Genomic DNA, 65,787 nt, shown 5'->3' with positions numbered 1-65,787 from the left:
ACATTCAATTGAAAAATATTTTAAAAGATAAGCAAAGGGATTGGCTAGCCTGTGCCTGAAGACCTGAAGGTAATAATTAGATACACACTTTGTTTTCATTTTGGATACAGACAATTGCTCCATCCTAGGGAACATAATTTCTATGATCCATATGAACACAGAAAATGAAGAACGATAATGATTACTATGACTGTACAGAATTCTTTAACCTAAAGCTTATATCCGGACCATCTAAACCAGGGGTGTCAAACTGCCGGCCCATGGGCCAGATGTGTCACAAGGAAACTGCGCCCACCCCATTGCCGGCAATGGGGAAAAAGTTCCAATACACCGTGTGACGTCATGAGTTTGACATGTCTGATCTAAACAGATGTTCTTATTATATGCTGATTATCTCTTAAGGCACAAGATCCCAAGTATTTGCAGCTAAAGGCAAGGAAAACATTCAGGAGTAGAGTTAAGGTTCAAAGCTATGGAAATATAAAGGGGAAAGCTCTTAGTTACCACAGAACAGAACTAAGTTTAAAAGTAAGAGGAAAGAGTAAAGTTTTCCATTTCCAACACTATCATGCTGCATAGTTCCCATTTTCATTACTGTTGTTTAATCTCAATATTACCTCAATATTGTTTACTGGCAGAAATTGTGGGTTCAGGCAATATCAAAGTAACATTTAGGTTTTGTTAGTTTCCCAGACTGCTAGTTCAGCCTTCAGGCTACTTGAGCATTTGGAGAAAGAGTGCAGTGGACTCTAGGGAAAGATTCCTGTGACACATTGGCAAAACAAAAGGCTTTTGTGCACCCTGAGTTTTAGTATTCTACTCTGTAATCATCCAGAATTCACACACAGGAGGTTTGGTTTATCATAGATATTTTCTAGCTTTCCATTAGAACCGAGATAATAGGATTATGTTTTGGTTATTAGTACATATTTGGAAATAACTAGATATCCTTGCATTTTTAATGTACAAATAAAAATTTGGTATTTTTTTCTTTTTTAAAAAAAATAATTGTTTTCACCAAGAAGAAATACAAGTTCTGCATTATACACACATTACTCTAGCATTATGTCTGTACTGGTTGAAAATATTAAATGCTAATGTTTTTTATACATTTATATTTTATGTACAAGTTATTTCTGGAAATATGCTTGATTTTTCAACAAAAATATTTTTATTAAAAGTATTTTTATTTATTTATTTATGAGACTTATATACCGCTTTAAGTGCAAGCACTCTCTAAGCGGTGTACACCAGTAAGCAATGTATATATATATTTACATTGCCCCCAACAATCTGGGTCCTCATTTTACCTACCCCGGAAGGATGGAAGGCTGAGTCAACCTTGAGCCGGTGAGATTTGAACCGCTGACCTGCTGAACACAGTCAGCTAAAGTGGCCTGCAGTACTGCACTCTAACTGCTGCGCCACCTCAGCTCTGATCTGAACAAGCATAAGTACTCTGCTATTTTTGCTATCGTAAATATTTCTGTACTTAATTCCAAAGATATCAAATGGGGGACAGAGTGGCTTGATCTCATGACAATTGTCTGTGTTTACAACAGTAACAAATCCATTCACATATTACATCACTGCAGTCCATGTGATGTTAATGTACTTTGGAATATTTTTACCTTGAATATTTTTTATTCCATTTTGCACATGGACTCAATAGCAACTTGTTAGGTAAATAAGGTGAAACTTCCATGCTGCTGAAATACTCATGAAACAGATCTAAGTCACAATGTCTGTTTGCTTTTGCTTTGTTCAGTGTGATGTTTGTTCAGTATGAATTATCTATAAACCCACTCTTTACTGCTTATTCAACAATCTTGGTATAATACAATGTATTGTCACCCCTTCAAAATATATGAGGTCAGGAAACAAGAATCATCAGAAGTCTTGGAATACACTTTAATGCCGTTAGAGTATTGTAACAGAATCTCGAATGCCTGCCAAAGGCACTTTCTCTATAATGTGTAGCTAGAGAAAAAGTTGTGGGGGCAATTTTGGCAACACAAAGCTTTCCCAGAGAGAGGCTCTGATTAAAAGACTGCACGGTCCCAAACTGGATGGGGCAGGGTGAAGAGGTTCAGAGTAGCCACACCTAGAATCTCAGAATATATTTAGTAGCTTACAAGGTTACAGCTTTAGTTTGGCAAGATTCTGTCCATAAATGCCTCATCCTGGTAGGGCAAGCCCATTCTATTTGTGCTGACAGAGTGGGCCTATTTTGGTTCCCATCAGTCAAAAAGTCTGTCGAGATCCAGAAGAAGAGCCTTCTCTGCTGAAGTACCCGCTCTTTGGAATGAACTTAGCCTCTAAGACAGTGGTTCTCAACCTTTTTAATGCCGTGACCCCCAACCGGTCGTAAGTCGAGGACTACTCAACTGGTGCAGCACCGTTTGCAGAATGGGACTTCTGGCAGGCTCAGCAGGGCAGAGACAGCCTGGACAATTCCTATTGGCTTTTCAAAGCCAATAGAATTAGACTCTATTCAAGAGAGTCTATTCTATTGGCTTTCAAAAGCCAATAGAATAAAAGGGAGTAGCACAGCTAAGGAAAAGGGGAAAAAATGGCGGACTGCGTTGTTTGGCGATCCCCGTGAAATGGTCGTTCGACCCCAAATGGGGTCCCGACCCACAGGTTGAGAACCACTGCTCTAAGATAAGAGCTGCCCCCACCCTCCTATCCTTCGGAAAGAGTGTAAAAACTTAGCTCTGCCAATTGGCCTGGAATCCAAATGGGGCAGTTCCACACTGGAGGTCACTGCTGGATTGATGCACCTCAGACACAACTTGTTCCCATCCATCTATTTTGGTTATCATATTGATGTATTCTAGTTGTGTTCTTTTTATTGTTTATTTTATTCTTCTACTATCTTAGTTTTGTTCTTACACTCACTTTCTTTTTATTGTTGTAAGCCTCCTAAAGGAGCCCCATGGTGAGATAGGTGACTAAACAAACAAACAAATAAATGTTCAAGCAAATTGTGTTGGACTGACAATTTCCACATGTAACCTAACATAAGAGAAAGTTGTGTTTGGGTTAATTCCTTGAGCTAGCCAGACAATAAGGAACAGAGAGGTCCTTCTTACACAAAGGAAGAACAATGAAATACAGGGAATACTTTGCTGAATTGGGCCATTTCAAATAGGAAGTCCCTGAGTAAACTGATCTATACAGAGAAGGTGCTAATAAACTTTCAATCAATGAGTTTCTTGGACTATAGGAGGACGGTCAACTGGGAGATGTATGAGAATGCAGAGAATTTGTACTTTTTGCCTGATCTTGAGCATTAATGGTACACTGCATCCCTTTGTCAGCAAAAGTTGCATGTTTATTCCTTAAGATTTGTATCCTGCCTTTTCCCCAGGAACTCAAGATGAGGTACATAGCACTACCTTTTCAAATTTTTTTCCCATAACAATCTTGTGAGTGGGTTGGACTGGGAGACTACAGCATGTGTTTAGTCCTAACTAACTTACTTTCCATGGCTAAAGATGGATCTGAATCTGGGTGTCCCAAGTTTTTGTCCAACAGCTGAATCACTACACCAGCGGTTCTCAACCTATGGGTCGCGACCCCATTTGGGTCAATCGACCATTTCATGGGGGTCGTCAAGCAAGGCTGTCCGCCATTTTTTTCCCTTTTTCCGGCGGGTGCCTGACCTCCCTTGGGCTGGGCCAGCTGGTGGCTCAGCTGGTGGTCGGCCTGCTCCGTCTCTGCCGCTTGCCAGCTATGTCTCGGCCGGCACAGGGGGCGGCACCACGCATGTGCAGCACTCCTGGGCAGGGAAAGTCCTCGACTTACGACCGGTTGGGTAGTCCTCGACTTACAACCGGTTTAGTCCTCAACTTACGACTGGTTTAGTCCTCGACTTATGACCGGTTGGGGGTCGCGGCATTAAAAAGGTTGAGAACCACTGCACTACACTGAACTAGCTCCCATTTATGTTGTGTCATAATGGCCAACATGGTACAGACTAGAGAAGGGTTCTCCCATTTGCATTAAAATCCAGAAATAGGAATTTAATTTGAAAGTTAAGGGGAAAAAATAACAATGACAGGACACAGTAAATCAGTGGTTCTCAACCTTTTTAATGCCGTGACCCCCAACTGGTCGTAAGTCGAGGACTACTCAACTGGTGCAGCACCGTTTGCAGAATGGGACTTTGGGCAGGCTCAGCAGGGCAGAGACAGCCTGGACAATTCCTATTGGCTTTTGAAAGCCAATAGAATTAGACTCTATTCAAGAGAGTCTATTCTATTGGCTTTCAAAAGCCAATAGAATAAAAGGGAGTAGCACAGCTAAGGAAAAGGGGGAAAAAATGGCGGACTGCGTTGTTTGGCGACCCCCGTGAAATGGTCGTTCGACCCCAAATGGGGTCCCGACCCACAGGTTGAGAACCACTGCAATAAATGATGTTTTGTATCCCTAGAAAGCCACTAATCTAATGCTGGGTAATTAAAATTTATAGCACATACAGAGTTTTAATCTAATTGTCTAATTGTCAAAATCTTGTCCTTGGCTTCTGTGGAGTCTACTGGATTCAATGTTCACTCTTAAACACAGTTATCTCAAAACAAGGGATTTTGCATTATTGTTCAAAAGATTATGAATACAAAATAGTTTAGGAGGAAAGGAGGCTCTGGTATAAGGATTTTAACTAGATTAACATTTCAAATAATTCTCTGCCTCAGTGGAGAAACTGTGAAGTTCATATGCCATTCTGTACTCTAGCTTGCATGCTGGAGAAGCAGGCATGTTTCTGCAATCATCAGCTCTTTGCCTTGCTGAAAAAAAGTGTGAATCAAATGTATGTTTTTTTGGAAACACATGGGCAAGCTGCCAAGGTACTAATGAAGGCTCATTCGAAGAAGAGTTGTCAGTCTTTTCATTGTACTGTGTTTCAGTCATCCACTTCCACAAAGGCTACAGCTCATTTAGTTCCAACTTTGCTGTTGGCCTTTGCAGGGGAAAAAAATGTCAGTTCTGTCGCTTGCACGATGAAGCTTCTTCTGGAACTTTTGAACATTTACCCAAACTTTTGGCTGAAACATCTTAATGCTTTAACCATGCATCCCACGTTTATTAACCCCAACTCCTATCGGTTTTGTTTGTGCAATATCCATATTTAATGTAGTTTTTTTTTTTAAAAAAAATAATCTCGTAGACCCATTAGCAAAAACTAAAGTCTGGGTCTATACAACTAAATGAATTGAAATATGGTTGGCTAATTTGTGGATCAATGTGTTGTACAAATACAGCCATTATCAAGGAAAGAACTGTTAAATTCTAGCTGTGTTCACATTGCTTAAATCCTGCTTAAATTTCTATGGAATGTGAATGGAGAGGAATGGAACAAATATACCATGTTAGAAGTAGGAAATGTATGCTAGCTTTCCTTGTATCCTGGATAAAGCCATTTCCCCACAGTTGGTATTCTGCTTGATTTTCAGCAGCAACTTACTGACAGTAGTTGGAAGTAAGTTCTAGAAGAAGAAAACCAACTGCACAATCAGAAAATAATCCCTCTTCTCTTTTTATTTGTATTTTAAATCATGCATATTTTTAACAGGAAGTTAAAATTTAATTACATTTAATTTAAAAATGGATGGAAGCAAGTAATCTCATTTCTATTGAAGCTATGATGAGAGGGAAGTGTTGAAATAAAAATGGTCAGCACTTAGATGGGTTTAGACTACAGTCATATTTTATGTAAATTTATGAATAGGGATTGATAACTTTTTGCAAATTCAGATTTCTTACAATATTAGATAAGTCTAGTATTACATTTAATTATTTCTAGTTCATAAAGTGATACATTCACAGGCAATCTCTCCCTAAAAATAACTGCCATTGATCAGTTAAATCTCCACATTATATTATCTCAGCAAGGCTTAAATGAATGCTACCAGTATTTCTTTAAAAATTATGTTTATTTAATAAAACACAAAAAAGAAAAAGGAAATTGTACATATATGTGGTATATATGTGCATCTCGTTTGTTTATAGCATTTTACATAATTGTTTCAACAGAGGATGATACCATTTCATTATAATTATTCCTTCAAAAATCTATTATTGTAATTCATAAACAACAATTAACATCAGGTCTTCAGCGCATCGAGTGATTGGGATCATAAATTTATCTTTCCAATACTGAAGAACAATATATTGACAACAAAAATGGTGTGGAAATTGAATCTACTTCCATTTCCAGCTACTAGTTTCCACATATATATATAGATATCGGAAATTATTAAAACCTGCTCAAAATCAAGTTAATGTACATAATGATTTTCTGTGGCAAGTTCAACCAGAGCAGACATGCCATAGTTTGCAAAATAAAACAGGTATACAGAGTGACTACACAGACACACACACTGACAGTGTATTCACATGTTCAAGATTATGAATTATATTGTAGGAAATATCTTGTTTCTGATTTGATACTCTTGTTGCTGCTGGAAGTGATGCCTCAGATTCCTTTCAAGGGAATCTTTGTGAAATAAAATCTGTGACTCATGTCACAAATCAATATAATTATTTGGGAATCAAATTCTAATGTTTAACCAAATAATATGGTGCCAACAAAAAATATGCAAAAACATCAGCGGTGTTGTTTAATGATTTGGGGGAGTTAAGATTTGCAAGCCATCTGCTAATAGGAAATTAACTAACCATTTAGCTGATCAATTACCAGCTGCAACTGTAGATCCAGGAGCATTTTGTATGTGTAATGATGATACATCCTGTACATCATGTAGTTTTTTTTTAATGATTCTTTCATTTTTTTAAAAAAAAGTCATTATTTATTTTAAAATAATGACATACAAAAAGCTCTACAATGCCACCATCAACCACAAAAATGGCAGTGATTATACTACCAAGACATATAATTATAGTGAATAAACATAACAAGAAATCTCAAATTAACAGGAAAAACATATACAATAACCTCAAGTAACTACATAGTTAATTCAATAATTAAGGTGATATATAAATATAGACCAGTTAACAACACACTATCACCTCATTTCTAGACTCAGTCCAGGACACTGAGACTTTTAAAAAATAGATAATAATTCATATTCCAGATCAACTTCTTAAAATCAAGAGAATAATTTTCTTTCTAATTACATAAAATTATCCTAGTGTCCATCTCTTTTTCAACATTCGTTGGGGGTCCAGTAAATCCAAAGTAATATTTTCTAATGAATTAATTCATTAATTCATATTAATTCATACCTCCTGCTAAGAGGTATATTTATTTTTTTTAACATTTCAAGCCACTGTTTTTCCAGAACAGGATATTCCAATTTGTCATTCCTCGATTCAAATATATAACTAAAACTGACTTTTATTTCTCATTTAATGCCTCTTTTAAAGAAGCTAAAATTTCAGGAACCATGGAAGGTGATTTAGATTTAGATCCAGATTTAGAATACATTTCAAAGGTGTTAAATGCATACTTTCCAAGTAAGTCCAACAAGCAGAATAATCATAATAAATCTTATTCTCAAAAAATATAAGTAGATATAAACAATAGGTGATAATATAACAGTATGATTAACTCAAAACTAATCCTTATTTGTGCAGCAAGCTCTGTAAACATTTGTTCGGCTTCTCAATATAAAATTATGGTAAGACACGTTTAAAAATATGCTAGTTTATCTTTTAAATTTCACTGCTATTAAGAGTTATACAGTGGAATCTCAATTTATAAAACATGGATACAAAAAAATTACATTCAAGAGATTTAATTCTATGGTGAATTATTAAGGTGATCAACTGTCCTCCTTTAGGGAGGACAGTCCTCCTTTTGTAAGTTCTGTCCTCCCTCGAAAATTGTCCTCCTACATGTCCTCCTTTTCGATATTTGAAGACTAATCTGCAGAGCTTTTTTTTCCTCATAGAACCTTCAGAATGGCGTTCCGGCACCTTTTTTTGATGTTTTTTTTTTCAACTTTTGCATGAGCTGTGCTACTCCCACTATTGGCTTTCGAAAGCCAATAGGAATTGCTGCTGAGTGCGCCAAAACACCTGGCTGGCAAACTTTGCACATGCAAGTTGTCTGTATTATTGTTGCAATGAATAAAATGTTTCTTTTATTTACAATATTTTTTTCTTCAATTTATTTGTATCCTCCTTTTCATTGTAAAAAAGTTGGTCACCTTAGAATTATGTCATTTACATAATTACATAATTTAGTCTTCAGTAAGTCCATTAAAATGAGGTTTCATTATGCTTATTTTCATATGATTTTAAGTATCACATGATGTATCTGCTTCAAGCAGCAGATGCTGGTGGGAAGAAATCAAGGCAAAATGTTGGTAGACAGAGCCCTGTGTATCGTACATCTAGACAAAATCATCAGAAATGCCCCACCGCACTGAAGTATTGTGAAAGATACCTTCCTATCCATAGTGTTGAAGCTAGAGTCATCTGTCAGTTCCATCAATTCCCTATTCGTGGAAAGAAAGATGAGACATACTGTTCCACTCAAGTAACAAAATCTCTTCGACTACATATGTGCAAACTGCTTATAATGTATTTAAACATTTCTTCCATACAACAGGCACCACGACATCAAGGAATTGCTCAAGTGTCCAAATGATGCCAGAGACACTGACATGAACTTGTAGTTTTATATAAATAAATATATTTTACGTTTATATTTACAGCAGACAAAATAGTCAGGAACACAGGAAAATATGAGGTAAATCATACAGCATAGAGAGCGCCCAGAAGAAAAAAGGCAGGGGAAAAAGAAACTCCCCCTTTACAGTATACCCAGAGCAACCAATCATAGCATAGATTGCCTCATGCAAGAGCCAGCTCTCTCCAACCAATCAACTAGAACTATGGGTTTTGGCCTATTGTACACTTTACTAGCTAATTTAATATCTTGACACACTAACTCTAAACTTCTCCTTTTTTACCCTTTTTATGAGATAACTATTTGAATTTTCTTCACACTATTACAAATAATTGTGATTTAGCTTCACTGGACTAGAGTGCTATGTGACTGGCCAAACAAACATTGAGGCATGGGGCTTCCTAGGTTTTAATCACATTAACTTTATAACTAGATTTCTCTGGATCCAATTCAAAAGATTAATATGTACCTTGACTTGTTTTAAATCTTGGCCTATTTCTGTTTTCTGAACTCAACTTATTCTGGAATATGATAGTAATCAAAGAAATGTCCACTGTCTGCATAAACCACTTTACTCAGCTCATCGAAGTTAACATACTGAAGCCAGCTTTGTACATTCTAGAAACTTTTTCAGCAATGTACATAGAGAGTCCACTGGTAAGTTGGTGAGTTTTTAGAAATTTCATTTTATAATTTGGAGCTGCTTTTCCTCTCTGAAAAAAATAATTTTCTCCCTTTTGTTCTGAATGGGAATTGCTTGTCAACCCAGGGTAACAGTGAAAGAAGATGAGGGAGCCCTCATATGAAAAGCCTCAAGAATAGAGATTTCCACAGGAGAAGATTTGCTCTGTTTACAGCAGAATAAAGATCAGGATATTGCTCCCTTGCACTCTTGTCTCCTGTCTGTGTGTTTTTTCAACTTAGAAGTATTTTAATTATAGTACAGAATCCTTGAAAAACAACGTGCTCCAAAGTAAAAAAAAATCAAGCAGAATTCAGAAATAAAAGTCTTGAACCAACGATAAGCTTAGTAATATTAAAACTCTAGAGAGATGCTGAAGTACCAGTAAACTATAATCTTCCCTCCCTCTAATAGTACCAAAGAGCTAGTGTAAAGAAAACAGCTTTGGGTTTCATAGAAAATTAAGGCCCGCTGCTTCTAGAAAGATCAGCAAGACATAAGGAAGATTAGCCTGGCCTGAGATAATGATTGAACCGCTTCTGCTACAGCAGCGGCCCCCAATCTTTTGGGCACCAGGGACCAGTGAAGAGAGGTTTTTCCATAAACCGGAGGGAGCATGGTTTTGTGTGCTCCTGCAGATGGGGCTTTACTTCTTTCTTCGGCTCCGTTTCTGACATGACACAGCCTGGTACCGGTCCACAGACTGGGGCTTGGGAACCCTTGCTCTAGAACAGAGGTGGAGAACTAAGGCCCCTTTATGACTCATGGACTTCAACTCCCAGAATTCTTTTTTTTTTATTTATTTTTTCTTTTTTCTTTTATTTTTATTTTTTTTATTGAAAATTTTTAAAAGTTTTTACAAATAACAAAAAACAACAACAAACAAGAAAAACAAAACAAAACAGCCCTCACCCAACCCCTCCCAAACCAAGAATTCTGGGAGTTGAAGGCCACAGGTCATAAAAGGGCCCGCCACAGGTCGTAGGGCCGTAGTTCCCCAGCCCGGCACTAGAGAAACTGCTTGTTTCTCTATTTCTTGCTAGAAAGAATACTGGCTTTCTTTTTATTATTATTATTATGAAAACATTTAAAAACAGGTTGAACACAGTGTGACTTTTCTGGCTGTTATTTTGCCATACATACTATACCATATACCATATATCTTCCTAGTCATTGATCTTTTATACCATTTACATATTGCATTTTATACTATTTACATATTTATATATTTACAGACATATTTACGTCTATTTATAATCTAACTTCCATTTCCATTCTTATTTCATATTCTGATCTCTATCTTACGCTCACTTTGAGGTTGGAAATCTACACTTTCTCTCTTCTAGATGAGCTTTCTCTGTTTTGACTTTTTCTCCTCAAGTCTAACCAATAGTACCGTATTTTCCGGCGTATAAGACGACTTTCTAGGCATGCAAATCGGCTCCGAAGTCGTCCTATACGCCGGAAAATACGGTACATCTTATCCCAAACTTCGTAATACTCTGTTTCATCCTTGTCTTTAATTTCTAAGGATAATCTATCCATCTCTGCACATATCAAATTTTTTTTAATTAGTTCACTCTCCACTGGGGAATTTCCGTTTTCCCAGTTCTGGGCATACACCAACCTTGCTGCTGTTATGATATGAACACTAGATATGTCTCTCCTTTGTTAAACTTCCCATCTATCATTCCCAATAAGAACAATTCTGGTCTGGAATCTATCTTCAGTCCCAACATTTCCTCCAACCAAGTCTTTATTAGCTGCCAAAATTCTTTGGCTTTGGAACAAGTCTACCACATATGATAATAAGTGCCTAACATTTTCTTGCACTTCCAACATTGTGGTGATATATCTTTTCTCATCTTTGTCAATCTTGTTGGGGAGAGATGTCACCTGTAAAACATTTTGTACAGATTCCCTTTATATGAGGTAGTCAAGGTTAACTTTCTATTTCTTTCCCATAATATTTGCCATTTCTCTAAATCAATATTATATCCGAAATTTTGGGCCCATGTTATCATTAACTTCTTTTACCTGCTCCTCTTTCATTTTATATTCCAATAAATATTTATATGTTCTTTTGATTGCTTTCTCCTCCGTTCCTAATAATATTTTATCTAGTGTTGTCAGATTTCTCTGTATACCCCATTCTTTTTTGTCTTTCTTATAACGTGACTGAACTTGCAGGTACGCCCACCATTCCAATTGTACCCCGTTTTCTTTTAATTCTTGTCTAGATTTAAGTTCCCCTTGTTCATTTAGAATATCTCTGTATGTAACTACTTTTCCCAAGTTCATAAAATTTGGATGCACTAGCACTTCCAGTGTTGAGAGCCATACCGGTGTTTCTATATAGTTCTGTTGTTTAACTTTAATCCACACATTAAATAATGCTGCTCTAATATGGTGTCTCTGGAAGTATTGATGAACATTATGTCTCTCATCCCACAAAAATGTGTGCCATCCAGATTGTAAATCATGACCTTCTAGAGTTAATAGCCTTCTATTTTTTAAATTTATCCAATCCCACACCCAGGTGAGTATTGCAGCTTGGTAGCTCCCAGTCAAGTGGTCCGAATCCCCCTCTCTCTTTGGCTTCTTGTAGTAGTTTTAATTTGATTCTAGATTTCTTCCCCTGCCAAATAAATTTCAAATTATTTTATTCAAATTTACAAAATATTTTTTCTCTAATTTTATGGGGACATTCTGAAATAAAACGAGTAATTTAGGTAGAATGTTTATCTTTACTGGTGCAATTCTCCCCATAAAGGAGTTGCAAATTTTTCCATCTTTCTAAATCTTTATCTGATTGTTTAAATTAACATAGTTATCTTCTCTGATTGTAATACACCCTGCTGTTAGCTGTACTCCCAAGTATTTAACTTTCTTCACTATTTGGATATTTACTTTCTCCACCAGGTAAATTTTCTGTGTACTAGTCATATTTTTAACTATCATTTTCGTTTTATTTTTGTTGATTTTTAGTCCCGCTACCTCTCCATATTCTTCTAATATTTCTACCAGTCTTGTACTCGAATGTAGTGGTTCCTCTAAGATAAATACGAGGTCATCTGCGAATGCTTGCAGTTTGTAGGTTTCTTTCTTAATATTTAAGCCTCTGATTTGGCTTTCCTTTCAGATCATTCTAGTCAGTACTTCGAAAGTTAATATAAACATTAACGGCAAGAGCAGGCACCCTTGTCTTGTACCTTTCCTAATTTGGAAGCTTTGTGTCGCTTCTCCATTGATTATAACTCTCACCTCTTGTTTATCGTATATAGCTCTGAATATGTTTATAAAATTTCCGCCAAAGTCCATATAGCCTAACTGCCTCAACATGAAGTTCCAATTTACATTATCAAAGGCTTTTTGTGCATCCAAAACCACCAGAGCTACTTGTTTTTCACTGTGAATCTCGTAGTACTCCAAAATATTCAAAATCATCCTCATATTGTTTCGAATTTGCCTTCGTGGTAGGAAACAATTTTGATCTACGTGTATAAATTTGTTTAGATATCTTTTTAGTCTTCCCGCAATTATTGAGTACTGGCTTTCTAATACCAGTTGATAAAGGAAGGCACTTGGTGGCCTTTGCCACCTGAAAGGAGACCAAAGGTCTACTAGGAGCTTCTATTTCCTGTCCTCCAGAAGAGCAGAAGGCAAGATTTCCACAGGGTGGTACCACAACTATGTCAAAAGGGCATTTTCTAAGTCAGTTGTTCTTGCACATTTGGCAATGCTGTCATCAAAAGGAAATAAGCAGTTCTTATACTGCCTCGCTAAGAACAGTAGAAATGATCTTTATAAGTAGGTTATAGAGGGATTTTAATTAATGTACACTTTCTTCTTTTGTGTTTAAACTTTGAAATGCTGGGAGGAAAGTGAGTCATTAAAATCAATAATTTAGAAAGAACACTGCCAATGAAAAGATGGTACTTGGAAGTACTAAAGAAATTGTGAGTAATGGAAAGCTGGAGAAGGCTACAGTCATTTCACCCAGTTCAGATATTGACACTCCTGTTATTGGAAGGAAAGGGCCTAGATATTCATATGATCAAGTGACCATAGGGATGCTGCAATGGTTGTAAGTATGAAAAATGGTCATGAGTTACTTTTTTCAGTGACATAACTTTGAACAGTCACTAAATGAACTGTTGTAAGTCGAGGACCACCTGTAGCAATTTAGGTGCAATATTACACACCAGGCTTTTTCTACCTCTTAGCTGTTCAGCTGGGATGAACATCATCTTCCATCATCCTTCCAAATATGCTATTGTCTAGAAAAAGTCTGCTAGTGTCCAGTTCCCATCAGTACCAACCATGGAATTTGTAGCCCAACATGTTTGGAGGCTATTACACTGTGAATATATTATGTATATTTACCAGATAGTAAGGACAATTGAAGTGTGGAAACAAAGTACAAATACCCCAATATTATCCTCTTGACAATTATTGTAGAATCTGCCTTTACCAAAAAAGAAAAGGTAGTAATTATTGCTTGGTTGCCTACAAAAAAATCTGAGAACATTACTTGAAATCCTGAAATTAATGGGATTTTTTAAAACCAATATTAATACCCCCTCCCTTTCCGCAATACGTCATGTAGATGCTGGGTGTTGTATACTAAAAAGTTTTAGTATAAATAAAACTATTGGTTTAATTTGTTATTGGTTGAACTAAAAAGTTATATAAACAGATCTGGTCAGTCAGATGATCTGACAACAGACGTAAGAATTTAATGATTGAGTTTAAATCTTAAACAAGATTATTTTGTTAACAAAGATAGCTAAGCTGACTATAGTGCTTATAGCTAAATGCTAACATCTGTAATAGGACAATATCTTTTTTTTTGAAAATATTGTTTTTTTAATTTTTAAGAAAAAGTACTCAGGACACACCGTGGTGTTTGGGTAATCAAACATTCCAAAGTAAAAACATAAATAAACAGCTCAACTCAATACATTCACTGTCTCCTCTCTATTTCCCTCAAATAACATAATACGTTTAAAATATTCCATTTCTAAATTAAATTTCTATTACTACTAAACCTGTTTTAAAACTTTATCAGTTTACAATTACCAAAATCAAACTTCACTTTAACTCAACAAGTTATCAATTCAGGTATCCCTTCCAGACATATTCTAGTTCTTAATTTCTCTCATCCCTCCTTTTATCACCAATCTCATTTATTTCTTCTTCCATTACACAATAGCTATCTTAATTAAAAAATAATATTAATTCACTTCCATTCATTACAGAAACTTCAAATTTCATCCAATTGATTGTCATACCTTATCACATCTATGTTATTCTACAAAAAAATAATCTAAGTTAAAACACTCCATTAATTATTAAAACCATCCCAATCTCAAAAAATCAACATTTTTTCAATTCCAATACATAATTTTCATCAAATAAATCTGTTGTTCTTTTTTTTTATTAAAAAGATTTTATTTTCCATTTATTCATACAAAATACAATTAAATTCCTAACCATTGGTACCGCCTGCCCATTCCCCCCAGGCTGCGTCCACCCTCTCTAATCCTTCCCCACTTCCCTCCTCTTTCTCTCCTCCCCTCCTACTCTCTTCCCCTCCCCTTCTCCTCTAACCATCCTACTTCCTCCCTACTCCTTCCTCCCCTCTCATCCCTCTCACACACATGAACGCAGCATAGGGGAAATGCCCAAGCGTTTACCATGTCTATATTATCATTACCCACCCACTCACCCACCCACCCACCCTCTGTTGTTCCAAAAAATATTCTTAATCTATTTAAAATATCTTTTCTAAAAATCACCCTCATATATATATGTTTATATTTTTTCTTGCTTCTAACTCTAAATCATAATCCTTAAAACAAACCATAAATCAAAAATTGCCTTTAAATCCATTACACAATTTTAAATTTCTCTTTTCAGTCTAATTCTGGCTTTTTTCCTGTGCCAAGAAGGTTTCCATAGGGACGCTTCCCTTTCAGCCAGTAGATCTGTCTTTGTTGCTTGCAGTAGCCTTTGCAATAATAGCAATCCCATCCTCTGCATTAGACATCTGTATCTCTCCTCCTTGAAGGGTCGTTGCTTTGTAGTTTGAAGTCTCAGTCTTTGCTTCTTCAGTTCCTCTAAGTTGCAGATGCTCTCCTCCTTGAAGCATCGTTGCTTTGTAGTTTGAAATCTCAGTCTTTGCTTCTTCTGTTCCTCAAAGTTGCAGATGGAAGGTTTGTAAGATAGAATAAGTTCCTCTTTTATCTCTGTTGATTTCTCTTCTAATATATTTTGATTTATACCATAGTCAGATATAGCCTGGACATCCATTTGAACATTTGAAGTGAAATCCCTAAATCTTAGTTCTGTAGTAATTTTTTTCATTGTAGCACATATTTCTGCAGTAGCCTCATAGATCTTTTCCAATATAAGTGTACAGTTTAAATGTGACTGAGGTTTCTCCATTTTGATAGTAATTAAAAAGAGTCTCTTTTTACTTTTGGATGGAGGCTATATTTAATATAATTTAGGCAATATCCACCCCCCACAGTTCCCACAGCTACCCAGCTTATCTTTCCTCTTCAAAAGTATTTTGAAGGTCAGCTGTCTTCAAACCAAGTAACCAGAGGCTGCAGTATTAAATGTTTGCCACTAGATGTCCTCAGTAAGTTAAAAAAGGTCTTTTCAAAACACCATTTCCCTTTTTCTATCTTTTAAAGTATAATGTGAAAAAGAAATAATCTTCCAGCATATGATGATAGTACAGTTCTTAGAAAAAGAGGAAAAGAACAGAAAAAAATTTTTTTTTCTGTACCCCAAAAAATATAGAAATAAATATAGTCTTTAAAATTTTGTTCTATTTTTATAGAACGCCTTTCTTCCCCCAAAAATGTAGAAGCTGCCTTTTCAAGCCAGGGAAGTAATTCCAAAAAGGCTCTTTCAGGTAGCAAAAACAAAATAGAATAGAGAGAATAACAAAGAAAAGTCTCGCCCAGATTCACCACGGGGATTCTTACAGCTTAGATGTTCTTTGACTTGCCGTTTGAAGCAGCAGGGTGATCGGCCATTTTACTGGCCGATCTTCTTCTCCGTCGGCCCTCAGAGATGGCTCGGACAACTGGGGGAGCCGCCACTCCGCAGTAGCCAAGCAGAGCCTCCTCGACAGAAGTCGCACCCTCCAGGGCAGTGTTTCTCAACCTTGACAATTTTCAAGCATCTGGACTTCAACCCAGAATTCCACAGCCAGCAATGCTGGCTGTGGAATTCTGGGAGTTGAAGTCCACATGCCTGAAAATTGTCAAGGTTGAGAAACACTGCTCCAGGTCGACTTTGGACCCACATAAGGGTCTGCCGGCGGAGGGAAAGCTAGCCATGAGGAGAGAAGTCTCCCTGTACGACTAGAGACGTTGTGAACCGGAACCGGAAGTCTGTAATAGGACAATATCTTGATTATAAAACAAAATAGGGTTAAAATCACAAAATCCTTCAAGAGGAATTAACTGAATGTCAACTGGAACAGGTAGAACATTGCATTTTTATAGCATGTCCAAAACTGTTAATTGAGACTATCATTTATTGCATCCTGTGAAAAGGGATGTAACCTCTTCTGCGCCAACCTGCTCTTCATCAGCGCCATCCTGGTCATCTCAGCCGCGGGGTGGGAACTGCCTAGGCGGGCGGCAAACCAGGTTTCGGCCTCGCCCCACGCTGCCGCCACTGCCGCTGCCGCCCTCGGATACCCGGCCAGCGCCGCCATCGAGGCCTTCCCCCACAGCTTCCAGGGTTCGGCCGCCACCGGCGGGCGTTCGCTCTACGGCGGCCCGGAACTGCTCTTCCCGGAGGTCGTGAACCACCGTCCATCCACCGCAACTGAGCTCCTCGCACTTGCCCCCCTTGCCTCACCCCTTCTTCGGCCCACAGCCGCGCAACCCGCTCAACTTTTATCCCTGGATGCTGCGGAACCGCTTCTTTGGGCACCACTTCCAAGGCGGCGAGGTGTCCCAGGAGAACTTGTTCTTCCATGGGCCCTTCGCCCAGAAGCCGAAGCGGATCTGCACCGCCTTCTCGCCCTCGCAGCTGCTGTGGCTGGAGAGCGCCTTCGAGAAGAACCACTATGTGGTGGGCGCCAAGCACAAGCAGCTGGCCGGCAGCCTCAGCCTCTCTGAGACCCAGCGTTTTCCAATACAGCTTTGGCCTGTTGCCCTTCCGGAGTCCTATCTACACAATCATTGGAGCTCCGATTATGGTGCTCAAGACGCCCCACCTGTCCGGAGAAGCCATTGATGAGCTGCATGAGAGGTACCTGGAGAAGTTGACTCAGCTCTTTGAGGAGCATAAGGCCAAGTACGGGCTGCCCCAAGACAAGCACCTAACGATCACCTAGCCGGCCACACAGGGCCAGCCTGGGACACGGAGGGGCAATATTTTTTAGAGAATTTTTGTTGTGAGTATGTGTATGTATGCAGATGAATGGTGGCCCTGTTAGGTATAAATTTTATTATTGTATTTAGGGCGTATGAATGTGAATTATCTTTTATGTGCATTAATTGAGTGTGAATGTGTATTGAGTGTTTGTGGTAGGAGAATGGTAGAGTCGGGGGCAGAGCCTGGTGCCCACTCTGCTGAGTGCAATAGCAAAAGCGGAGGGGCAGGACTTACCCTTGGGCTTGGTGTGCATGGAAAGCTAGTCCGGTCGGGAAGGGAGAAGGTTGGTGAGGGTGGGGGTACTCCAGGGAGGGGAGAAGGTCGGAGCCTCCTGGTTATGACTGGGATGGGCAGATATGGCGGGAGCCAAGGGGCAGGCCATTTTCGGGGAACGAGGACTCGCTATATTAGAGTGATTCCTTGTTCTGGCCCCTCAAAAGGCCCATCCTGTAGTACTGGTGACAGGGGAGTACAGGGCCCTAGCTGTAGGCTGCTGTTGCTTAATGCCGGGTCCATTGTCAACAAAGCCCCCCTTGTCCGTGATCTAATATTGGACGGGGGAGGGGGCGGACCTGGCATGTATAACCGAAACCTGGCTGGGCCCTGAGGGGGGTATTTCCCTCTTGGAGATGTGCCCGGACGGGTTTGTGGTGCTTCATCAGCTTTGACATCAGGGCAGGGGTGGGGGAGTGGCAATCATCGCTCGGAGGTCCCTGAGTCCTGGTGGGATTCCTGCCCCGGAGATTGTTGGGTGTGAGTCCCTCCTATTGAAGTTGGGTTCACGGGTTCAGTTGGGCTTGTTGCTGATGTACCTACCTCCCAGCTGTGTTGCAACAGCCCTGCCTGCGCTGCTGGAGTCAGTAGCCGGGTTGGCGGTGGAGTTCCCCAGACTTATGGTACTGGGGGATTTTAACCTGCCATCACTCGGCGAACGCTCAGAGGCAGCGCAAAAGTTCATGGCTTCCATGGCAACCATGGACTTGACCTAGGTAATCCAGGATCCGACTCATAGGGGTGGTCGCACGCTCGACCTTGTGTTTCTCTCGGGGCAATGGAGACATGATCTGGAATTAAGGGTAATAGAGATCTCTCCCTTGTCATGGACAGATCATTTCCTATTGAGGCTGGACTTCAGAGCACCATTCCCCCACCGCAGGGAGATGGAGCCGAATAGGTGGTTCCGCCCCAGGTGCCTAATGGACCCAGATCAGTTCCAGGAGGAGCTTGGGGAAATACCTGACTCCCTTGTCCACAACTCGTTCGGGTCCCTTGTTGTGGCCTGGAATGAGGCGGCGTCCGGGGCCCTGGATCGAATTGCGCCTTTGCGACCTCTCTGTGGTAGTGGTCCCCGGAGGGCGCCTTGGTTTACTGAGGAGCTCCGGGAGATGAAGCGCCACAAGAGACGTCTAGAGTGACGTTGGAGGGCCAGTAACTCTGAATCTGACCAATCACTATTAAGAGCCTATCTTAGGACTTATTTAGTGGCGATAAGGGTGGCAAAGCGTGTTCACTTTTCCGCACTTATTGCGTCCGCAGAATCTCGCCCAGCCGCCTTGTTTAGAGTGACTCGCTCCCTTCTTAAAGTGGAGGAGGCGGAGGAACCCTTGCAGGGGAGAGCTGAGGAGTTTGTTCAGTTTCTCTCGGACAAAATTGCTCAGATTCAGAGAGACCTGGACTCCGACTGGGCAGTGCCAGCCGAGATGCCGGGGGCTGGTCTTAGTCATGTTATCTGGAGCGAGTTTGAGCCTGTGACCCCTGATGAATTGGACAAGGCCATGAGGGCAATGAATGCCGCCACCTGCTTATTGGACCCGTGCCCCTCCTGGCTGGTTTCTGCCAGTAGGGAGGTGACACGAGGCTGGCTCCAGGCGATAATCAACGCCTCCTTGATGGAGGGGTCTTTCCTGCAACCTTTGAAGGAAGCGGTAGTGAGGCCCCTCCTCAAGAAGCCTTCCCTGGACCCAGCTGTTTTGAAGAACTTTCGTCCTGTCTCCAACCTCCCCTTTGTGGGGAAGGTTGTAGAGAAGGTGGTGGCGTCCCAACTCTTGCGATCCTTGGATGAAACCAATTATCTGGACCCTTTTCAATCTGGTTTCAGGCCTGGCTACAGCACTGAGACTGCTTTGGTCGCACTGACCGATGACCTCTGGCGAGCCTGGGATAGGGGTCATTCCTCTATCTTGGTGCTTCTTGACCTCTCAGCGGCTTTTGATACCATCGACCATGGTATCCTTCTGCATCATCTCGGAGAGGTGGAGGTGGGCGGCACCGTATTGCGGTGGTTCTCCTCCTACCTCTCTGACAGGTCGCAGTCGGTGTTGGCGGGTGGACAGAGATCGACCCCTAGGCGCCTCGATTATGGGGTGCCTCAGGGCTCAGTCCTGTCCCCCCTTTTTAACATCTACATGAAACCGCTGGGTGAGATCATTCGGCAACACAGGGTGAGGTATCATCAGTATGCGGATGATACCCAATTGTATATCTCCACCTCGTGTCCTTTCAGTGAAGCAGTCGACGTGATGTGCCGGTGCCTGGAAGATGTGGGGGTCTGGATGGGGGTGAACAGGCTTAGACTCAACCCTGACAAGACCGAGTGGCTCTGGGTCTTGCCTCCCAAGGGTCAACCTGATGGTCCATCATTAGTCCTGGGGGGGGGGTAAATTTACCTCCCTCAGTGCAGGCACACAACTTGAGTGTCCTCCTGGACTCACAGCTAAATTTGGAACAACATCTATCGGCTGTGGCCAGGGGGACCTTTGCCCAGGTTCGCCTGGTGCACCAGTTGCGGCCTTATTTGGACCAGGAGGCTTTACTCACGGTCACTCACGCCTTTGTCACCTCAAGACTGGATTACTGTAATGCGCTCTACATGGGGCTACCCTTGAAGAGCGTTCGGAGGCTGCAGTTGGTTCAGAATGCAGCCGCGAGAGCGATTCTGGGTGCACCAAGGTACACCCACATGTCACCTATCCTCCGCGAGCTGCACTGGCTACAGGTCTCCGGACGCAATTCAAGGTATTGGTTATCACCTTTAAACCCTTCATGGCATAGGACCAGGTTACTTACAGGACTGCATACTGCCGCATAGTTCCCAGAGACCGGTGAAGTCCCACAGATTGGGCCTCCTTCAGGTCCCGTCGGCCAGACACTGTCGGCTGGCGGGCCCTCGGGGAAGGGCCTTTTCTGTGGTGGCTCTGACCTGGTGGAATCAACTTCCCCCCGAGATTCGAACTACTCCCACCTTGCCGGCCTTTAAGAAAGCCATTAAAACTCTCCTGTTCCGGCAGGCCTGGGGCTGATGTCCTCGGGGGGGCTGGGATATGATTGGACATGCTGTATGAATGTACTTATTTTACTGTTTTATTGTTATATTTATTGTTTTAATTTTGTACACCGCCCTGAGTCTCTCGGGATTGGGCGGCATATAAATTTTAGAAATAAATAAATAAATAAATTCATAAAGTTTATGTGACAATAAATTAGTTGTCCATTAAGATACCCTTGGCACCAGAAGAATGAAAAGGCAGAGGAAATATTGGCAGTTCCATTTGAAGATAGGAGGAAGTTCTATCTCCATTATTAATTTTTGTTGTGTTGACTGTTACACAGCTCAGACAGAAATATACAAGGATGAAACAAACCATAGCTTCCTTTTACTTTAGGCCTGTGAAATCTGTAATTTAATGAGTTAAGCTCATCAATCAAGTGATGTTTTGGAGATCAACTGTATTGATTAACCTCTTACAACAGTAATATAAATGAAACAACTAGAAAATTTAACATACAAAGCAATTAAACAGACTACATAAATGCAAGGGCAACACAGGAGTAAATTACTACACCTAGTCATATAATGGAAGGACTGTGATGGAGCCCTGGTCTTCTTCCTGTTCTTCTTTTGAAAAACTTAAGTGAATTAAGCATTATTCAAGGTCATATACTGTTTTCTTGAATTTCTTGATAGCCACATGGGAGTTGTTTTGCCACTGTCACCTTCAATTTTTATTTTAGATTTTCAGCCTAGCTTGGATCTTTGGGGTTTCCCAATAAAATCCCAATCAGGCCTTATCCTGCTTAGCTTCAGAGTGCAGATAAGTCAGGTAGATACTATTTCCTTATTCAGTGCCTACTTAGAAAAGTTGCCTAATTTGTTGGTTGGGTAAATCCAAGGATGGCTCTGATTTAATAATTTTATTTTACTTAACATCAATAAAGTCTATTAGTGCCTTTCCTCATAATATCTCAAATACACTGACAATAATGAAAACAGCAATTCTTCTTTGTAAATGATACCAATTTGAAAAATTGTTTAGGGCCGGACTGTCTCCCTGCTACCCAAAAGGCACTGACGGTTCCTCTTAACAGAATAACAGAGTTAGAAGGGACCTTGGAGATCTTCTAGTCTAACCCCCTGCTCAAGCAGGAAACCCTATACCAGTGATGGCGAACCTTTTACAGACTGAGTGCCCAAAAACTGCCCTCCCACTCCCATCCCTGCTTTGTCCACTGGGCCACCCACCACCTCCACGGCCCGCCACAAATCACCCAGGCAGCCCAGCAGCGCCATGGCGGCCATGCCCTCTACCCTTGCCCCGCAGCATCATCTGCGTGCAACGGGGTGCAAGGGCAGAGTCTTGTCCCCGCTGCCCAGCTACCACTGCCCTATACCATTTGGACAAGTGGATAGTCCAATCTGTTTTAAGACAGAACCAATCCAATTGCACGTTGAATTAGATGTCTGCAAGGAATAAATCCATCCTACTGATTTACTGAGAAGCACTACAGTATAGGCTATTCACCCCAGCAACATTTTAAAACATTATTTGTTTATACAATTGAAATTTATATAAATATAAATTTGTAGAGATACAAATTTATATCTATAATGACACAATCTTGGCTTTGGAAATAATGTACAAAACAGGTTACCTTCTTAGCAATACACGGAAGATTTAGACATCGTACCCTACTCGGCCCGAAGTAGTCTGCGGTTGGGGAAATAGAACTTTCCGCAAAGCCCTCGGTTCGCAGCTACTCGGAGTGGACTTACCCGGAGCGATCCGGCAACCTACCAGGCGCCGCGGCTCTCCCACTTCCAACCTCTGCGCGATCCTTTGGGCAGCATCCGAGAGCTGCCTGCTAGCCAATCACCGGATCCCGCCTCGCCCCAGCGCGTCCTGCCTCTGAACCGCAAGGACTTCCTCTCCTTAGGTTCTATTCCCAAATCGGGGGCGGAGGGGGGGGGGAAACTGAATTGGGGAGCCAATTGCAAGCGAGAGCTGCACCTCTCCGTACCCACCCACCCGCCTTTCCTGCTCTCCATCGAAGCGGTGGGCGCTCAGCGGCGTCGCCAGGCGGAGGCCGCTCTTGTCAGCTGTCGCCCGGGGAGGGGTCAACCCAGCGGCACGGCTGCCAGCTCTGGTGATCGCGGGCAATTTCCCGAGGGCTGCCAAGAGCGATCCTCAGCTGGTGCGGCGACGAGCACTAACCAGCCGCTTCATCCTCGCTTGGCTTTCAACCGCCCGCAGGAGGAAACACCATGCCGAAGAGAAAGGTAACACCAGTGCCTCGTCCTCCTTTCAGATCCACGCTCGGGGAGGGGAAGAAAAATAGGAAAAAAAGGTGACAACTCGCCCCCCAGCCTTCCGCTACCCGCTGACCGCCTTCCAAGTCACGGGCTTGATTTCACTTTGGGAGGCCGCGGCGAGGTCTGTCTTCTCCCCCCCCCTGCGCCCCCCTTTAACCGCCTGTTGCAATAACAGGGCGCCAGGTTCTCGTGTTTGCCTTAAGGCGGCCACATTTCCATTTGCACTGTATGTGGTCGCAGCGGTGCGTGCGGCTTCAGGGCGCGCGGAGAAGACCCGCTTGGGCACTCGGGTCGGTGTCAGTCTCCACAGGCCCTTCTCGTTCCCAGGAACGTCAAGCGCGCTTGGCTCCCCACCCCCAGGGCAGGGCAGGGCAGGGCAGGGCCGAGACTGCTCGCCCTTCTGACGCCCCTGAAGAGAAACGAAAGGCTTGCAAACTCCCCGCGAGAAGCTGGGCGAAGTGCGCGGCTGGGCGAGTGTGTGCCTGCGCGCGTATTTACGAAAGAAACGCTCCGAGAGTTCTTCTTTCTCCGCCCCCGTGGGGGGAACTCTAGCTCGGGATCGCGCGCGCCTCTCCCTCCCTCCCTCCCTCCCTCCCTCTTCTTCTCCTTCTCTCCGCCGTGGCGATGGTGGGGCGCCAAGGTAACCTGAGAAGCGGCAGGGAAGAGCCATATTTAACTACCCTGTTCCCTGCTTTCCGTGTGGCAGACCCATATGTGCCAGCTCTCGGGTCTCTCGGGACTGGCGGCTCAGTAGGCTGGGCCTTCGGCCGTCCGCAGCTGAGGCGGCGCTGGCGGCGGAATCTGATGCCAAGGCAGCGGGAAAGAGTTTCTAAAAAGCCCCAAGGGCGCCCGAGGAAGGCGTTGAGGAGGAGCTTTGCACCTTCGAGATACGAAGGAGTCGCGGTAACGGTTACTCCAGAGAGAGTTGCACGAAGCCGAGGCGTCTTTCTTCCTCCTCACCGTTTCCTTTGCTTTTCTTCGTGCTTTTCTTCCTCTGCGGAGCTCTGCTGCTGGATTTTTCAGCGACTGCTGTAGCCATGTCTCTCTTCTCGGCTCCGAAGATAGGGATTTCTACCCTCTTGGTCACTTTGCTGGGATAAAATGACGTGTCTGGCTCTGGGTGCGTAAATTGAGAGGCAATCTGGATATAAGTTCTAACTAGCACCCGAAGTTGAAGCCATTAGAGATTATTTAATCAGAGGCGGCTGTAGAGGATTACATGGCTCCCCCAGATGTGTTGGAAGCAGTTGAAAGGCTGGGAATGTGAGGTGAAGTGTGTAAGTCCATAATTAAGTCCAATGGATGGGTTTGAATCAGTGACTCCTGCTCAGTCCAACCTACCCCATAGAGCTGTTGCCAGAAAAAATGGAGGAGGTAATTGTGTGTATGTTACCAGAGTTCTTGGAGAAAGGGCAGGATATGGATCTAAAAATTATAGGAACCAGGGTACATAACTGAAGATATGGCTTATTCAGTTCAAATTTAATCCAGCTTTCATATCCTTTGTGCTGAAGCTGAGAGTATAAATTCCTAAGGGTAAGAATTAGATGGGCTTGTAATCAGGGATATAAAACTTAGTGTCTTCAAAAGCTTTGGAATTTTAATTCCCATCAGTCCCTACCAACATGGCCAAAAATGAGGCTTTGTGGGAGTCATCCTCCAAAATTTATGCAAGATCTTGACATGCTTAGCTGCTGTTCTTGGTGCCATCTAAGAAATGTACTGTAGTGCACACTAATGGTTCTATAGAAGATTAAGAAAAAAGCAAGCAACAAAATTGCACCACAACTGATTATAATGAAAAGAGGCTGCCTTTGTTTTTCCTCTTCAGAGAACGAATAAAAAATCTGTACAGCTATTTATTTATGGATTTTTAGGCCTTCTAAGAAGCTGAGCTGTCTAAAAATACCTAACTTTTGTACTAATTTTTACATAATGCTTTGTCCTTTAATTTTATATTTACATATTCTACACTACAGTAAAATGTTTTCAGGATAATGCCAGTGAAGAAACAGCAAAAGTATTTCATTCCTGCATGATTCTAATGGAAATATATTCATGTGCCATACTGGGTATAAAAGTGAAATAAATGTCATTTTGACTAGCAATCCAGTATTTTACGCTTCCTTTAAATAAATAATATTTTAAAAAATATAAGCTGCTTATTGGACTTTCAACAGTCATAGAGGAAATTTTACAAAATTTACAATTTTGATTTATTATTACTGATTGAAAGTTCAAGTTAGTTGAAATATTGAAGTATTTTAAGGCCTATAATCATGTGATGTGTATCTTTTCAAAATTAAGGTTTTAGTAAAGATTTAGCTCTCATTAAGATACAATTTTATACTGGTACACATTTACCAGAGAGTTACTTACATTGAATTTAGTGGATTTTTTTGTATTATTCTTGTGGTCTTAGATTTATTTTTATTCTTGATAACCTTGTTTGCTGCTTTCTTGTGCCAGTACATCATTCATTTTACGTATGTGTATAGTGCTTCAGGGCAGAAAGTGAAGAGGAACTAAAGAGCCTCTTGATGCGGGTGAAGAAGGAGAGTGCAAAAGTTGGCTTGAAACTCAACATTAAGAAAACCAAAATCATGGCATCCGGCCCTCTCAATTCCTGGCAAATAGATGGGGAAGAAATGGAGGTAGTGACAGATTTTATTTTTCTGGGCTCCAAGATCACCTCAGATGGGGACTGCAGCCAAGAAATTAAAAGACGCTTGCTCCTGGGGAGGAAAGCTATGGCAAATCTAGACAGCATACTAAAAAGCAGAGACATCACCCTGCCAACAAAAGTGCGTATAGTCCAGGCCATGGTTTTCCCAGTTGCAATGTATGGCTGTGAAAGTTGGACCATAAGAAAGGCTGAGCGCCAAAGAATTGAGGCCTTTGAACTATGGTGCTGGAGAAGACTCCTGCGAGTCCCTTGGACTGCAAGGCGTTCAAACCGGTCAGTCCTAGAAGAGATCAACCCCGACTGCTCTTTAGAAGGCCAGATCCTGAAGTTGAAACTCAAATACTTTGGCCACCTGATGAGAAGGAAGGACTCACTGGAGAAGGGCCTAATGCTGGGAAAGATTGAGGGCAATAGAAGAAGGGGATGACAAAGAATGAGATGGCTGGATGGAGTCACTGAAGCAGTAGGTGTGAACTTAAATGGACTCCAGAAGATTGTAGAGAACAGGAAGGCCTGGAGGAACATTATCCATTATCAGACATGACTTCGCAATTAACAACAACAAAATAGTGCTTCAGATATAGCTGAGATATCATAGAAAACTAGGAACAGCTCATTGTTAGAATTGTTATCATACACATTGAATATGAATAGCTCCAGGATTGGTGGATGGATTTATTGGATTAGAATTCTTAGAAGACATCTTAGAATAGAATAGAGCTGGAAGGGACTTTGGAGATCTTCTAGTCCAGCCTCCTGCTCAAGTGGGAGAACCTATACCATCTCAGATAAGTGGCTGTCTAGTCCAGGGGCAGGCAACCTTGGCTCTTTTATGACTCGTGGACTTCAACTCCCAGAATTCCTGAGCCAGCCATGCTGAGGAGAAATTGAGAGGTTTACATGCTAAGCCATGCTAGCTCAGGAATTCTGGGAGTTGAAGTCCACAAGTCATAAAACAGCCAAGGTTGCCTACCCCTGATCTAGCCTCTTCTTAAAAGATTCATTATATTCTGAATTAAGACTTAGACTTGGCACACAAATGCCTCTGACCATCTCTTCCTACTGGAAGAGCAGGAAGGAGGATGGCAACCTTATTGTACTTCCGGATCTCTCATTTGAATTGAACTCATTAGTCACAAAAAAAATGATGTACTTGAAGAAGCTGGGGGGCTAATATATCACTTCATTATGGTGGTGATATTGGAAGAGATTACTGAAAAACACATGTTTTTGATTCCTTGGAATTTTTTCAAAATTTCACCTTATTTCATATTTCTTTATGTAAGTTAAGCCGCCGGACAGTCAGACATTGGCTTGAGGCTAATTGTCTTTAGGGTATTGATGATACTAAGATGTACTTCTGACTGGATGTTTTGAGAGCTTGTGCAGATTTCCAAATTATAAAGGATAGGGTGTGGAAAATAAAATTCAAGCTGAACTTTGACAAGATGGATTTACTTCTGATTCTAGAATTGGATTTCAGGATCTGAGGGAAATGGGTGGTTATATGAAGAAGAAGGGAAGGACGAAGGGAGGGAAGAAAGAAAGAAAAAAAGAAAAAGAAAGAAAAAAATATTCAGTATCAATATTCTTTCTATTCTATTTCTAAGTTCAACGTCCATAGAATGTCAGAGGAAATAACATTGCAACTTGATTCTGATTTTTGTTGGTATAAACAATCACAATATATGCATAACTTTTTCAAGGCCTTTATGCTGTACCAAGAGCTAATCTGCAACATATTTCCTGACTTTTGGTTCCTTTACTGTTGATAATTGATCCTAAAAGGCAAAGGCTTCAATGTCAATTGTACAGTTGTTGCTCTATTCAAGTCTTTACTACTTCTGTTGCTTGCCATGCTTATATAGATATTCCATACATTCTTATAGCCTTCTGACTTGGCAGTAACTGGAGTGCTTATCTAACTTCGTCAGTACAATATTCTTATAAGTAAAACTATTTTCTAAAATATTTTCAGTGTTGACGTGTTCCTTCCACCTTCCTTCTATCTTCTTTGAATCAGTTACTGTCTCTCTGATGATGTCCTTTAGCATACCCATTCAAGGTTGGAATTTCCTTCTGAATTTGGAAATATTTTAGAAAGACTTAGCTTATTTTTCTTAGCTTCTTTTTTTGTGGCAGCTTTCTGAAATACTTGATTAAGTTCCTTCATGAGGTCTTCATCTTTTTTGGCTTTAGCTTTTCTTCTTTTCTTAGCAGTTTTTACTCTGGAATGACAAGAGCCATCTCATATAAATTGGATGTATAAATATATAAATTAATTAATACTGGAAGAGAGTAGTGTCAATTAAAAGAGATGTAATTATAAATAGGAGTGAAGTCTGTGGCGTTAAATTATGATCGCAGGCAATATGTACAGAGTTTATGTCCTGTGGCATTTCTAGCTTTCTACATTAACTTTTTTTCTAATTCTAGGCATAAGAGAAAGCCTGTGATTCTTAGGGCTAAATAATATTGGAAGAGCTATAGAAGGCAAAATATAGCGCATTAGTTTCAAAAATGCAGGCAGTGAATATATATCACAGATATCTAGGATGATGCCATCTCCACTTGAGAAATGCTTTGTTTTTTATAGTGTCTCCTTGTCAAAGATTTCTTTGCATGCAAATTACGTAAGAATATCTTAGCCTAGCCTTCATACTGTGATATTAACTTTGTATATTCAAGGTAAAGTTCCAAACAGATTTTGGGTTTTAGGAACAATATTAGTAGATGCTGGATTGTATCTCTTTGTCTGCTTCACCTATTAGACCCAAAGGCAAAGGTCAAATGCTTAAAGTTACATCTTTGTTTTTTCAGACATCTGTCAGTCAGTATCTTGCCCTCTCCTGAATCTTTTTTATCTATATGTATATTTGTATCTCTACGGGATTTTAAATGCTAGAAAATCAAGGGAATGTCCAGATAAGGCTCTGTATTGCACATATTCATTGTTCAAATGTAGAGGATGATGTGAAGCTTGAGATAGTATTGAGCTGGAATTGTGAGAAGAAAGTCAAATCCTCCCTTCACTCATTCTTCCTTGTCTAATTCAAAATCACAAATTGAAATAGGCTTTAGAAAAGATCAAAGTGCAATGGAAAATACCAAATGTAATAGGGCGAACATTCCTCCATGTCAGACCCTAACTTGAGATCTCTTTGATTCTAGCTTGAGATTTCTTTCATCAAATTAAAAAAGGGCCTTTCCCCCAAAGATAATTTCAATCAGCAAATACTAAATCACAGCCCAGCAGCATGCTTGACTGCAAAGGCGCTCCTTCTCACAACATCACCTAAGTACACTTCCTTAGAATTCATAGTGAGTGTGCTTTTGTATACTTTTGAGGAACAAAGACAAGATTTTTCTGTATAAGATAATCCTTGACTCACATCCATTAGTTTAGTTGCCATTCAGTTATAATGGCACTAAAAAAGTGACTTGGAACTGGTCCTTTCATTTTCAACCATCATAGCAACCCCATGGTCATGTGACCAAAAGCCAGGTGCTTGGCAACCAGCATGTATTAATGACAGCTGCAGCATCCCAGAGTCATGTGATCACTATTTGCAACCTTCCCAGTTGGCTTTCAACAAGCAAAGTCAATAGGGGAAGCCAGATTTTCTTAACAACCACATGATTCACTTAACAACTGCAGTGATTCACTTAACAATTGCCTTCCTTAGCAATGGAAATTTTGGTCACAATTGTGGTTGTAAGTTCAGGACTACCTGTAAAAGGCTTTTGTGAGAGACTCAAACTGTGGCTGCTTTCAACCGCTGATTTTTACATATTGTGTTCTTGAAATAAATTTCTCCTCTGATTCAAGGAACTGCCTACATTCTTTATTCCCAGCTCAGAAATGAATCTGGTAAGATTTCTTTCTAACAGCACTGTATGATTTTTTTTCTGTCCCTCATCCCATAATTTGGTGATTACATATAATTATAATGCCTGAAAAAACACTCCTATGAATGAATAGATATGTAGACAATATACTTACATAGAGAAATATGACAATCTAAACAGAAGTTTTCCGTTCTAATGGAATTTGAGTTTATATTTAAATATGAGTAATCAACAGTGGACTGGAAAAGGTAGTGCAAAGCATTTGTGCAAAGAAGGAGCTATTTATTACAAAACTGACATTTATTACAAAACTTCCACATATGTGGTTAGTTGTTGTACTGCCATGTAATAAAGCATATAAAGCAAAGAACATAATGAATGAGCATTTCAGTGTGATATTTATGCCCCAATAGTGTTGTATTTGTTTTTTACATGTTTTTAAATCTTTGCAGAACATAATACTGAAACTGAAACAACCATTAGTTAAGAGATTAGCTCTATGATTGAGCTGTGTATGACTACCGGTATTATTTTTTTCCTCAGCCATTCAGAAAAAAGGAATTTCACTCCATCACATATGGTTGTGTGTACATGAAAGAAAAATTAATAATTTTTAAACCTTATCTCTTAACATATTTGTTCACTGAAAACAGTATAGTATAAGCCTAAACTCTCTATCTTAGTCATTTGTTAATCAACTTAACAACAACCCCTGAATTGTTTTATTTGCTTAGTTCATAAATTCAAGGTTTTTTTTACCCCCAAACCTGGTTAGTATTTTAGGGCAAATCAGGAAGTTGCTAATTAAAACTGACAAAAAGGAGACAAGAAGTAATCACCCTAGGCTAAATTATGGTTCAGGATTATAAATGGAGATTGTTATTCACAAAATGCAAAATAAATAAATAAATCTGATTTTCTTTAGATAAAACTGGTTTCAGATGTTCCTTGATTCTTTAAATTCTTCTCTACCAATCTTCTATCTATTAATGACACCATTTTAGAGGGTTTTTTAAAATCCATACGTTTTTGTAGGAAAACTAACAACTGAAACATGCTTAAGCATTGTGATGTTTTATATTTAAATAGGAAAACAAGGGTTTCACAAATAAAACATGTAAATGTTCTTGTTTTTATAGTTCTTACCTTGAATTTAAACTATGTTTTGTGTTTAATGGTGTGCAGAGCCATCATGTACATACCAGTTGTGCTGGAAGGTGAGGAACACCCTACGTACTAGAGAAAGTCTTCATTGCAAACTTCATGGCCCCTCTGCCATGGTTTTGCTGTTAACAATTATGTGTCCTGCTTTGGATTTCTGTTAATAGAAAGTCAAGGTGTCAGTTGCCATCTTCAATACAAACATATTTTGTAATGCTTCTCTAAACATTCTCAGGCAGAAGCAAGTGTTACATTAGATATATTCCCCAAAATATGTGTAGAATATTACAACTTTAGGTTGTTAAGTTCTCATTAACAATTGTAAATGCTTTCATATGATTGGATATTGATTGGTATGTAATAAAAGTGTTGGCTCTGGGAGTAATACAGAAAACATGCCATTTAATGCCTTTTAGTATGGCTATTGAAGAAGCATATGACATTCAAAATAGCTTCCAAGCAAAATGTTTGGCTGAATCTTAAGGTTTTGCAATGTCCCTATATGTGCTTAGATCTCCCTGCATAAAATGAGTAAAATTCATTCTGATTTATTGATTTATTTATTGAAAGTATACATTTAGCATACTTTTTATATACTCTTGTTTAGATTTACATATCTACCTGTCTCAAATTGAAATATTAATCCTGGATCCATGAGTGTGCCCATAACTTGAAAGCAGTCGCTTTCAACAAAATAACTATTCCCTATTTCTTACTTCAGTTAGTTACTGCATTTGCAAGATGTTCATGAAAGGATCAGAGCAAACATTCGTTGGGTATTCATACCAAATACCCAACGAAAGGCAAATTGGGAGAAGTGAAAGTGCCATGAGATTACTAATTTACTAATATTAATTTCAAACAATTTATGGGAAAATCTGACACTAGTTCAGGAGTAGGTATGATCACATTGCACAGATCACAATTGGGAAAACTCAGAAAGTTTTTGATAATGAATGTAAGCAGAAATCTTTCACTCCCAGATGAAGTAAGGAAAGGTTGCTATAAGAAAACTTCTGAATGATAGCATTTTTTCTATTTTAAATTATGATAGTAATTTTTTTCCTCATAAATGATGTCATGAGACATTCAAAAGTTCTATCACATGTTCTATTTAATGGTAAGGAAGTTCATGAATTAGGGATTTGTAGAGTCTTCCAAGGGACATCAATTTAAATAACTGAGCTTAAAAGGAGTACAATTAAAATATAGACCAATAGCCTTGCTGGATTAAATTAATCCATCAAACTATTGTTTTGTTTCTAGCTGGCTAGATGCTTCCAATTTAACCAACAGGAAAAATATGGAGGCAATAACTATTTCTATTGTTGGTTTATATTTCTTCAATTCTATACATCACATTGTCAGAATGATTATTCATGGAGCACACTTGTTACTCTTCTTGTGCTAGGAATTAAATATTTCCAGGAAAATTAGAATGTTAGCATATGTGTATATTTTCTCTCCTGGCGTGTTTATCTTGTTATAATAAAAATACTGATATGAGAACAAATATAAAGTTAACACAGTATGAAGCAAAGTTATATCAGATAGTAGCTAACCCTGTGTGCAGTCTTTAGTTGGCCTCTATTTTTTTGCTGCTCTATTTGATCAAAATCACAATTCCCCCAAAAAATAAATCCCTTGTCCTGTAATTAGTGTGTTCTCACTCTTCAGGTTTGCAGTCTGAACTAAATGAAAATAAAGCAAATGCATTGAGAAGGGAGGAGGAGTATAAAATAATAAGGTGGTACTGTAATTTGTTATTGCTAATTTTTATATGCTGTTGAGTCTTGTGACTCTGGATGGCTTACAATATATGAAAACAACAATGAACAGAAAACACAACACAAAAAACTATAAAATAATAACAATTTACTTAACGCTATTTTAGTTGATAAGTGAACAGTCCCATGTTTCTTTTGCATCTGTTCTCTGTTTATTCCTCTTCTAATTTTTCTGCTATTCTTTCTGTTCTTGAAATCAAACTTAATCATCTTCTTTTCCTCTCTTAACATGACATGGTTCCTCAGAAACTTTTCTGGTGACCATCAGAAATTCTTCTGATGACCGTGGTAGAAAAAGGAACACTTTATGGGAGCTGGATGACAGTAGCTCACTGAGCTGTTTGATCTTCTCTTTGCTCTCAAAGGTAAAATGGTTCCTTAGATGCCACAGCAAGCAGTATTTTTTAAAAAAGGATTTTCATTTTCTTTGTAACAAGGGAAATGTTAGCAGAAGTTGCCTGCTATCACAAATGTAAAGATGTCCTTCATTGTATTTGAAAAACTTTGGATCTAATTTTAACTTCCTTTAATGCAGGGGTCCCCAACCCCGGTCTGTGGACCGGTAGTGCCGGTCTGCACAAACAAGCACAGCCCCATCTGTGGGATGCAGGCAGCACACAAACCACACACTCTTTGGTCCGTGGAAAAACCTTTCTCCACAGAACTAGTCCCCTCCAGAATAGTACATTATTATCTCCAACCTTTTGGGCACCTCTGCTTTAATGGAAAGACAAGAGGTGTTATTGAATATTTTTTTTCTTCTACAGCTTCATAGGCTACCTTCTGTACTATTCTGGAGGATCCCCAAATCTTTGAGGGAAGATTTGGGGAGCTGTACAGGAGAAAAGCAGAATTACCTCTCTCAAAGGGTCAAAGTGTTATGATTGCTTTATTATATTCTTTCACAGAAGAACACCATTACGTATAATTGACAAAGAATTTTTTGTTTTAGAAATGCTTGAGTGGATCCAAAGAATGTGAGAGATTGTTTAAATAATAATTTAATTAAAAGATTTGATTCTAATAATAAAACATAATGCAGACTAAAAAAGAAAAAGCAAAGGGAAAAAAGAAAAAATAGGAAAAAACTCAAAAAAGTATCTTCATCACAAGTTTAAACAATTTCACTATCTTTTTACCTCTCCATAATTAACAAATACAAAACTGTTCATCTCATAACTCCTCTAATTATAGGCAAATCTAGTGAATAATGTCGTCTTCAAACTAAAAATCCAAATAGAGCTCTAAAAATGATAACATTAATTAATATATATAAAATTCAACATTCCAGATCTCAGATCTTAAGAGTGGGCAAATCCGCACTTAAAAGACACAAAATGTCTCAGTATCCTAGTGTAAACAAAAGATTAAAATTTAACATGACAAAAAGGGAGGGTTCTCTTCTAAAGAAAACAAGCTCATAGATACCCCTTACTTTAAGTAGAAAGATAACTAGATACAAAGCCAATTTAAATGCTATCAGATTACAATACTTAAAATAACATAATGTTAACTGTAGTCAAACCCACTGTACACCATTTTTCTATTCCAGATGTCAGCAAATCCAAAGAGAACCAATCCAAATACCATGTTCCATTCAAGTAAACATTCCATCTCTCAACTCTTAACTATGAGCAAATCAAAATTTAAGAGGCGTAAAGAAATCCTACTGTCCTAATATAAATAAGAGTAAAATTTAACATGACAGAGGGTAATTTCTCCTTTAAAGAAAATGAGTTCATAAAAGACACTTAAGCACAAAGCCTGTTTAAAAACTATCAGGTTAGTATACATAAAGAAATTGTAGGGAAAAAACTTGAACATCATGTTAACTGTAAGCAAATCTAATGCATTTTTCCAGAAAATTCTTAAAAATTATAAAAATTAATCCTGAAGGCAGTCATACAGTGTATTTCCAGCCTTGTCATTTTGAAGTTATCTAACTTCTTTAAAGCAGAAATAAGCAATTTCCGAAAATAGTTAGCAAGGGAAGTGTGAACCTTTGAAAAGGCTCTGTTTGCCAATGGAGCTAATGTTGTAAATTCCCTTTGGTTCTTGATTCTTCTAACATCTGGGGACCACCAATTTGCAGTATCCTCATGAGAAGCAACGGTGTGGAGAGTAGCTTGAGCAATCTCATGTACGCTCTTCAGCCAGAGAAAAGGTCGAAGGAGCTGATCTACTCACTTGCTATAAATGTTGCCTCCACTTTTGGTGGAACCATCATCAGAGTGCCATTCATCCCTGGAAATCTCCCAACATGCATTTGAAGTGTCTTCATGCATTCTAAATAACTTCAGGTACTGATACATCTTTTTATAAAAATTATAAAAATTCTCTTTGAAATCATAACAATTTGATAATGGCACTATTCCATAAAATAATATACAAATATTAACAAAAGGCACATTATAAGATGAAACAAAAGTTCATGTAAGAGATTGCAGTATTCTTGTAATAATTTGCATCATGAAGCACCAGGCAATATTTTTTTCAGAGATGGAACATTGTTTTTGTATTTTAGTTTCCTCCACCACCACAGCTGTCTTGTATTAAGTCAAAAAAAGTTTTTCTATCTATAAAGGCTTGAAATTCATAGAAAGGTGCGTTTTTACTTTTTATTTTTATGCACATTTGTTTGATAGAATAAGATTTTTTTATTATAAATTTTTAGAATTTTATAATAAAAACCCCTTCCCCAATCCCTCCCAACCCACCCCAAAACCCTCCCCCATTCTTCCCAGAGCTGAATACAGGGTTAACTATAACTTATAAGAAAAAACTTTTAAACCCAAATAAACCTCAAGCAAGTATAATTACATTCAGTAAACAAATTATTAAATACTTTAACTCCATTATATATAAAAACAGAAAGATAATAATAATAATAATAATACTATTCTACACTTCTACACTTCTAAATAATATCTTAAACTTTAAATATAAATTATTCAAAAGCTAAATGATATTTTCTTACATCATACTTATATTGTATAAAATTTATCCATCTTTTCCACACCAAGAGATACTTCTCTTGCGATTGATCTTTCAAAAAAGCCGAAATTTTTGCCATTTCAACTAAATAAGAAACTTTAAAAAACCATTCCTGCAAAGTAGGCAAAGATTCCTTCTTCCAATATTGCCCTATTAACAACCTTGCCGCTGTAATTAAATTTAACATTAAAATAATCTCTTTGTCATCACAATCAGAAACAATACCCAACAAAAACAGTTGTGGGGTAAATTTTATCCTTCTTTTGAAAATTCTTTGAATATTCCACCATATCTTGATCCAAAAGGCTTTTATGCTTTTACATGACCACCAGATATGATAATACGTTGCATCCAAGCAACCACATCTCCAATATTTAGGCTGCAAATTTGAATACATACGAGACATTTTTTGTGGATCAAGGTGCCATCTATAAAACATTTTATAAAAATTTTCCCGTAAGTTTTGCGCTTGTGTAAATTTAACATTCTTCACCCAAATAATCTCCCATGTATCTAATAAAATCGGTTCATCAAAATTTTGAGCCCATTTAACCATACAATCTTTAACTAATTCTGCTTCTGAATCCAATTCCACTAATACAGCATAAATTCTTTTTATGTGGGTTCGGCTTTGATCTCTAATTTGTTTTAGCAAATTCTCATCCTCTCTAAGCAAACCCACTTTATAATCTATCTTCCACCTTTCCAATAATTGTCTGTACTGAAACCATGAATAGTTAATATTTTCTTGTGCTAATTCATCTATGGATTTTAATTGCCAATTTTTACCATCCCACTTAAGTAATTGTATATAAGAAATACTATCCATCTTAACTCCTTTCCGTATTCCTTCTATTGCATGCCATGGAATAGCCCATAATGGAATTCTTGAATCAATTCTATAATATTTCTTCCAAACCCGAAGTAAAGAAGTTCTTAAAATATGATACTTAAAAACCCTATCAACTTTTTTATTATAAATTAAATAGGCATGCCATCCATATAATAAATCCCACCCCTCCAAAAGGAGTATATCTACATTTGTTAAATTGACCCAATCACTAATTAATGTTAAAACCACAACATCATAATACAATTTCAAATTCGGTACCTTGAGTCCACCTCTCTCTCGTATATCTTGTATAATTTTAAGTTTTACTCTTGGTTTTTTCCCTGCCCAGATAAATTTATTGATACCTTTCTGCCATTCATCTAGGTTTGCTTCTTTTTTTAAAATAGGTATCATTTGAAATAAAAAAAGAAACTTTGGCAAGACATTCATTTTAATAAGATTAAATAAGATTAACAATTTGTTTAGTTGTGTTGCAATCCTGATTTAATGGGTTGCAACCTTAATTGAAACATATTACTTTTCTGATTCAATCTACATTAACATCAATACATTTTTATAAAGTCTTATTTTGATCATCATTTAGAATTTATTTCACCTCCAGTTCTATTGGGATTGGAATTTGTATAATGCCCAGGACAAGAATAATAAAATAAAAAAAATAATCCAGTAGCAATCACTCGGATGATTAAAAGCTACCACCAGAGGGTTGCCCTCATTCCAATTGTCTATCTCAGAGATCCCCAACCTTTCTAGGTTGGTGGCCCAGAGGGAAAGGAAGGGGAAGGGCCACGTGTTCAACGCAAAAGATGGTGCAACTGTGCACATGATGCTGGGGCGGGCCTAGCACCTGTGCGATACTCAAGATGGGGCTAGCGCTTGCACGACACTCAGCAGTGCAATTGGGAGTGCGCGCACTGGCCATGGCCCGGTAGTGGGCTGCGGCCCACAGATTGGGGACCCCTGGTCTACCTGACTCACCATGTACAGTATTTTTCTCTATCTTAATTCATTCCCAATATATTGGAACTGCAGGTCTCAGAATTTTCAGCCAATGTATGGTTAGGATGAAAATTTTAGGAGCTGCAGTTGCAACCATATTTTGAGATTGTCGGGTCATATAAAGCTGTTCTCGATCCTGAGGATAGATTTGGAAGGAAATTGGACCTTGTGTCTCTGGATATTAAGTAGACTAGAGGTCCCGAACCTTTTGGGCACCAGGGACCGGTTATGTGGAGAGAGGTTTTTCTGCGGACTGAAAGAGGCATGGTTTTGTGTGCTACCTGCATCCTGTGGATGGGGTTTTCCTTGTTTGTGTGGACCGGTTGCTGGTATGCAGACCGGTACTGGTCAACGGACTGTGAGTTGGGGACCCCTGAAGTAGACCAGGACTGTTGTTGTTCATTCCCAAGTACGTACATTTTTTGGAGGTGTGTGTGAAATAGTTCAGATTTTATTTGCAAAAAAAGGAGGGGGGAATGCAGTAGCATAAATATAGCTTATCTATAACCCTATGCTTGTTGCTTTTCCTTGGATTGTGTTGAAGTTGCAGTGAAATTGTTTGATGAAGCAGTCCTGAAGCTTGAAATCTGGCTACAGTTTTACAAAACTTCAGTTCACCCCAGACCATTGCTTTAATTATTCTGATATTTCTTGGCATAGCCTGTGCAGCCATGCCTTTTCCTGGTAAAATACACATTTGGTTAAGGAATGGCAGACAATGATAGCCACATTCCTATCCTTGCATGCCTTGAAGCATTTTTCTGCTTTTAGTATAAAGCGCTGCACAGAAACGTCCTCATCCTTCCTGATCTTGTTTAAGGTTTGTCATTGCTTTCCTTCCTAGAGTTAATCTTTTCTTTATTTCTCCAGCAAACAATCCGTCTTTACTTGTGAGCCCCAAAAAACTAATCTGTCTTAATTTCTTGTCTGCTAGCTGTGAATTATTTTTAAATTCTTAATATTTAATATCAACCCAGACTGTACTGCTTGTTTAATTTTATCTCAAGAAAGTCTCACTGTATGATGTTGACATTGCTTCTTTGAAAGTAAAAACGATTCTGCATCCAGCATGTATTCTTAGAGCGTAAATGTACTTGTATTTCATTGCATTATAGTTTGTTAAATATTTAATAATAACCATATTCTACTGTAGAAAAATAAGAAAACCAACAACTTAGTTGACAAAGGGGGGAAAATTATCTTAGATGAGGATGAAAAACTAAAAATATGGAAGGAATATATTGAAGAACTTTTTGAGGACACTAGGGATGATATAGATATGGGAAATATAACAACTGGACCAAATATCACTATGGAAGAGGTTGAACATGCAATAAAAATAGCAAAAACAAGAAAAGCCACAGGACCTGATGATATCCCAGTAGAAAATTTAAAATTGCTGGAAGACAATGGGAAGAATTTTTTACTGCAGCTCTTCAGTCAGATATATGAAACAGGAAAGATACCAAATCATTGGCTAAAATCAACCTTTGTGACAATCCCCAAAAAATAAATGCAAAGAAGTGTACCGAATACAGAACAATAAGCTTAATGAGTCATGCCCTGAAAATATTCCTGAGAATAATTCACACAAGAATTGAAGACCGTGTAGGTCAGGGTTTTTCAACCAGTGGTACGGGTACCACCTGTGGTACATTGGCACCTGGCAGGGGGTACGCAACCATCCTAGAAAAGTGATAGTGGGGGAGGGGAATGAGCTGAACCGGTGGCAGCACCGCACAAGCCTGAACGAGAGATGGCTGGAGCTGCAGGGCTCTCAGGGCTCAGCGGAAGCGCCAGGATCAGCGCCAGGCTCCAGCTGGAGCTCGGCGCTGATCCTGGTGCTTCTGCTGAGCCCTGAATAAGCACCAATCAGCTGGAAAGCAGCACTGATCCTGGCACTTCTGGTGAGCCCAGAAGAAGCACCGATCAGCTGGAATGTTGCAGCATCTCCAAAGTCTTGTGATTTACATTCAGATATTTGGAAATTGATTCATATTTATGACGGTCACAATGTCCCAGGGTCATGTGAAGTGACCAAAACCTGCTGCAACCACCCAGCAGACAGGGGGAATAAAAATCAAATACCCCCCACCCCATCCCTGCTGCCAATCCTCAACAGAAATACTGACAACAATGAAAACCTCGGACAGGAGGAAGAGCGCCACCAGGCGGGCAGGCAGGTGTCTTGCTCGGCTGTGGCTTGGGGGGCACTTTTTTCAGTGCCACTGTAACTTTGAATAGTCACTAAGTGAACTGTTATAAGTCGAGGACTACCTGTACTTTATCACTTTTTTCCTTTTGGGGGGGGTCAAGTTTTTGACACCTTGCTAGGCGACTGGTGGTACTCAGATGTTTGAAATGTGGATTTACAGGCAGCTGTTATGTATAAGCTGGGTTGACAAGAACAGAAATGAGGAGGTGATAAGCCGCCTGGGAAAGCCAAGGGAAATCATCAAAACAATTAAAAAAACAAAAATTAGAATATTTCGGACATGTGATGCGACACCCAGAAAAATACGGCATACTCCATTTAATCCTCCAGAGAAAGATTGAAGGCAAATGAGGTCCAGGCAGAAGAAGAACATCGTGGCTTCAAAATCTAAGGGACTAGTATGGACAAAGCTCAGCAGCACTTTTTCATGTGGCTGCTGATAAAAACAGGATCGCCAACATGATCGCCAACGTCCGATAATGGATATGGCACAAGAAGAAGAAGAAATACGAAGTTAGCATAAAAGAAATAAGCCATTGGTTGTGCGTTGCCTTTTGTAGGCCACAAGAGCTGTCGAGCTATTTGTCTTTGTGTTCTTCAGGCTTTTAACTTGGTTTTCTTAACAACAACAAAAATAAAAATAAAAGAAAGAATCAACCCACTGCAATACACCCTATGGATTTTTGAAACACAATTGGAAAAAGTACATAATGATTGGGTCAGATTTTCTTTTTTTAATTGTTTACTGTTATAACAGACATAGAGAAAGAATAATTTTTAAAAGGTTAGGGAACTGATGCAAGATGACTCCTGCTAGGGAACAGAAGGGTCCATGGATAGATTCAGGATGGACAGAAAGAAATACTTTCTCATGCCACACTCACTTAAATTGGAATTCATTGCTACCTGTTGTTTTAGTGGCAGGCACTTTGGATGATTTTGGAAGGAAACTGGACAGATTCATATGGTGTTGGCTCAATTACCGTATATGCCGGCGTACAAGGTGACCCAGTGTATAAGACGACCCCCGTCTTTGGCGCCGAGTCACCTTCCTAGAACGTCTTCTTATACGCCGGAAACTACCAGTATTTCTGGCATATAAGATGACTCGGCGTATAAGACGACCCCCGTCTTTGGCGCCGATTTTAACATTTGCGGAAGTCGCCTTATACGCCGGCATATACGGTATTATTACCTCCTGAATGCTTTAGGTGCTGATTGCTGGGAAGCAACAGAGGAAAGTGAATATTTCCTTGTTCAGGATTCTGAACTTCCTAAATGAATCTAGATGACTTTTGTTTGATAGTCTGTGAGACAAGATGGGCCCATGGTTCAATTCTACTCATAGGTAGGTACGGTAGGAGGATGAGTGGATAGAATATAATTTTTTTTTCAAAGATTACAAAATTGTATATCCTCAAAAACATATTTACTCTTATCTTTGGGGTTCATATTTTTTTTTTAAAAAAAAGCATGTTAAGGCAACAAAGAGCAATTAACTGGGTATGACCTTATTGGCTTTACAAATATACAGTATAGTATTCTGTTCTAGCATAACCATTCTAACACTGTTTAGTTTGGTTTCAATCTGCCACGCTCAGGCTGATTCCTACAAATTCAGTTTATGTATTTTATAAAAATATCCTTCAAATATATTAAAACTAATTAAAGATAATTAAAAACTATATAATCCCAACAATTTTATTCAGGGGTCAAAATTATTTTCTTGATTTTCCAGAAGTGGCTAATCTCTCTTGTATCATGCCAGACATCTGGATTGCCAGGTGCAAAGTCTTTATGAGTATGTCAACAATGTGTTATAAAATTAATGAAAAGAATATAGATTTATTACTGAATAAAGTAAGAACTCTTGTTTGAAATCAAGCCTTTTCATGATTTGTACCACAAAAGAAAATAGTGTAAAAACTGGCAATGGAATAGAAATGACAATTTTTGGCATAGTAGAGGCAGTTGTTATTATTGCCTTTACTTGGAACTGATCTCTGTACCTATTATGTAGGCTTTCTGGAAACATCTTGCATCAGAATTGTTTTTCTGGAAAATTTTGGAATGTCTTAAATCAGTTTGGGATACGAGATAGCATTTTAACTTGACATATTCAATAAATTTTATACCTAATCAATAGACTATTATTATAGTTCATTGTAGAGTCAGCTATGTGTTCAGACTGGATTTGGCATTTTTATCCACCTATTGAGTCTTTCCCAAAGACCTGGGATAGGCAGATGTGGGTGTCTAATGGTGTTAAAGGTATGGTGTTAAAGGATGGAAGCTGCTTTGAGTAAAGCTGCTTTTGCAGTTGACCAATTGTGATTTTGTCGAGGTCAGAGGTATTCCAATTGTTTTGGGATTGCACCCAAGGTGCCTATTACTATTGGTTTTGCTTATTATTACTGTATAGTTATGGTTCATTGCATTGTCAGCTAGACTAAAATGAACATTAAAAATATAGTTGCTTCGCAAGTATAAACATTAAAATGTGGTTCTATATTGTTTTTGAACTGTTCTCATTTAGCTAATATATGAGTTTGTCCAATAAATCATGATTACTTACTCATTTATAAGATGAAGTCTGATTCATTTAAAAACCATAGTTAAAATATCTTGGTTTAGCTAGCATTATCTGTGAATGCAGTTATTGGCTTTTATCTTGGGAACCTCAAGTGGTATTCCACATATAAAAGGCAGCATTCCAAGTCTTCATTTGCAGCTCCTCTACACACCACCTATCAAACTGGATCTGAGAGTTAAGGCTCCTTAGAATGATATAAGACGTAGTGGAGAATTCTGAAGGAATTGTAGAATGTAAACACTTTCTTTTATCACAATGGAAATCTTTAAAGATGAACCATTACTTGGAACTTAAGTCAATAATTTGATTGCACAAACAAGGGTGAATAAATCTTTCATTACTTGGAACTTATATCAATAATTGATTGCCTTCCATCATGGAGCTATGATGTGCTTGAAATGCTTCTAATTTATTTTTCTTGTGATAATTAGGGCTGGCAATCCCAATCTTTGTAGAGTTTGTATGACGTGGCTGCTTAAGTAAGGGTAGTTTCACCCCAAACTGTCCTAGAGATGTCTCAGCTAAAACCTTTAGAGGCTGACTGAATTGTGTTTAGGTAACACAGAACTCCACCCTGCCATGTTAACAAGCCTTTTTTCATTAATGTCAAAATGAGATTGTTGGGATCATATCTGTTTTGTCATATGTTCTGTACCATATGCACACACACACAGTATACATAAAGTACAATCTTTGTAATGAACAGGTTTTTGAAGCAGATATTATACCTTGGAAATGTTTAGATCACATAAAGCCTAGTTACCTATACTGCCTTTAGATGTTCTGCCTGATTTTTAAAAAGTAGTATGTCAAACCAAGTTGACAAAATACACTTGTGCCAGATGATACCTTGCACGCTATTTTAATTTTGCAATTATGAAAGGAATGAAAGGAACAAAGTAAAACTATAAACGAAGACTTTTTTTTTTTTTGAACTGTAAGGTACAAAAATCTAAAGTATTCTCTTGGACCTGCTGGTTGAAGAGAATGAAAGGGTGGTGAAATAAATGACAATTACATTTTTAAAACCATTTTTTCCACAAATACAATTTCACTCAGCTCTTGGCCTGATTTGGGAATATTTTCTCTTCAGTCAGCAGGAATGGTAATTGAAGCAGTTAATAAGGCAAGGCTTATCAATACATTTTGCCTCATCACCAGCCCATAGCAACATTGCATTTAAATTCAGGAGATACAACAAAAGAATAATTTACAATTAGATAAGATAGTCTTGGAGAATCCAATTTCACCCTTCACCTCCTTCAGTTCCCAGCCTTCAACTTTGACATTTGCACCAAACATTTGCAACAATGCAAGGCTTTAAATTGTTAATCCTTGCATTAAACAGTCTATCATGGAGTTGATATTCTCTTCCTCAGCTTCTTTTCCATTGGTTCAAAGGTTCCCTGAATAGATTTTGATCTGCAGATGTTGCTGCCTGCAAAAAAAAAAAAAAACAGGAAGAACCTCAGATGATACAGAGAATCCTCAAACTTAGCACAACTACTAGTTTGAGGCTTGGGAAGAGGGAAGACCATGCCCTCTCTTTGCATTTCACAGTGACACTCTTTATCAAATCTGAAATGCCTCCCGTGGTGAAAAGACTTTCTCTTCTGGTGGGAGTGGGGGTAGGGGCTAAGCCAGCCCAGGGTATTGTATTACAAGCTTCTTAATTGATTCAGCATATATTTTATAAATTGTATAAAGTTGTTTGACTTTACATTTTTAGGCTTCAGCAATGTGCTGGTATAGTTTAAAACATTCTGTTTCTTCTATTATTCGTATTAAGATTAATGAATTTAATAAAGTTTAAACAAATGGTTTAAAAATGGATAATTTAAAAAATAAAATTTAGACACACCATGCACGCAAACACACACACACACACACACACACACAGAGAGAGAGAGAGAGAGAGAGAGAGAGAGAGAGAGAGAGAGAGAGAGAGAGAGAGAGAGAGAAGGATAATAGTACATTCTTTATTAGCAGAAGAGTTTTTCTTGAAGAGTACGTTCTTGCTTGTAGCTAAATGATTCATCCAGTGAGACATAAAGCTGGAACCTCTGTTCCTTAGCATATTTTCTTGGAATAAAGGTATAAAGCAGTGAGAATAGTTTTGACTGAAGATAGCACTCATGAGACCGACCTGATTTTATGACCTTTTCTGTGGCAGTCATTAAGTAAACTCTGCAGTCGTTGAGCAAACCCATTTCAGAAGTAAATGCCTTTTTTAAAAAAAAATGTAAATTGTGATCACATGACTACAGGATGCTGTAAATGGTGGCAATGTCAGAATTTCTAAATGCCTCAAATGCCATGGGGAGGGGGGGCTGTCAGGACTTGGGAACTTTTGGGGGTCCATTAGAACTTCATATACTTGCTAATGAGCTACTGCAGTGTTAGATTGGATTGTCATCAACGCATTTCCAGTTGAAACCCGTTTTCTGCCAGAAGACTCATTAGCAATCTGTAGCAAATTATGGATGAGAAATCTTTTACTGGTTGTTGTGGGAAAAAAAGGTGGCTTGCTTTAAATTTTGGGGAAAGTCCACCCTGCAGACTATTGGTTGGTTTGGGATTTCAAGTAGCCAATGTGGGATTTTATTTTGTAAAAAATGGAAATGGATACTAGTTTGTTGGTGTTCAGTTGCTAAGTCATGCCTGACTCTGCAACCCCATGGGCCATATCTTGCTTTGCCTTCCATTTATAACAAATTTAGTTGCTGTGTGAACTAACTGTAGTAATACCTGCTATTATTTATTTTCAGGAATGTTGGAGATTGCTGGAATACAGTTTGTGTAATAGTCTCTGTCCTGGTTAGGACAACCCATCAGGTGCAGTGTATTATAGTACTGCACTTATAGACATGCTCTAGTTGTTGAATTCTGGAAATTGTAGTTTCAATATATTACATGGCATTATGTGGTGAAGCCTGTTTTAATTTGTCTGTAGCAACTATAAGAAACCTGGAAAGGCCAACTAAGACATGAACTGTAGAAATCAATTATCTTTTTTATTTTGTTCTTTATTTCTATTCCATAAAAAATCCTGCATGCATTATTACGTGTTTGTGTGATAAAGGCATTGTTTGGGAAGCCGTATAATACCTATGTTTTCCTGCCCCAAGAAATGTCTACAGCAATGGTCAGTGCTTCAAAATGACTAGGTGATTTTAGGCTGCCCCTTTTACACAGGTAGTCCTCATTTAGCAATCTCAATTAGGATTGGCAATTTGGTGGTCAATAAGTGAAGCTTCATGATTTTACATGAAAAGGTTACAAATACAAGGACTGGTCGCAAAGTTACTTTTTCATTATCAGTGTAACTGTGGATGGTTACTAAATGTGGGAATTGCTAAATGAGGACTAGTTGTAAATAACTCTGTCCCATCATGTCGCCCATTTGGAATCCAGCTATTCTTGCTGCAGATGCCCTTTCCTGCCTAGCCGATACTGTGTTGAAATTATATTCCAAACTGCTGCGTAGATCCTCCTGTACCATTTACATATGGGACATAGGTCCAGATGAGGCTTTACTAGTTTCTCATTTTTGCTGCTTTGAAATGGTTTTAGTGCAATCTTATGTATATTTATTTATTTATTTATTTATAAGAGTTTTGGAAGTTTGAATTGTTCACCTAAACAGCAAAAGATTCTTATAAAATATCCAAGCCAAACAACATTATTCTACCAGTAAGAATCTAGATTTAAATACACCTGGTTGAAATTAGTCCTACTTAAACTAAACTTAATTTTCCTTCAAGAAAAAAAAATAAGATTTTCTTTTCTTACCACAGATTTTAATTTGTAGTATTACTAATAAGATATGTTGTCCGTTTCCATTATTGAGGACTGGATGGGAGACAAATAGTTATAATTCTGTATTTTAGTATCTTCATCAAAATTGAATTATAAATTTCATTTTCATTTGACCTGAAAAGTAAACTAGAATATAACACATGTAACTGAATGTTTCTACTTAAAACCACCCTTAGTCTCTTTTTAAAGAAACATTTGTTAAAATAGAAAATTGTTAATCCGTTGTGAATATTTATATCTTCAAAACACTTCAGATTGTAATAATCTAATGCTCAGGTGATTTCTAACTCGTTAGAAATAAGAATGGAATTAAATCTCATTGTCTGTTTTATTGAAATAGTATAACATATAAGATTACCATTTGGTTCTATATTTCTGTCTGTTTTAACTAAGGAGAATGCAGTATACTTAATCGTATAATTTTCTTTCTAGTCCCCAGAGGGTGCTGAAGCCAAGGATGCAGCAAAAATAACAAAACAAGAGGCAAGTCTGATTGTTTTCAATTCTTTTTTTTATTGATGGCAAGATAATAAAGACAAAAACAATTACATTCCTCTCTGGCCATAGTCAGCCTATCTAATAAAGTGTAGTGGTGCTTTCATGGCAGCTGGTTAACACTTCATATATTTTGTATATTTAAGAAAATCCTCTTCCTTGAAACGTAACATTTTGATAAACAATATCCTTGTTTACTATCACAGTGTCTGGTTGATTGGCTGGTACCTGCCTGTCTGTGTGAATCAGGAAGTCCCACAGGATTCTGCAAGGGCATAGTCTGCTCCTTTTAGGATCAACAAATGTTGACCCATTGGTTGCAACAGGAATTGGCCAACCAGCTTGTTGGCCAAGCCTGATTGACAGTCTCCTGATTTTTAGCCTGATGCAAAGGAGTGAACAATGACAAAACATGCCCCTTAGAAACTTCTGTGCAATGTTATGATGGAAGTTTGAAATGTCAGATGTGGCATTGTAAGTTTATCTTTTATCATTTTGGTTAGGAATAGATGCCCATGGATAAGCTTAATGTCCTGTCAGTTACATTTGCTATAACAGTTGTTCCCAGATGGCCTTTAAAGTTCTTCCACTATGTCAGTGATGGCGAACCTTTTAGAGACCGAGTGCCCAAACTGCAACTCAAAACCCATTTATGCATCATCGGGTGCTGGGTGGGTGTGGCCCATTGGGTGGGAGTGGCTGCGATGGTAATGGCATACTGGGTGGGACTAAAAGGTTCAATCAATCAATTCCAACTTTGCAAGATCTTTTTTTTTCCCCACAAGAAGTTGAAATTGACTGAACCTTTTTTTTTTTTGTTTGCACACAGTGGCAGAGGCCTAAAGCGAAAAGGTTTTATAAAACCCAGCTGAAGGCCTAGGACTGGGGCAACAGCGCGCAGGCCCACAGAGAGGGCTCTGAGTGCCGCCTCTGGCACCCGTGCCATAGGTTCGCCACCACTGCATTATGTTAATGGGAACACTGAGAGATAATTCCTTTCCCAGGCAGGAAGCACTTCTTGAATAATTTCCACATGCTGGGGCAGACACCTTTGGCAGTACAAACCTCCACAAGTCATGTTGCTCCAGTGGCTGAAATTCAGTAAGGTTGCCCACAGAAGCTTGATTTATAATAGAGAGAGAGAGAGAGAGAGAGAGAGAGAGAGAGTTAAGAGAAGGCAATCCTAGCCTCATATACCAGATCACAGCTTTGACTGAATGCCTCATGCCTAGGTATGCCATGACATGTGAGAACAAAACCAAACCCCTTTATATTGTCCTATAGAGATTCTTTGCAAACAAGTACAGCCGTAAGGACAGAATCAAATGCCAACTACTTAAAAATCACTGGCATGTTCACAAGTAGTTTTAATATTTACACGGAATACACAAGTTCCAAAGTCTTAGTGTAAGCTGCTGCTATTTATAACTCCCCTTTGAAATTATAACTTCCTTATTTTAAAAGCAGAAGCAATGTGCAAATAAGCCTGTGAAAGATAGAATGCTCTTATCTCCAAGGACATGTCTGCTCTGCAAGGGAACTCATTCCCATCTGGTACAAAGTTAGTTCACTCCACTGGTGAACTGAAACACCTTAAATGAGGAATCTGCTTCGCAGACTTAGAATTGTCCCTCATATTGGCATATTTTAGGAATAGCTTGAAGTAGTTTTTTTTTCTGCTTGTCACACTTTTTTTTAAATAATCCCCCCCCCACTTCTTACCCCCTTCTGCCAAGAATACATGTATTGCATTTGTTTGCATGGTTTCCAATTATAAAAGAAATTGATTTTAAGGGAAATAAGACAGAAGCTCCATTTGGTAAAAATAGCAGGAGCAGAAGTAATATTAAAAGACAGTCTTGAACTAAGCAGTATTTGTATTACAGTACAATTGTATTTACTCTGCAGCAGGGCCAACATAAGTTAAGATTAGCCTTGCCCCTAGGAGGAAGGAGTGTTGGATATATTTACCACCTTGAGTTATTTGTAGAAATAATAAAAGTGGGATATAAATAAACAAATAATAAATAGACAGACAAGTAGGGATGTTGGGTACAGGCGACACTGACCTGGAACCTTCTAAAAAAGAATCTTCTGCACTAATATCTGTTGGAGTATCACTTTATATACTCACCTGAGTAGTTTTCTTATGGAAAATACAAAGGCTTGTATGTAACACAATGGCGTATTTTGATCATTGTGCAATATTTGTTCCCTTTTTCTTCTGAAATACCCATATTGCATGTTATGCTTTGGCAACTAAGCAAGTTCATTTTTGGAAAGATCTTATTGGCAAGATGTGTAGAGGGAATAGGGAATGGCCCCGAGGGATAGGAGAAGGAACTGCTAACAAGGCATTTGTTAGATAAGCAGGGCTTGAGCCAGGCCTTCAAAATAACTTGAGAAAACGTTGCACACAAAGTCCTTACAGGTTCATATGAAGATAAAGGGAATCGCATTCAGAATTGCAAGACTTCTATTATTGAACCTGTTAAAATACAAACAGTCCTGATCTATATGGCATTGTTTTCTAAGTCTCATATACCTCATAGGGCTAACAGGAAGGAACTTCATCAGAACATAAATAATTTCTTCAGTATACTTCTAGTTCCTAGGAAATCCATTCAAGTGACTGAACATCGAACAAGCCCTAATTAATATTTGCTTAAGTTTTTTTTTTATCACATTTTTATAACCTTACATTTGGAGAACAAATCAGTATAGCTCCTGTTTTGTTTCACTGGGGCTCATTTCTAGATTGTACTTTCCCTTAGTTCCATAGAAGTAGGTTTTATGACAGATTTATTTTTGAGCTAACGTTTCAATCAAGAACATTTGATGGATGTTGCTGTTAGTAATAAAGTGATAATGGGCATTTTTAACCATGATATGCTAAGAAAATATTTCCAGATCAGCTGAAATGAATGCATGCTTTCTATTTTTAAAAAACATTGACAATTTGAAAGCACATTTTAATTTACCAAAGCAACTTTCCTGAATAATTAACCATGAATTGCCTTTCTTTTTAATCAAGCCAGTGTTCTCTAGGGATTATTTTTTCTAAAAAAAAACTTGTTACTTGTAGGAAACTAGATATGTAAAAATTTGTGATGCTAACTGGATTAAGCTGGATTGTTAGTGTGCATGTATTTTCAGTATATCCAGAAAGATGAAAGGTTTTATTTTATTTTTGGTATGTCTACGAGTTAGCCACAACTAGCAAATTGTTTTTTTTAAACAATTATTATCATTTAACTGCAGTAATTATTAATTTGCTGCAGTTAAGTAATAATCCCTTTTCTGATACAGGATCCTCACTGTAAACATATATATAAACATAGGCTCTCCATTAATTGTAATAGTTACTTTCATTACAATAAAGAAGCTTGCATACAATTTTTCCCTGTATGCTGCTAGTTTTAAATGTATATTTAGAAAGAAAAGTGCATTTTTCAAGGCAATCTTACATTTGTGTGACTTTAAGAACTGGGGAATTGATACAGCATCAGTCCACTGGTAGAACATCTGTCATATCTGGTGGCTGCATAGACCTAAAAAGGGAAAGACTCAATTTTGGGGTATTGTACTGGAATAGCTGCCAAGATGGCAACATATTGTACATTTAATTGATTACCTTGTTTTGTAAAAGGTTTGTTTACACTGTCACTTCAACTTAAACTAGTTTTCAAAATGACTTAGGAAAAAATGGGCGATTCTAATGTGAATTAAAAGCAGAGGCTTCCTTCCTAGGAACACTATATATGGAACAGGTTTGCAAGAATAGAAGTCCTCTCCATCATGCTGCAGGCCCCCTCCTGGATAGTCCCTCCTGCAGGTTAGAGGCAATCATTTCCAAGGCAGTGGTCTATTTTATAGTTAATGAATGAAAATGAGGAAATAAAAAAATTGTAATTACGTTTAGGGAAAATGCATCGACTAGATACTTGCAATGATGTGCTTTAAGATAATTGTACTAAAATCACATCCTATTGTAAAAGAATGGCTCTATATACAAGCAATACCGCAAGATATTTAATCTAATTTTAGAAATAAGAGACATAATTCAGACATTAAAGGTAAGATCTGTAACAGCCTACTCCAGCTTAATGGCTACAATTCTCAAAAAATTCCTCACAAATCTGAAAGGCATCTAGCTAGGTAATATTTTTGACATATCGAGGAAGTTTATAACCCTTGCTTGGCAGACCTGCATTTCAAGTTTCAGTCGGCATTTTTAGTCCTACTCTGTGAATGCTAGTTAGAAGGCTTTGAGGTGACAGATTGAGAAAAGGAGTACTTGAAATCCTGGGGAATGGTACCTCCAGTGATCTTTTCCAACATTAACAAGCAAATTCTTCCACAAATGAATATTTCAGTGCTGCAAATAAGTTGGAACAATAAAGCCAAAGTACCAAATTCTTTGTAGTATATACCATAAAAATATTCTGAAATGTGACCGGTGGCTTCTGCAGCAGCATGTTGTTTCTGATATTAGCACTTTCAGGAACCAGAAGCATAGCAGAAGACAGTGACTCTTATAACAATATCCCCTCATTCATTTTGGTGTTTCACATGAGCCTTATCATTGGCACAGGTATTGCAAAAACATTGATTCCCTCATTTGCTTATTCAGTGGCAACATGAAAGCTGTCATTTAGGCAGCGCAACAGGACACACCTTCCAGCTGGATATGAGCTTGTCTTCTCTCCCATGTATAGCAATATTATAAAAATGTTATTTTACCAATAGTATATATCCATATTTTTTTTTTTGTTAAAACGGAAGAAAAAAGAATCAAGTGATCCAGATTTGTAATATGGTATTTAGCCTTTATTTTTGGAGCTCAATATCCTAAAGTCCTAAATATCTTAAAATTCTCCTTTCTCATTTAATGAGAATTTTGATTTCTGAAGATTTTCAATGTAAGTTTACATGTAATATCAGCTTTCAGTTAGAACTTTTCAAGTTTATAGGCTGTTTTCTAAAAGAAATAGTAAATCAAACAAAAAATATTAATGTCTATTGTCACAAGCACCAAATATTAATAATCAGTACTGTATAGACTAGGGATCCTCAACTGCTGGGCCACGGCCCACTATCACGCTGTGGCTGGTACAGAAGTGAGCTGTGTGAGCGGCGGGCCGGCTGGTTTAAACTATGATGTAAAAAAATTCTATTTTAGCCATTTGTCTGTCTGTCTATCTGGATTCACCCTTCCACCATCTAATGCCTTCTAATTACATTGGGCTACAACTGTGTTGCCTGGAGTTGTAGTTGATCTCATCTGGAGTGCTCCAGGTTGGGAGGGGGAGGTTGGGTTAGCTATGCAAGATATTTACCTGTATATTATCTTGTATTGGAACATTAATATGTCATTTTTAATTTTAGAAAACCCCAGCAGTCACATAGCAAAAAATATTATCTGGCTACCAAATTGAAAGTACTATTGATTTACACTGTACTTTTGAGTATAATCTGTCAAATCTTTAGCCCTGATCCTAACACAAAATATTTCCATTACAATGGAGAAAAAAAGGAAGATAAAATTTCCAAGTATAACAATTAAGTTATCCTACTTAAGTACACTGCATATATCTAAAATAATTCCACAAAATGTAAATACTTTAGCATAAAATATGAAAGACTTCTGCTTTTGATGTATATTTTATTGGCAAATGAATGACAACCACCACTACCCTCAATCCCCTTTACCTACCATGAATCTAAAAGAAATTTTATTTTTGTTTTATAGCCAACAAGACGATCTGCAAGATTATCAGCTGTAAGTGTTTATAAGAGTTATTTCTGTAAATATGAAGCCCCAATATTTCTTAATCCAATCCATGCAAAGTATTGGTTATGCCATATGAAGATAGGGAAAATAATCATATCTTAATTTCTTTTTTTATAATTATCCACAAGAGAGGATAATGTAGATTAATTCTTATCTGAAATAACCAAGGATTGCTGCATTTTTCACTTCCATGAACATTGGAAAGTCCCAAAGCAGCTTTGAACAGTTGAAATTTATTTTAAAGCTGAGAACACTGGATATCTAGGACACTGTTATAACATTTACTGCATCTATAAATATACATGTGGAGCACAACTGATTGGGCAAATACAAACATTTAATCAATATTGTTTCTTAAGATTTGCAAAAAGTTATATTTCTTACTGCCTCTTTCTTCCTAAGCTTCAAATTAATTTTCTTTCTTTTGATGGAAGGTATCGCTACCCAAAGGCTAGAATAGAGGTCCCTTATCCTTTTGACTCTGGGGAACCCTTGGCTGTTTGTGTAGATTTGATGGCCAGCTCAGTCCAGTGGTTGTAGGACAAGAAAACATAATATAGTTGTCTCAAGAGATCTGGCTACCCACAGCATTTTGTGAAAAACCCATTCATAATAAACTCCTTTTGTCTTGTTTCTTTTCTTCTTCTTCTTTCTTCTTGTTCCCTACTTTGCCTTTTGGCCTTAAATGGCAGCATCAACCAAACCAATTTTTACTTGTCTCCCACTCCTTTTAATAAACATAAAAATAATTGTTTGCAATTATAGTACTGTTGTCTCCCAGCCCTTGGTCTCAAGTGCCCCCATTCCCACCTCAGTTGATACAGAGCCAGTAAGCAAGCAGCCGGTTCGTGGGTGCCTGAGCCAGTCTGTACTTTAATGTATGGGAAAATAGTCCCAAAGAAAGAAAATGCTCAGGCTAGCTCAATTTTCAAAGAAGCTTAAAAGAAGAAAAAAGTTAAAATCCTCTTACTCTCAAGAAGAGACACACAGACATATTCGGTATATTCATGTTTCTGGACCACCCATCTCCTTCAAGAGGGACTCTTGTGGGTACCATGAGAAGTTCTTGTGGGCATAATGTGCCCCTAGGCATAACCTGGGACATGAACATTCCCACAGGTCATCTGGCTGGACACAATTTTCAGGATATATGGAAGATGTTGCAGGTCAAATTTGGGTCACATTAAATTTGATTTGTTAAGTCCAGGTTCATTCATAACCAATCAATTCACAGCAATGATGACTAATCTGATAAATATTCGTTGATTGGGGCTTCATTTTTTTTTTTACAGGAAACAGTATTTTTAAACTAGAAAGAGAAAATAATATATCTAATTCAGATTACCAGGAAGAGTTTCTTGCAATACATTTTTAATTTATAGGAAAAGAAACATCAGATGTTTCTGAAGAAGGCATAGGAACTAATATTTACAAAGGCGAAGTGGATTTATGGACATCAGCTCTTTTCTTATCACAATAAGAAGGAAAGGAGAAGGGAGTAACTTAATGTTTCTTAGTACCTATGCTAATGGTTGTATTCTCTGTAAATATTTTTTAGAAACCTGCTCTATCAAAACCTGAATCTAAACCAAGGAAAAGTGCTAAGGTAAAACACTCATGTTTTTTTTTACCATGTGCAGTGAATATTTTCATATTTTCTTAAGCATCCTTTTTGGTCTGGTCTAATCTTGCTCTTTCTGTAAGGAACTCAAAGTGTATGTGTAGGGGATACCTCTTATTTCATTTTCACAGTAAGGATTCTCTGCAATAGTTTGGGGAGAGAAAAAGAGACTAGCCAAAATTCACTCAGTGAACGTTGCATTCATATAGGCTAGAAATTAGATTTCTCCAGTCATCTGATCAGATTTTTCTTCACCAACATTTAAAGCATAATTGTTAACACTAGAAATAATAATAGTGAACTGTAGGTTTTTATGCCAGAAATTATTGTCATGTAAGGCATCATTATCAGCATAGATCGTACAAGTGGTCTTCATTTAACCAAAGTAATTGGTAGCGAATTTCTGTCACAAAGCGATGCAGTCATAAAGCATGATGTCAGGAGACTACAATGCTTAGTGGTGGAAATGATGGCACTTCCAGTTACCTTTATTAAGAAATCCCATGCCTTTGTTAAGCATAATATCAAGTGGTCACCATTTGCTTCCTCCTCTGGCTTCCCCATTGACTTTGCTTTAGGAAAGCCTTTAGGAAGCCAGCAAAGAAGATCACAAATGGCAATTATGTGATCATCGGATGCTCAAACATTGTAATTGTGTTTTGATTGCCGAGTGCCCCCAGCTTGCATTCATTGTCACACTGTAACCATTGTAAGTACAAGGACCAGTCATAGTACCACTTGTTCAGCACCATCATCAGTTTGAATAGTCACTGAACAAGCGGTGGTTAAGTGAGGACCACCTGTATCTGTACTCAAAGGAGAAAAGGCTCATTATTGTGGAAAGTGAAGCAATAAATCAATGTATTCTATTTTGGAAAATCATAATTGAGGAAGGTATAGAACATGTGTTGGAAAACGGATTAGCTATATTTTTTTCTTTATAAGATAAAGATGTTATAATTTCTTATTGCTGATGTAAATGTACAACATTACAAATTTCTTTATTACGAGAACCCAAACACATCTCATTCTTATAGAGCTATATGCCTACCACCTTCTCAACAACTTTCCCCAAAGGGAAAAATGGAAACTGAACAAAAATCATCTAGTACTGCTGGATCCACCTCTTGGGCAGGGGGTAGACCATTACTTCCTTTAGGGCAGGTGAAAACCTTCCTTTTTGAGAGGAAGAATTCACTTGTAATGCTGTTGGGCCCAGCTGCTTGTCAGCTCTCATGAGGCATTGACCAACTAGGAAGGACATGTGTCTAGTATATTGATAATGTATATTAATATGAAGTATGCCAAGGAAGCTCTCTGGGTGTTACTGAGCTAATTAATATCATCAGAAGATGTTTTTGAGATAAAACAGGAATAAAATTGTACTTAGTTTTTTGCTAATGGAGCAAAGGCAGGATGTAAACATAATATCATAGTTGACAATGCCATTTGTTTTGGGTACAGCACTATAGATTAATGAGGTCTTCCATTGGGAAATATTAGTAATTAACTTGTTAAATATAATTAACCAATTGGTTAGAATGGCCTTCTTGGTGTCAGAGTACTCATAGTGGGTCCTATGAATGTTTATAAAGAAATAAGTCTCCCTGTTTTTAATTCAGTAAAATATGTATCACAGATATGTATCAACCTAAGATAACACCATTCCAACATTCTTTAGAGTGTAACCTTCTGCGTTTTGATCTGGCAATAAATCCCATTTTCTTTTAGTCCCTATTTACAAATAGGGTAAAGAATAGCAGAAAGGATAATCTAGTGTGATTTTCACCAGTTTTCCATCTTGTAGGTCAAACTTTATCTCTGTTTTTAGGAAGTCTCCAGGAAGTAGGATACAAAGGAGTGCAGTGGAATTGACAAAAGTGCTCTTCCCTTGTGCAGCAAAATTCTTCCTTGGGTCTGAAGGTCCTCATCTATTTGAGGCAGGATCCAGATCCAATCCTATATTAGTGTGTTTAGTCTAAGACAGGTGTCAAACTCACAATGTCACGTGACGTGTTGTGACATATTGCGACTTTTTTTCCATTGCCGGCAATGGAGTGGGCACGGTTTCGGCATGACACATCCGGCCTGCGACCTGACAGTTTGACACCCCTGGTCTAAGATATAAACAAGCTATAGGCTGGGAATGTTCCTCTGTATTATTTCTTGAAATTTCATCCAATAGCCTATTCCATGTTCTTTTAGATTACTTTTCTCTACCTATGGACACTTTCCAATTTATCATTTGATGTGATAAAATAACACTATATTAGATAATATTTAGATACTCAGATATTTAGATTAACCAACAGTAATAAAATATTTACATTTCTTTTGGAGACAGGAGAAAAAAGCATGAGTTATCTCATTTCCTTTCTTGTACACAAAAGAGAAACATGTTCCCATGATAGAAACATGTTTATTTATTTATACTACTTTTATTACTTTTTATAAACAACTCAAGGCAACAAACCTACCTAATACTCCTTAAATCTCTCTTTTCCTTTTCTTCTTGAAAATGGGCCAAAAGAAGGAAAAAATACAAATTATCATGGCAAAGTATACTTTTATATCTTTCAGATTTAATGGTAGGAAAAATTTATAGTAGTGTCAAATCACATAGATTTGCTATGCTAAAATTTAAATTGTGCTAAAAGGCATTTGGTGGTTTTTAAAACTTATTTTTAATTGTAAAAATAACATGGTTCTTTCTCACAGATTTTGTATATATCTATGGGCAGAGTCTCAGTCAGAACATCCTAGATGTGAGAAACTTTGGCAAGGTTTCATTTCTTCATGCACCCCTAGCATTCCGTTACCTGTCAAAGGTTTTCAAATTACAGAGTAGAATACAAACTGCATTTTTGTGAGATGGTTACTGCAGTCATAGGGTATCTTGTCAGACCTAACTCCAGTTGTCCTAATGCTACTCTCTGTAACATCGGGATAATTACACTGCTACCACACTCAAGATTCTTGGGAAATACAACCAATCTCATTCTCCCGCCAAAAATAAGGGAGGTCACAATTACTGCTGTTCAGAAGCTAGTCATTTGTTGTTCCTGTAAAATGTCATTTAGTATTTCTTGCCAGTCAGCATAGTTTTGATTCCATTTCTGTATTTCTGTATTTCTCATGTGATGAGGGATTCTCATTTAGTTATTAGATAGTAACAAGCGTTGCAACTTACTATTTGCTATGCTGGTTTCTTCTTGTAGCCTTTGTAGTGTTGATTCAACTAAAGTTTACACAATGGCAGCTATAATAATGTTATAAATAACATAAAAATCCCAATTCCAAATGTGACATGACAGCAAAAGATACCTTGAAGGTATGCATCAGAGTAGGATGGGTTTTTACCAAAATTTTCTCATCTCTGTAACTGATTGTGGCTCTGTATAACTTCAGAAACATATCCCAATGTCTTCTCAATGAAAGAGAGTTAAAAGCAAGTATGTTGTATTATTTCTGGAGAGTTTTACCTAGGTGCTTTCTCCAGTGTATAATAAATCATTCTGTACATTTGATCTGTTATCAGAAGGAACCTGGAACAAAGGCTAATAAAGGTTCTAAAGGGAAGAAGGACGAAAAACAGGAATCTGCAAAGGAAGGTACTACACCATCTGAAAATGGTGAAAGTAAAGCTGAAGAGGTACTTTATATATCCTGCTGATTCAGTCAGTGTTTTACAATTCAGTTTCTGAGCTATTGAAAGCATGTTCATAATACTTTTTTTTGTTGCCCCATAATGTTACTACAGATTCTCATCTTTCGCTCAACTGTTAGTGTTTCAACATCCAGAAGTGTCCCACCCAGCACATGTCAGTAAAAGGGCAGATTGAAACAGTGAAAGTTAAGGGTACAGTAGAGCATTCTACATATGCAGTGAATAGGAACAGGTAGTAGTGTGGTGCTTTTCATTGTGAACAATGGAAGCTAGCAGGTAAGGTTTCTATGGCTTTTACAAACCAGGAACCTGTAAATGCAAGAATATTTATAGTTGTCCTGTCTATAATATAATAGTTGTTAAATAACCCATTTTGTCTGCTTCAAACTTTTGTAGCAAAAGGAAAGATGATGAGTACTGAAAATTTGTTCAGAGAAGATGAAGTAGGATTAGTCTTTCTTTATAAAAAGCAGACTGGTATAACATTTTCCCTTTTCCCTTTTACAGGCACAGAATTGAATCAGTAGATGACAGGTGCATATGAACTGACATGAACATTTGAGGATGTTTTTATGTACCTCTTGACAACTTTTAAAAGATATTTTTATCAAGTACTTTGTAAATGCTAATTTTTTAGGACTTACAATAAGTTGATAAACTATATATGAACGCTTCTTCCTTCTGTATCAGTACTTCTAGAAATTCCCAACGTTGTCAAGTTAAGAAAAAAAAGCATCATTAAAACAACTTTTGGAAAACAAAAGTATTTATAAAATTGAACAAGCATTCCATATATTTGGTTTTCAGAGCTGTAAGTCTTGGTGCATATAGTGATGTTTTTACTGTGGGTATTCAGATATTTTCCATTTTTACCCTAGAGCAATAATTTGTGGTGCTTTTGTAATTAAGGATTAAGTGTTTTAATGAAACATGTATACATTTGGCTACCTGCTGTCCATATGGGATTCTTTTCATTTTTAAAAATAACAAAGTCTCAGTGCTAACAAATATGGTTCATTAGTATCTTTCTAAATCAGAGGTATGCCTTCTAATGCTTGTCAGAAAAATGTTTAACTCAGTTGTTTAGAAATTTTGTTACAACAGTTACTTCAGAATCAAGATTATAGCTCATAGAAAACAGTGGGGCTTACAGCATAATATTAAAATTGATTGACTTTATGGTTAGGAACAGGAGATAAGAATAATATTTACAATTAATGTATTTTAAGCAAACTAGCAGAGCTTTAAGAGGCAGCCACCACTTTTTGCAGAGCTATTTGCCAAATATACCATAGAACACCCAAAGCTTAGATGCAAAACTAGAGTCTTTAAGGAGCTCTGATGAGCTGTCTTACACACTTGGATGGTTCACACATCTTAAAGGCCTTATACTTTGTACAGAAAAATATAAATTGCCCATGGATTATGTAACAAATTATTTTTTTCAGCACTGTTTTATGCTACAGTATTGTAAGTGGAAATTACTTTATGCTTTCTTGAAAGAACAGTTGTTTCACTTTTATATTTCCTTCTCTTAACTGTTTCCCAGTCCATATATATATATATGACGATGAAAACTGCAGTTCCTTTCAGCTTAACTTACACTTAGTATTTTCTGTTCATTTATTTCATTTACTTAAATTTTAATATCAAAATGGAGATTTAAAACACTGGAGTGGTCTTCTGAAACAATGATGTAAAAATATCTTTGAAGGAGTCTATAATTGTAATGATATTAAATAGAGATTTTTTTTATAACTCATGTTAACACTGCTTTAACCTCTTGTAAGCATCTAGTTATTTCTCTCTTCTTTTTGGCTGAAATTTAAGTACTTTTATTTTCTGAGGGTTTGGAAACTTTTTCTTCATAACATTTTTATTGCTGCACTTGTGGCCACAATGTCTGGAGTTATATGCATGTTTCAACCAATAAAGTAATTATCATCCAACTCAAATGTCTTTATTTAGTATTTAGCAAAACTGATATTAACAATAATGATCAACTACTTTTACAAATCTTACTTTGTTTTAAAAGAATTCAGTTACTCTCCTATGCTTACGTTGCTGGAGAAAAATATGATATAATGTAATAAAAGCATTTCATGTGTTGATACACATGATAAAATACAATGTTATATATAAAAAGCTTGAAGATGTGTTTATATGAAAATGATTTTCCTTAGTCCTTATCATTTTGTAAAGATTCAAAGCATTGAACTGGTTTTGAATGATATGCAGCTTAATCTTTTCATAGAGTAAAACATAACACAATTTGTGATTGTTTTCTAAAATAAAGCCCTACTGACTTTTTTTCTTTCACTTTTATCACAATAAACCTAATAGTAGGTTTATGATATTCAAACATTAATAAATTTCTTTGCAGCATCCCTTTGATGTAGGATGCTCTTATTTTTCATCTTACAGTTAGGTAATTAAGACACAAGAGATTTATTGACCAATCTTTAAAGTGTTTCTACTAATGGAAGAAAAAGAATTAATAATACTTACATTGTCCCAGAATTGAAAAAAAAATGAAAACTCAAAAAATTTGTTCATGGAAAAATTTGAAATTAAGTCAAATGTTCCTGTCATAGTATTAGAGCCTTTATGTATCACTCATGTTCATGATTTCTCCCCAGGTCTAATACATTTTAAAACTTATTTTACTAATTTTCCATTATTTGATAAGCTGTAATTTACACAAATTTCAAATTATACAAAATGCACTTTTAGTTTGCTGGATGGATCTGAAAAATATATTACATTGGGTTATACATTTTATTTAATGCATAGGTAGATAAAAATTTGTAAAGCTGGATTATTTATTGATCAGAAATAGCATTCTATATATTGAAAGTTAAATGTTCCTCAAAAGCCCTTTTTAAAATATATTTGAATCCCATTTAGTGTAGTTTCCCCCCCCCCAGCAATTAACAATCTACATTTAGTAGGAAGAAATGGCAAGGAAAGCAGATAAGGCATACATTGGTTAAATGTCTCAGTTTACTTAAAACACATATGATGGAATTACCCTTTGCTAAGAAAACACAAATTAGTAAAAAATTGGACATTTTTTACTCACGTAATGGAGGAGAGAGATGGGCACATATGTAATGGCAAGTCTTGCCCTTCCAAATATAATTTCCCATCAATATGATTCCAACATAAGCTATAGAGCAGACATCTAAATAGAAACCTCACTTGCATGCAGAGGCTAAAATCAAGGTTCTAGATTTTATAAGAAGCCTGAAGCCTGCAATGGAACACAAACTCAGCAAAGGTAACTCCTGGTATTTAGAAGGCAGTGGAGATGATGTTCTTCCTCTTCAATTTTTGATTCTTTTCACCACTGAAACATACATTAGAATTGTTGGTATCTTTTCTGAAACCATTAAGAACATAATGTGTAAGAATTTTTTTCATAGCACTTGACATTTCTACAGTTTAAAATAGGTAGAAAAGGTAAATTTTTTTTAAAAAAGTAAAAGAATGAACTTTGATGGTTAAGGGAAACTTAATCTATAAACGAAAATTACAAAGCAGAGGTCACCACAAAACTTCACAATTAAAAGAAACAGTATTAGGACTAGTAGAATTCAGTATTCATAAAAATACATCTGGAATAATTTTCTCCCTGATGCTAAGTGCTAATACATTCCCTGATAATAAGAATGCTTGAAGGTTTTTTTTTTTTTTCTAGAGAAGAGATTACTTTTTCTTGCATAGCAGGGAACATATCTGCCAAGACACATAGGGTAGGCATATGACTGGAGTAGTTTTCTGTTGATGGCAACACTCCACAGCATTGTCTGTCTCAGATTAATTTCTCTGAATAGAAAATTCCATTCATGACACATCAGAACCAAAATTATCTAAAATTACTGTACCTTTCAGACGTTGGATAGCAGGGAGACCTAGATGATAACCAAGTATGCAATTTTCTGTAGCAGAAAATATTCAAGTAACTTGACTCCTGAGTTATATATGGGTTAAAACATCTGTATTTTGAATTAAATCTGAAATTGGTAGCTAGAGAATTGTTAGCAGTGTAAAAGATACTAGAAATATAAGTATCCCTCATTTAGAAGAACATGTTGGTTTGAAATGTATGCTGTAAGAAATTTGGCATCATTGTAAATAAGAATTGAATACCCATGGCTTTAATAGTCATAAAATAATTTTACAAAATGAGTGTGTGGGAAGTAGGCATTGTTGGCGTTTCTCATTTGGAGGTGAAGAGACTTAATCCTGAATTTGCCAGAGTATGTTCCATTATTATTAAAGTATTTTACTGCACTGAGAACAAGGAAAACAGAAGCACTCCACTGTCCCCACTCTGCTTCCGAAATCCCTTGCTGTGGCATTAAGGGAACAGGAAGACACCAGACTCCACTTCATCATCTGTCTTTCTAATAAGGGAGCAGGTGCTGTTTATCTGCTTCAGCTTTGTATCTCTGCTTTTCTGCATGAAAGAAGTCTCTAGCCAGATGCATTAATGCTTTCACCCTGGGAACCACCACAGAGTGGAAGTTTGAGTGTAACTGCTATGGCAATAGGGATGTCCTTTATTTTTTGCTTTCCTTGTAATCCTGATACATGAAGCAAATATAACTTCAACTCTTTCTTACGTTGCCAGCTACTACTCTGCTTACCATCAAGATTTGTTTAGGTAAACTTAAATATTGCTTTCAAGGTAAATGGTTAATATCTTTCAGTAAGTCTGTGAAAAACTAAAGATTGCAAAATCTGGTCCAATTCATAGATTATACGTCACTTCCTGGCAAGATTACTAGTCAACCCTCACAAATTTGCATCTTATTACAGGCAATTACTGTATCTTTGCCCTCAATGAATGCATTCTTGCAGTTTCTGTCCCCTCCTTTGTTACCATTTTCTCATTTAAGTACTTAATTCACTACATTCATTTTTTTACAAGTATGTTGCAGCAGTCTTAATTCTCAGGATGGGTTTTTGTATGATCTAGAATGCTGTTATTTTAGGACCCTATTATAAAGAGAAAGTGGAACTCTACAAGTGACTCCATTTAAGAAAACCTTATGATCTCCTGTAATACAATAATATTTCCTATTACCGTATATGCCGGCGTATTAGGCGACCCGGCGTATAAGACGACCCCCGTCTTTATAGCCGGGCCGCATTCCTAGAACGTCGTCTTATACGCCGTAAACTACCAGTATTTCCGGCGTATAAGACGACTCGGCGTATAAGACGACCCCCATCTTTGGCGCCGATTTCAGCGCTCGCGGAAGTCGTCTTATACGCCGGCATTTACGGTACATTTACATAGGTAAAATAGAACGGATGCACACATTTAAAATAGGCATAACTGGGCAACTTCACTGAGTTGTACTAGAACAGTGGTTCTCAACCTGTGGGTCGGGACCCCATTTGGGGTCAAACGACCATTTCACGGGGGTCGCCAAACAACACAGTCCGCCATTTTTCCCCCTTTTCCTTAGCTGTGCTACTCCCTTTTATTCTATTGGCTTTCAAAAGCCAATTGGAATTGTCCAGACTGTCTCGACCCTGCTGAGCCCGCCAAAAGTCCCATTCTGCAAATGGTGCTGCACCAGTTGAGTAGTCCTCGACTTACGACCGGTTGAGTAGTCCTCGACTTACGACCGGTTGGGGGTCGCGGCATTAAAAAGGTTGAGAACCACAGTACTAGAACATATGTACAAATTTTGTTATATTTTTAATACAGATGTTGATGAAGAAATATTAATTTCTCCATATAAACTTACATGTAATTGTTAAAGGTAAGTTTCTTTTTTGAGGACCATATAATAAGCCCACAGATGCCGATGTCTTTTCAGTTATGCAGGCAGTCTACTATTTTAGCAAAGTTGTTTAGATCACTGATTAATTCATCCATTACATTTCCATGTTACATTTTTATATAGTTAGTATTCCTTTAAGCAAACAACCACTAGCACACTGTACCAAACACAAAGTATAGTAAATTTTTATCCTTGAACCTGAGAATTTTTAATTATTTAAAGTGGTCTTGAATGTGCTATGATTGTTGTCAACTAAAAGAATTTTATTTCATTAGCATACATACGATGTAAAAGTACACTAATTGTTAAAAAATTTAAAGCCTCCAAATAAGCATTAATGAAAAAATAACATTTATCACTAAGGCCAGTACTTCCCAGCCTACCACATTCTAGATGTCTGGAATTTCACCTTCCATAATCGTCAGTTCAGCATATTCATTAACATTTAAAAGATAGCAATTTGGACTGACTCTGAAAAGTCAAAAATTGTAGAAAGTCTTCCAGAGGGATGCAACATTCTTGAAATTGCTAAGATATTGGGATATGATCACAGAACCATCAAACATTTTGTTGCAAATAGTCAACAGGGTAACAAGAAACGTGTTGAGAAAAAAAGTGGCACATTAACTGCCAAAGATCTGAGAAGAATCAAACGTGAAGCTACCAGGAACCCTATATCCTCCAGTGCTGTCATATTCCAGAACTGCAACCTACCTGGAGTACCCAGAAGTACAAGGTGTTCAGTGCTCAGAGACATGGCCAAGGTAAGGAAGGCTGAAACCCAACCACCACTGAACAAGACACATAAGTTGAAACGGCAAGACTGGGCCAAGAAATATCTGAAGACAGATTTTTCAAAGATTTTATGGATTGTTCAGATGAGAGTGATTCTTGATGGACCAGATGGATGGGACCCTGGTTGGATCAGTAACAGGCACAGAGCTCCACTTTGACTCAGATGCCAGCAGGGTGGAGGTGGGGTACTGCTATGGGCTGGTATTATTCAAGATGAGCTAGTTGGACCTTTTTGGGTTGAAGATGGACTCAAAATCAACTCCGAAATCTACTGCCAGTTTTTAGAAGACACTTTTTTCAAGCAGTGGTACAAGAAAAAGTCTGCATCTTTCAAGACCATGATTTTTATGTAGGACAATACTCCATTGCATGCATCAAAGTATTCCACTGCATAGCTAGCCAGTAAAGGCCTTAAAGATGAAAGAATAATGACATGCCCCCCCCCTCACCTGACCTAAACCCTATTAAGAACTTGTGGGCCCTTCTTAAACGGAAGATTTACAATGAAGGAAAGCACTACACCTCTCTGAACAGTGTCTGGGAGGCTGTGGTTGTTGCTGCATAAAACGTTGATCGTCAACAGATCAGGAAACTGACAGACTCCCATGAAATGAAGGTTTGTGTCTGTTATTGAAAAGAAGTGTGGCTATATTGGTCACTGATTTTTTTAAAATATCAGAAATGTTTATTTGTACATTTTGAGTTGTTTATTATTCTCACTAACAGATGCAAATAAATGAGATGGGCAAATTTTCATTTTTCATTTAGTTGCATAATAATTCTGCACACTAATAGTTGCCCAATAATTGTGCACATATGTTCTAAGAAAGCCAAAACCTCACTTAATTTCTTAAATATTAATGTTTTGGACTGAGAGCACTGTATTTGTTCAATAAGAAAATTAATTCTCTAGAATACAACTTGCCTAATAATTGTGCCCACAGTGTATATATTTAGCAGCTGATTAAGAATTGAAAACTAAATTAGATGACTTCAAAAGAACACTATTAAAATAGTTTGCTTAGAGTTCTTCATTTTATTATGATTTATACATGTCTGAAGCATTGAAGTTAGCTGCTTAACTCTCATTTTTCAATAAGCTTTCTTTGGGCAAATGTTTAGGAAAGCAAACTATTAATCCTATTGTTGTTAATTGCGAAGTCGTGTCCGACCCGTCGCGACCCCATGGACAATGTTCCTCCAGGTCTTCCTGTCCTCTACCATCTTCTGGAGTCCATTTAAGCTCACGCCTACTGCTTCAGTGACTCCATCCAGCCATCTCATTCTCTGTCATCCCCTTCTTCTATTGCCCTCAATC

The 65,787-nt window shown here is 37.9% G+C and overlaps 1 protein-coding gene across 1 annotated transcript; it reads left to right on the top strand.

Annotated features, from left to right (window-relative positions):
* The first annotated feature begins 22,629 nt into the window (after window positions 1-22,629).
* On the top strand, window positions 22,630-59,822 carry HMGN3 (high mobility group nucleosomal binding domain 3). The gene is given in 7 exon segments (XM_039367085.1): window positions 22,630-23,307; window positions 46,729-46,779; window positions 52,544-52,573; window positions 54,144-54,191; window positions 57,745-57,858; window positions 57,967-58,024; window positions 58,027-59,822. Coding segments are annotated over 7 exon segments (399 nt in total). The 5' UTR covers window positions 22,630-23,292; the 3' UTR covers window positions 58,110-59,822.
* The last annotated feature ends 5,965 nt before the right edge of the window (window positions 59,823-65,787 follow it).

This window comes from Crotalus tigris, unplaced genomic scaffold (genome assembly GCF_016545835.1).
Source record: "Crotalus tigris isolate CLP2741 ecotype Arizona unplaced genomic scaffold, ASM1654583v1 scf7180000020550.821452, whole genome shotgun sequence".
NCBI classification, from domain to species: domain Eukaryota; kingdom Metazoa; phylum Chordata; class Lepidosauria; order Squamata; family Viperidae; genus Crotalus; species Crotalus tigris.
The sequence above is the reverse complement of the archived record's forward strand: the minus strand, read 5'-3'. Positions and strand labels throughout refer to the sequence as shown.